Source organism: Strigops habroptila, chromosome 10 (assembly GCF_004027225.2).
Source record: "Strigops habroptila isolate Jane chromosome 10, bStrHab1.2.pri, whole genome shotgun sequence".
Classification (NCBI taxonomy): Eukaryota; Metazoa; Chordata; class Aves; order Psittaciformes; family Psittacidae; genus Strigops; species Strigops habroptila.
In genome coordinates, this window is record NC_046359.1 from 22,597,312 (window position 1) to 22,669,400 (window position 72,089).

The 72,089-nt window shown below is 39.5% G+C and overlaps 1 protein-coding gene across 1 annotated transcript; it reads right to left on the reverse strand.

The window, feature by feature from the left end:
* Positions 1–2,705: 2,705 nt before the first annotated feature.
* RMDN2 (regulator of microtubule dynamics 2) lies at positions 2,706–50,843 on the reverse strand. The gene is made up of 11 exons (XM_030500117.1): positions 50,749–50,843; positions 49,743–50,209; positions 42,994–43,186; positions 41,967–42,069; positions 39,835–39,895; positions 26,345–26,420; positions 24,581–24,658; positions 15,743–15,841; positions 13,974–14,027; positions 13,802–13,883; positions 2,706–3,417 (listed from the first exon to the last, which is right to left on the reverse strand). The coding sequence occupies exons 2-10, from the start codon at positions 50,195–50,197 to the stop codon at positions 13,836–13,838; spliced, it is 1,167 nt and encodes a 388-aa protein (XP_030355977.1). The 5' UTR covers positions 50,198–50,209; positions 50,749–50,843; the 3' UTR covers positions 2,706–3,417; positions 13,802–13,835.
* Positions 50,844–72,089: the final 21,246 nt, after the last annotated feature.

The following is a 72,089-nucleotide window of genomic DNA, read 5'->3' on the forward strand; positions in this document are numbered from 1 at the left end:
GTTTCTTACCTGTGTGAAGAATGTTTCTACAAACTATGAAAGACAATTTAGAATTAGTAATTAAAACCAGCCTTTTCTCTCCCAGATGCTACTTTGTGATTCTACACGTAACTAATAATGAGCAAAAATTTAAACACAAGAATGGACTTAATTCAGAAGGCTGAAAAGAAAAATAATTTTATTTATAAAAATAGAAATTTACTTTAAAAATTTAAACATGTGGATTAAAACCACAAGTGTGATAAATAAATAGTTGAGGCCAGTATGATGCCTATCTTTAAAGTCAAGTCTTGAAACATGCTGATAGATGTTTCACAGTACAAATTCCTTAGGTAGTCTGGACCCAAATGCAGAGCCGGTGCGTGCAGACACAATCCCACTGACTGCAGAAACTCAGCAGGAGTGCTCGTGGCTCGTAGGGGGCTGGAGCTGTGCGCTCCCCAGGGACAGAAGGCCAGGGGGGATCTTAAGAAGTCATCTAGTCCAACCTCTGCCAGAGGATGAACTGTGCCTTAAACACTGCCAATGTTTAAAGTTGTCTTTGTTTAAAAATCTGTGTAAATGATTTTATAATGTTCTCAGGAAATGTAGTGCAGGGCCTTGCAAAGTTACCATCAGGATTATTTCTCCAAATGCCTAATCTAAAGGTAGGCAATTACTTCTTGTCCTATGAACAGGGGATTTTAGGAACAAGGTTTCAGTTCTGTACTTCTTACTGTCTTCTCTGCAACAGTTTTTTACAAATGTGAATATTCCTTTAGTCGTTGCTCCTGCAGACTAAACAAACCAAATTCTTCCAATTTTACATACAAAATGATATTGTCTAGCACTCTCATCTTTCTTGTCTCCCTCCACTGGACTCTTTCCAATTAGCCCCCAAGCTCCTTGAAGTGCAGTGCCTGAAACTGGATACAGTATTCTAGCTCCGATCTCATTAGGCATAATTAGAGTAAAAGATTATTTCGTGTGAATTTAATGGGGAATTCTTATTTATTTACTTTAGTATGAAATTTGCTTTTTCACAAAAACATTACATTATTGACCCACAATTAGCTTGCCACTCACTGGAATCTGCACATCCTTTTCCACAGAATAACCACAACTAGCCAGGTTTCTTCCATCCTTTACCTGTTACTTAGTTCAGTTCAATACTTTCTATTTGCCCTTAATGAAGCAAATCTTACTTGTTATCTAATTTCAACAATTAATTTAAATAACTTCTTGTTCTACTCTGTTCCTCTGATGCAATTTTAGCCTTTATTGGCAATATATGCTTGTAAGTGAAATATCTATTGCAGAATCCAATCTATTTATAAAGTATATTGATTAGCATAAAATTGATCTAAGTAAAGGCGTCATTACATTGGTGACAGTGAATTGCTAACAACAACCCTAAGTACAAATCACTCTTGTAGATCCATATAAACTATGTTTCCTGCATTGGCAATGAAAATGTCACAAGCAGTCTTTACCAAAAACCCCTTACCAAAATCAAGATGTGTCACCGCTGCAGCTTCTCTGTTCACAAGTCAATTATTCTGCCACAGAGGAATTATTTGATAGGATTTATCTCATATGGTATTTTCCCTTTTCTCTGAAATGCTGTATATATTAAAAAAAAAAAAAAAAAAAAAAAAAAGGAGCACTCTGGAATTGAAAAATAGGTATAGGAACTATTTTCTCTCAGAATTAATATTAAAAATGACTACAATGCATATTTCAGCTTGTGAAGATCTTCAGGATAATGAAAACCACGAAGATAACAGTGAGAATTCAGAACTAGTTCTGAACTTTCAGATTTTGTTCAGAGATATCTGAAAGTAATGCTTGCATGTCTGAAAACTATTTTTAAAGGATATGTTTGAATGAAATGGACAGCCCTAGTTTATGAAATCTCTGTATTTTATGAGGAATCATGGAGTCAGGCTAAATTCAAACGTTACTCTATATATTTGTCTTCTTCCAGTCTACTGTATCTATTGCCTTCTGTTGTTAATAGTTAAAAATCACTCTTATGAGATGCTTCAGTCATAGGTATACATACTCTTTCACATCAACCCAATTTTTAGATCTTTATTGAGGTGACTGTAGTTCCTACTTGCTAATTTCACCGTTCCACATCTGTCCAAAATTAAAGCCCCAATTGCTAGTTCAATATATTGGTGCCATATGAGTCCTCCTTGTCTTAGCCATAAAGTGGTCTATGTTACCTTACACATCAAATAGGTCACAGCAATGTGCAGCTGTCCTTATCCAATTGTATTTCCTTTAACAGAAACGCTTAGTTCTTCCAGATACACTCCCTGCATCGAGATTAAGATCCTGAAGTAAAAGCCTTTATTCTTTATTTAGTAAAGGCCTTTACTCTTCTACAGAGTTCGGTGAATTCTGTGTCAGTCTGTTGGTGAATGACATTAGTTCTCTATCTGTTAGATTTTATTGAAAACACTGCTGTCCTACATGCTCCGATGGAAGTAGTAAGTCTTCGATTAGTCTATTTTTATGTACAGGTTAAGGTATATATATGTAGGATATAAAAGGTGAGTGATGGTCACACGGTCAACTAGATTCTCCAGAGACACACTGATGCCACCATGCTAGCCAACTGTTCAAAGAGAAAAAGCCAGGATTCACAAACTTGATGGAGGTCCTATAACGAATCCATTAAACACCACAGCTATAACAGATTAATCTAAAACACTTCATTTCAATTGGTCTGATTTTTAATATTGTACTTGATGTTACAAATAAAATATAACTCCAATATTAAATTTATAAAGTTTTCACATTTCCATGTAAAACCAACACTAGGTTTAAAGTAAAAAGAGCTCTGTGGAGGCAACAGCTTTATCTTTAACTTCAACAAGATTCTAATTTCATAATAGTAGAGAAAAATGTGTAAACATAGGCATTTGTGATTTTCTTCTGTACACATCTATGTAAATTAGTTGATACAAATATAATTTACTATAGAAACATTTGTTTGTTTTTGCTACAGACAGTTCTATGCTGGCATCACATACTAGTCAATTAATCTTCCAAAGAGTGAGATCTATGCATTTTGCTTTCTAACCCCCAGTATGTCCATTGCCAGCAGCGGACTTCATGTTCAGAGAATCAGACTCACAGTGTCAGCAATCTAAAATTAAACTTCAGTATGAGATTATAAATAATAAAAAATGAATCCATCATTTTCATATCATAATCACCACATGCTTAAATGCCATGATCCAAGCCAACCAAAATCAATGACAGTTTTCCCATTCACTTAGCTGGAATTCACCCGCAGTTCCCAGTCACTGTAGATTCTCATTTTAGTTTTGCAATTTTATCACAGCATGAAGAGTTAAAAAGTGTGTAGTGTCACAGCTTCAATGTGAGAAGTAAAGCCTCTAAGTCTTTCTGGGCCTCTTTATCCTGAAAGAAACAGACAATCATGCATGAACTTAGATAGGATAAATCCCTTCATTTGTATAATATGCACCTACCCACATTTCTTTACTAACAACAGACGTAACACACAACTGCAACTGCCACGGAATGTAAAGACTGCATAGTAAGTTATTTTATAAGTGAATGCAAAAATAAAGTTTGAAGTGAAAACAAGAGCCAGATGGCAGCCCTCCCTTTACAGCTCTGTTAAAGCACTTACAATGTTAGCCACAAATAGCCTTCTCAGCAGACCAGCAAGCCTTTTAGCTTAGACCGTAACTTTTACTGGTGTACTTTGCAGGAAGTACTGCCTTGCCTTACACTTTACACAATCTTGCAACCCGACTGAGTGCAGCTTTACTAAAGATATTTCTGTGATGTTTGCTAATCATTTATTATGAAATTGACAAGAAAACATTGGGAAATGTAATTAATAACATCAGTTAGCTCGTGGTTTTGGTGCATACAGCCATACCTACCTGTAATGACCAGCATGGATTGACTACACCTTCAGTATCCTCCATACTGGTGTTGGTAGGCTCTGCCTATGCTACTGAGCTCATAGCAGAGTGGAGCCAGTGGGCGAGCATGAGGCAAGTAATCTGCTGTGCTCAGAGCCAACACTACATTATACCTCCTAGGACAGAAGGGAAAGGCTCCTTTTAGGTTGATGCTAAAGTGCACAAGTTTGCGCAGGGCTTTCTGTAAACCAAACCCAGCTCACAGACTCTTAGTCACAGGTAACCAGTGACATATGTTTTAGCTATTCCATGTATAATCCGTTCGAAAAGGGGAACATGCATATGAACGTGTAACCACAGTACAAAACCACCATATTTCTACTAATTTTTTAAATGCCTTCTGGATATAATACTCTTGCTTTACTTGCCACTGCAAAACTTCTATTTGCAAAATGCACCTTGGTTAAAACCACATTTCTAAAAAGTCAGTAGCTCATACCTGCAGGCTGGTAAGGGTCCCAAGACCCAGTACATGCACCCAAGTGTACTTAGCAGTGCAAGTGAAAAGCACTTGCATGTCACAAATTTTGTGCAAGTATTTCTAATGACAGAGACCAGTATTTCTTTCCCAGATAACACCACAGGCAATTCTGAAAGAAAATACTGTAGACAGACAGTGAAGTAATCACTGAATTTCAGGATCACTTCGTCATCCAATCAACCAAAGAGCTGGAACAAGATACAGGACATTTAAAAACACATTTTACGGGTGAAGAAATTCCTGCTTCTCTTTATTTTGGTTAGTTGTCTATAATGTCATGGAGGAATAGAGAAGAATATTGAGATGATAGAAACCATATGCCAGACATGTCAAACTACATTATATTATTGGTCTGGATTAAGGCATTAATACATTAGCTGGACACTTCTCTTGGAGTTGCTGCTTTACTCCCACTGGCAACAACAGGCTAAACTATCTGCCTAATCATTTATCAGAGGCCTTAAAAGGCATACACTGCAAAGCCAGTAAGCTCTTGCCAAAATACTCTAACAGAAGGAAATGTCACACTGAATTCGGCACCCCTTAAGCTCCACATCACCACAAGCTGCCTCGAGCACCAGCTCGTGGCTTTCAACAAAAATTGGAAAACTCAAAATTTGTATCAATATGGTGACTAATTCAGGGAAAATACATTCTCTTCCGTACTGACTGTGGTCAACTTGTGAAAATGATTCTAACTCCATTAAGCTAACCAGTAAAAAGCTATTGTCCCTTGCTATTAAGAAAATACACTGAAACAAGGTTTCAGTGCATCTGATCCTACTCTACACACTTCTAAGCCAAAAATGATAAAGATGCAGATTTTCTCATATCTCAGTGGTGTTCAGCACTTCATGGGTTGATGAGATTCTTTACACACTTTGCAGGATACAGCATTTAAAAAATATATCTCCAAACAATTTTGTATAGTTGTCTCTCTCCTTAGAAGCAAAGGATTATATTGGGCAATGAGCTCTAATGAGCTGCAAAGGTCCCAAAAATATTGGGCAATCTTCCCTGAATCTTCCACCGGGCTTAGGAGAAAGAACAAAACAAACCTATGATTGTTCTAAGATCTAGTTGGAGAAGAAACTGCAAACGTACAAAGCGTCCTACCTCTGGACGCCAGAGTTGCTAGTTCTGAACAAGACTATATCAGTATAAGCAAGAAGAATTATTGCTGCAAACTACTTAACAGACTGCGTTAATTGAGCCAGCAGCTTCCAGTCAATAAGAAGTCAGATGATAAAAGCATTGGAAAAAAAAAATAATAAAATCAGTAATGGCATTAAAACCAAAACTGAGAATGGTCAGTGAACTATCATGTCACCTTTGGATAGAGTCCTTCCAGACCAAGAGGTGTGTCATGCTAAAAGGAGAGAGAAGCCACAACTCTGTTCAGTGTACCAGTCTCCAGTTTTAAGAATGAAAACATTAATGCCCAAAGTTTGACTGTTACTGGGAAGACGAAGCCATGAATCCTGTGTTTGGCCAGCTCTCTTCCTCACTGATTTCTGGACCTGTGGTTTTCTGCGGGCGGGTTCTGTTTGTGGGGTTTTTTTTTGGTTTTTTTAGTTGTGGTTTTTTTAAGATGGGCAGGCTTTGATCTCCCTTTAGAGCACAGCAGAGAGAGGAAGAGGTTGAAGTCGCAGGAGGAATGCAATACATTTGAGTCAGACCCATTTGTTCACCCTGAGGCTTAGCACAGCACTGACTGAATACGCAGTCATTTTCCGAACTTGATTTTCTACTGTCAAGGCTTACATTTATTAAACACTTCTCATATCGTTTTCAGAGTTGAATAGGAGTTCAAAATATCTGCAAACTGCTACAGAAAAGGTATTCAAATTACAGGGTCAGTGAGTATATTTTCCCCTCTTCCTATTTAGTTGCTTTTCTTTCATGTTTCATCATCCACAGGGAATATGCACAGGAAAAAAAGATCTGGGAGTCCAGGGACTGAGCAAGGGAAGAGAGGGAGTTGAGAACAAGAGCAAGACAGAAGAGAGAGCTGGTGGGAAACAGGGAATGTTGGCTTAACTGGAGGTATTCCACATTTTGACAGTTAATTTCTGCTGAAAAATTTACTGATGAATATATACACAGACATACACATATAAATGTGCATGTAAAAATTAAATGGCAATTAAAGCAGAGACAGAAAGATAATTATTTTACCTTCCATCTCTGCTAATTATTTCCTTATGTGCTAAACACACTCAACCCAGGCCCTGCACATATGTGCACTCGTTGACAAAGTCCCAACTGTCAACACAGAATGATACACCCCCATGACCACAACCAAAATGGTTACACTGGCCAACTAAAACATAATCGTGTGCAACCACTGCCAAATCCCAAGCTGACATGCATCCCGTAGGGCTTCACTGAAGTCAGCGGGGCTGCATGGCGTGTTAAATGAGCTGGTCTGCCAGGGTTGTCCAAGCTGTACTCTGACATGCAATAACAGCAACGAGGTGCTGAGAGCCACTCCTGCTTTCGGGTACAGCTGTATGATTCTGTTGCAGCTCCAGGAGAAATCCTGGACTGTAAGAGAAAAGACTCCCAAACACGCACAATGACCGTTAATTAAAGAGTAATAGGTCTTGTGGACAATTTAAATCATATAAAGTTATACACTCTCCCTTCTCAGCTTCATGACAGACTCTCACAGATGGTGTGACTGCAGTAGGCATTAATTTGCATACAATTGCAGAATACTATTTTTCCCCTTAGGTAGTTCAATAAACCAATGCAATCACCCACTTGCAACCTTCTCTATGACTGCTGTATGTCACAAGTTAGGGCATTTCATGGTCTTTCATATTTTTAGTATCTTCCTCTGAGGATGAACTGTGACTTCCCAAAGCTTTCAGGATCAAGGCAAGCACAGCTTTAAAATGCGTAGCTGACAGCAGTTCCACATTTTCTGATTAACCTTCAAGTAGAGGGAAAAACACCATTTTGCACCAGAAGACTGTGAATAAAGTTTGAGGATTGTTGAAAAATTACAGAATGACAGAATTTAACTTAGAATAATTGTCATGTAAAATTTTTATCCACCTAGTTCTTTTCTAACTTAAAAGACTAAGTTTCATGTTTAATCTGGTTTCCTTTTCCTATTGTACACAATGTGGAGTTTTTGGTGTTCAAGACATTTCCCTCTTTCTCTCCAGCTGCGACCCCACCATGCTGGGACCTACAGCACTTTCTGTGCAGTCATCACTGAAACAGCTTGAACACGATCAGCCCAGTTACAGCCCCTTCAGAAAGATGCCTGTTGAGGCTTTCCTTCACCCTGTATATTGACTCTGAGACAACATATTTCAAACTCCTGGAAATTCCTCTGGCCACTCTACAAAAATACGAAACCAATTCTGAACCTCCTCATCCTGCAAAGCACCCCCACCCCTGTGAATACTTTTCCCACCCTGCCCCTGCACGCCAGCAGAGGAGATACACCCCATGCTTTGAGGAATTGCCTGTTGATCAGTCTTGTACTAAGAAATATGCTAAAACTATGTTACCTTTGATAGGATGTTGAAATGAGTACTTTGTGATACTAGTGAATTAAATCATAAATATAATAAACTCAGTATTTATCAAGATAGACTTTATCCTTATCTATGAAATTATTACACTACAAAAAAAAAAAAAAAAAACCCCATCACTTTTTGGAATTGTTTTTGGAGGGGGAGAAAGAATAAGCAGACAATGCAAACAAACCTTTTGGGAAGAACTTCAAAAACATCCAGACAGCAAATCAGTCTGATCACCAAGAGAAAAATAGACTGTATTCTCTGAAGTGCAAAATAATGTAAAATACAGGAGGTCTCAAATTCTTTTAGCAGCTCTTTTATAAATGTCTTATTTCTATCAGCATTTTAAAGTTTGAAATCTGATCTCTTTATAATAAGTTTTTAAAAGACCCATTGCCTGAGCTTGAAGCACACAGATTCAGTGTAAACAGAATCACTGACTAAGGAATAGTTTTTAAAAATATATTCAACAGATACTTTCATTTTAAGTTGGTGGTATCTATTAGGAAATTCTTGTTCAACTCCACAAACATTACTAGCAGGAAAACAATAGCCTGGAAGTAAAAATGAACACAAATCTGAATACTTCATTATTTTGCAATTGAAGCACCACCGACTTTTCCTTAGCATTTGGAGAACAAATGTGCATGAAATCTAAAGGAGCGAATACCCTCTGAAAACAAGGGCATTTTGTAGTGAGCTGATGATACTGAGAAAAGAATATGTTTCATGTGATGAGAAAACAAAACCATTTTTATGAGGTTACCTCAAATTATTCACATAGTTTCAGTGGGTAGTTTTTTCACAAACAAGTCATAATTTGTACCCTTCACTTTAAAAGCAAAAGTACATTAAATTTTTCTCCTTCAAATCTTACTTAGAAGGACAGATTACCACAGCAGTTTCAAATGAGAGCTGTTGGAAATACCACAGCAAGATCTGCTACATACAACTTATCTATGGAGGCTGGAGCAGGGATTTCTTGAAAAATCTGCTGTGGAAAATTCCAGGTATACGAATGGTCTGTTGTAATAAGAACAACCGATGGGTGTTGAAGTTTATACTCTGCCTTCTCTTCCATCCCTCTGTATCTCCCACTCATTTCCTTACGGACAATATTAGAAATGGAAATTAATGACTGAGGAGATCAATTGTGGTGATGTAAAAAAAGAAAAGTAAGAAAATCTTACAGGCATGATTTCTCCTCAGCAGCTGTGGTGTTGTATAAACATTCAGCCATTGTTTCTGCCCATTATTACATTTACCTCCTCCTCCATGTGGGCTTTCCTAGAGTTTCAAATGTCACTGAGGCCAAAGGCAGAGTATTCCACAAGTCTGTGCTCCCTGTCATTCTATCACCTGTAAGAAGTGAATGCCATAATGGTCAACTTCTGTAATATCTAAATCTCTCTCACTCGTTAATTTCAACTCCGAATTGCCTTAATTTGTAATTGCAGGGAAGGAGGGACTGGTTTTGAATTTTTTTTATTTTTTTTTTAACACCAATAGTTTTGTAAAATACATACTCAGCTCCAAGGAAATTTTTTTTGGTATTTTAAGTCAGACTTTCAGCAGCTCTCAGTGCAAAGAGATTTGCTTTGCATTCTTCCTGCGTTGCTGTCTTTGCCTCTTCCAAGACTACATTTTTTGTAATATAACTGCTGCTTTTTAGATTTATTTTCAAAAAATGTCATAGAGACCAGAACTTTGACATTTTCATCACTTTCTCTGTTAGGCTGGTAAACCCCTTTATGGTGAGCTTACTGGTCCTACAAGCACAGAGTTCACTCCCACACCGATACTCATCTCTGGATGAGCAAATACAAAACAATTTCTTTGCTATTATATTTATAACCCTACATTCAGATTTTCATTTTCTACAAGTTCCAGCCTTGAAAATACCCAGCAATCTATGTTATAAAAAATAAATTAGTGTCTTATTGCCCTTTCATGCAAAGCTCTATGTGTTCAATCAAGTACACCCCCCGCCCCCCATTTTGTCTTTCTATATGCGAGACAAATGTTCATGTTTTCAAATGTTAAAAAGTCATTTTTTTCCATCTCAGTAGTCTGCCACATCTGGTTTCGACAGCTCTTCATGCAGTCACACTCAGCAAGGCTTTGAGCGCACTACAAAGTAATGAGTCTCAGTAAGGGTAATGCAACATCTACTAGATAAACAGAGCAGCTGTTAGGCACTTTACAATAGCTCACAGCAGCCCTGAACATTGGGATCTCTTTTACTGAAGGGGTGAATGTTTCCCAGGACCCTGAGGTTATCCACCTGGACAGCAACCAGAGAAAAGCAGGATAACTTAATGTCCTGTGCACCTCCAACAGTGAAGTACCACTCCACAGTATGACAGTATTTATGGCCAAGGAAAGACCGTATAATTCATTGGAGGTTTTTGTTTAGAGAGGATAAAGAGTATATTGTACTGCAACATTAGTTAAAAACAAAAAATGCAGATATTGATTAGTTAAAAATGTGCCAAAGTATTTTTTAAACCTTGCATTAGGACTTAGAGGAGTTGTTCAATAAGAACTTGTCTCTTATGATTTCTTTGGTATCTTTTTTCAGGTTCATAATAGGGTTGAAATTGGCCATCTGACTTTTTTTTCCTCTTTAACAAGAATTACCTCTGTTTGGAAGTCCCTCCACCCCTTGAATTAAAAACATACTCTCTAAGTGGTAGAACAGATGCACAGAAGGGATATTGGACGCAATACAACATTCAAGACAAAAATCATATCACTTAACTTGAAATGTTACATGAAATGAATCCTAGACAAAGTGTCAAAGAAGTGCCCTGAGTTAGACCAGCTGAGAATTTGAACCGAGGTTTAAAATGAGCTATGGGCTATTTTACTGATGCTGAGCACCCCTGGTTCCCACTGAAGTCACTGGAAACTGTGGAAGCTCAGAAGCAATAAAAAGTAAACCATTGTCTACTATTATTTTTCATACTTATACTGTGGGATGATTTGTATCATGAAATACTATACATTTCCTCAACGTGGCACCTTTCCAGCAACTTTGTCTCTCAGTCTGCTCCTGATTTTATGCCTTTATACATATATATGTTTCTCAGTAGAAGCCAACATTTAAAAACAATAAAGGAATTCCCCTACCTGAAGAAAGATAGAAAACTCACACGAGAAACTGTGATTACACTTGGGAATAATGGTTTTTGCATGACTGTGACAATACACCATGGTGCTGACAGCCTTGAGATGGTGTGCTGTGGCAAACAAAGAAATCCTCAGAATGCTGCTGACCTGTGTTTTCTTTTTCAGACCATCTTTTACAGGGCTGTAATCAATTCAGGCACTTTATCAGCATCTGTTTGTTACTATCTCCCCAACGTATCTTTAGTGTTATTACAGTCTCTTCCTTCCCTTAAACTAACTGAACTGTTATTCCTACATACAGTTCAAGCCCTAAACAACTTCAGTTCCAATGTCTTTCTCCCCCAAATCAGTAACAGTCTTTCTCTAATACAATAACCAAAACAACACGTAATATTCTAATTCAGATGGGACTTGAGGTAACAGTTATATCAGCAGAGTTTGTATTCCAGATCTCCATTTTATCGCAATTCCTTCCCACGTGCACTTGGTTTTACCTTGTGCTGACTGCTTTTTTTTGTTTAACTGAATTACACACTATTGCCCTGGACTTCTTTTTCTTTCTTTTCCCCTACCCTTAACTCAAAACACATCACAAGTAAACAAAACAAAGCAGACGAATCTATGATATTTGTAGAATTAGCCAAAACAGAAGAGGGCAACTCATTTGCCCTCTTCAAGTGGACAAAAGATTTTTGGGGCCTATTTGGCACTCTTCTGTCCACAAACTAGTATCATTCTTACTCTCATCGTCACCCTGCTTGCCAGAATGCGTACACCCTCCCTTCAGATTGCTCCCAAATTCCTGTTCTCACCTCAGGGTCCTCCCTCCTTCTCAGGCCTGATGGTACTTCAGGAATGTGATTCCTTTTACCAGGGACTAAGCCCTTCCAGGTGGTCTAGGACACACTGAACTCCAGCTCATGTTTAGACTGATAACACTGGAATTTAGGGGCAGGATTCACTTCTCATTAGCGGCACAGTCTAGGAGCCAGGTGTCTCAGGTAGACATCTTAACACCTATCTTTGCACGTAATCTCTCTCTGCCATCAGGGGACAGAGGGAGGCAGGATGGGGCACCTGGACCCATCTCTCTCTCTCCACCGACTACAGGGGGAGCCTCTGCAACTACCTTCGGTCACCAAAATTTTGTCCAGCTACTGTTAGCAAAGATGAATCCAAATCTATGCTATGATTACACTTTTTCAAGGAATCTCCATGAATATGTGGAATGACTTGCAGTTTACTAAACACAGGCAGAAGTTTCTGTGATACATGTTTGTTTGCAATTTCATCAGATAGCTGAAGAGGTCATTGCAAGATTACCAGGCCTGCAGTAAGCTGAATACAGGGAAAAAACAAAAAATTCACCAGCACAGTCAGTTGCAGACACATACAAAACAGGCTGAGCACAGGCAATTTCAGTTGTATGCTCCTTCCCTTACCACCATTGGTTCTACCTTTTATGCAAAGATGTAGGTACTAAATGTAAGGATAACTTATAGCCGTCTTTCCTATGTTCTGCAATAGGCAAGCTGAAGGTACATTTCCAACAGTAAGTAAAGAATAAATTAGAGTTAAGAGATTACTTATATCTGTATCAATACATATTCAAAGAAACACTGAACTTAAGCAATGATTATTTAATTTATGATTGGTACATACTATAACTTGGGCCAAAAATAAAGGCCCACCCAGGAGCAGCTGGCTGGTGAGGCATGCAGTGGTCTTTCTTCCCAGCACGAACACTTGACATAAACGTGTTAGTGCTCCACACACAGCATTTATTGTCAATCAAGTTACAGAGTTATTTAATGGTCTTTTCCCTTAACTTCAAAGAATTAAATTGGATAAGGCCAATTCGTCTCTGGAATCACCTTTCACTCTCCCTACCACATCTGCTGTGCTCAAAGGGGGTCCCTTAGGCTGACAAAGCTGAGGTTTGAACTTGTCATGCTCTAGGATGGTAAGACATTTCCAGTCATAGGTCAGTAATTATAGAACTTGCTTCTACATGAGATCAGAGTGAACCTTCTTGCCATGACTTGGTTTATATTTGAGAAATTAAATCACTTAAAATTTCTCAAATATCTGCAGAAATTTTGCGTCCACATACTAAAAATACTCTAAAGGGCCTAAAAAGGAATCTAATAATCTCTTAGAATAAACTATGTTCCAGCAAATGTAACTGGAAGAACTGTGCCTCCTTAGCTGCACTGTGGTTGAAGACAAAGGCAATCTTAACTACCTCATCTACCTCTGCTGCAGCTAACACACTGCCCTGGAGGCCTTGACAAGAATCACAAACCAGAGGCTTTCAGGAGCAGAGACAGAGACTGTGGGACAAAATCTGGAATGCTTTCAACTGAGAAAAAGTAGGTCTGGGGCAAAATTTCAGTACAGCTAAAGTGACACGCTCAACTGCTTATGCTTAAGATAGTCTAATGAAATGGGTTGAATTACAAACAGTGCAATTCAGCTTCTGACACAGACAAGTCCCTGACAGTTCCCAAACATATTTTTTTTTAAAGCTGTTGATGCAGACAACTGTAAATGAGCCAACATAGAGTGGAGGAAGAAGGAAGGTTCTGTGTTTAGAAGAAAAATTGAAATGTTATGTTGTTACTGACAGTGCAATAATGGGCGCCAAAGACAAGACAGCGGTCACAAGAGAACAAGTTATCACTCTCAGTACTCACCTCATTAGTAACTGAAAGAATCGACAGTGCAGAATCACAGTACTTCAGTGCATTGTTTTTTCTGGCCAAGATCTTTATAGCACTGAGAAAAAAAAAAACATTTTGGTTCCAATCAGACCACTGTAAGAATACCAGGGCCTACAAATCATCGTTTTTAAAAGAACTTGGTTACCTTTGCCAAATACACATAATTGTATTTTGAATATCCTGGATGCATTTCTTCTGCCTAAATAATAAAAAACAGGAAAGAAAATAGACATAAAACTTGTGTGATGAGATTTCTGTGGTCTGCATACCACAAACATCAGACTGAATCATCCCTACTGTGTGCACCACTGTTTAGCACTTAAAAAAACCCCAAAACCTCAAGAAAACAAGAAAACCCAAAACTCAAATCCTAAACTAGGCACATGAGGTGCTGATATTGCACACAAAAATCTTCTGTAGTCCCCTCCCTAAGTGTTTTGTAAAGATACCGGATCATTCTATAGAATATCTATTGGATTAACTCACACAGTGGGTTGTAAGACACTGCTCTCTCTAGATTATTAATATTTATTTCCTCATATAAATATAGCAATCAACTATAGAAATAAACAAGCAACCAACCATTCATGCTTTGTGTAAAGGGTTATGAACTGTATTCATCAACTTTATAATTATTTTTCTTTCACAGACCCACATCTTCTAGCTCTAGGTTCACCTTTCTTTTCACATTACCATCTTCTGAAAAGTTCAGGTTGTTAAAAAACTTCAAGATTGTCTTCCTTTTAAAACACATCAAGGATGTAGAAGTTTGAACGATGAGAACCTTAATAATTATCTACTAACCAAGAAGCAGCTTTAATCAACAAACAGCTTTTGAGAGAGGAAAAATTATATCAGTGAAACTTAGAGTAGCTGTAATCCTTGGACCAAAGCAATGCTGCTTTCACCACAACTGTGTATTATCAAACAATTGAAAAAGAAACCCAAACAGTTGTCTTTTAGACATGAATTTATTTTTTGTTGCAGAAGAGGACTTAAAACCACAGTTATTCTGCAGGCCACCACAAAATGCCCTTAAGCTAAAGTGAACATTTCCAGTTATTTCTACCACCTCTGGAGTTTGACCTTAGAGATAAGAATCTGGGAAGATGGTAACATATTGTGTTGTCAAAAATTCAGGAGATCATTCCATCTTTAAATAGACTGAAAACACAGAAAATAAGCACTTTTGATATTGAGGAAAGTATGCTTGTCCAATTCCTTTGAGAAACTGTCTGAAAGCATTTGCAATGATGGAAGTTTATGCTTTGAATTCAGTCAAGTGAAAAACTTGTATTTTTCAGCTCCAGATTTAGAAATTATTCATAAAAAAGACACTGAAAGACAGATTTATTTTATTCATGTGGTGTTTTCTCGTAACTGTGCATTGAAGTAGAATGGCCAGGAACATGGACCTATATGACAAGAGTTTTCTACTTTGCTATAAAGGTAATTTCACCTCCCCAAATAAGAAAGGCTTCTACTAAAATCAATGGAAAGAGCTTCAGATCAGATCAGAAAAAGAGGAGTGTCACAATGTCAATGTTTTCCTTGCGTATGTTAACCCTCTTACAGAAATGGGCAAATCATTGGTTATTGCTATGGTTAATTCGTTTCAACAGCATATATAACTCAGCTACATTCTTCTCACATTAAATCCAATAAATATTGATCATGGTAAGTCATTGAAGAATTCCTTAAAACTAAAGAAAGAGAAGAAAGGTGCTAGCCACTCATCTGCAAACTAATTTTAAAATAGAAAAGAAAAAAATATTTTAGTAGAGAGCTCTGTGGTATTTAGGAGAGCCCAGGTTTATAACTACTGAACATAATCTGTTGAGCAGACATCTTGACAACAGCCACATGTAGCAGCTGGTAAACAGTCACATAGGAAAACCCTTGGCTAGGACTTACCTTAAGGAAATTCTGCAATGCTTCTTCTACTGTTGAAGTTGGTGGAGTCCCAAAAAGAGCAGCAGCTACTTTCCTTTCAATCCAAGACAACTGAGCTACCTATAATAATATATATATATTTATATTCTTTTGATATACATATATCTCAAAAGTCTTTAGGTTTGCTTCTCAGTTTTGGAATTAATACTGTCCTGTGCCACTGTACTACTTATACAACCTATTTTGCAAAAGAACCTGTAAAGGAATGTTTTATACTGGCCATTTGCCAAAGCACAGTCTTTTAGATTTTTCGATTCTGTTAACAGGAAAATGTACATATTAAGAAATACCTGACAAAACACCAGCATCATTACTATGAGATTATTCCCAATGTATAAAGCTTAAAGTACGGTTTTAGGTTTCATAAGGCCTTGCAGTATTTTAAACCTAAGACCAGAAACAGTGCTTTAAACCTGCTAGGTTTTCATGAGACATTCAGTTTAGCACCATAGTCCATGTACTTGACTACTTTTCAACATTACGAAATGCTATTGCTACAGTCAAAATGTAATGCTTTTGGCGCTTGTTAAAACAAGTTCATTTATTACACAGAAGCTAGTGACAACCACTGTTAAAGAAACAGCTTCACATTTTCCTCTTCAAATCTGACAAATAACACTTGCCAAAGACCTCATTTCATGGGCTGCTATAACAGGAGTTCAGGGAACTGTGATATTGCCACACAATGTATGTGACTTCTTCCCTTACATGTACTGACAACTAACAGAAACTGCTCTGGTTACTGCCATAAGGAATTTGGCTCCCTCACCAAACCTGGTGAAACACACCTCACATCTCTAATGAAGGATGGAAATGCTAGGAAATACAGTATGAGACTGGAGCCTGTTTAAATGCAGAAGTGAAGCCACGCTGCTTCGGATACTTTTACTACATCTGTAAAGAAAAGTCCGGACTTTATTCCTTCACATCAGTATTTGAACCACCAGCACTGATGGCTCCTGTCACAGAGTACAGCTGGAGTTTAAAAATGAGAAAAACAAGGTTCTGTAGCATTTCTGGCCTGATCTATGCAGAGGCAACTCAGAGAAGGGATACACAGGCAAAGAACGAGAGCCTCTCATCAGAGAGCTGGAGGTGAAATATGAGTCACAGAAACAGCTCTTTTTCAGAGGAAACTGCAATTCAAATAACAGTTGAGCCTTGAACTCAAATCTGTCCTACTGCTGTAAAAATTAAAGTGGTTTTGGATAGCTTTAGTTTATTCCTGCCTCATTCCCTGGCTTCCCAATCTTGTCAGGGCTGTTGCTGCTCCTCCTGCCTTCTCCAGCTAAATGCAGCAATCCAGTAGATGTCAGTTAATTATGGTAAAATACAAGAATCCATCCACACATAACTACCCACGGCTATCCACCAGAATGCTTTTCCTTTAAAGAGGCATCAAGCTCTGTGTATTTCTTGTTGCAAACTGCCCCGAAAATACCACTGCGATGAGTACAAATACACGCCAGCATGCAACAGGAAAATGCATAGGACTGTTTTTCCATCTGGCCCAAATGTCTCTAGCTACATAAGACAAACACCACTTGGAGACACAAGGGATCCTGGTCAAGTCTTGCTGGTTGTTCAGCAGGGTCCAACACCTTATTTGTTAATTGTCAAGTAAGTCTTTCCCACAAAACTACTAAAAATTATATGCCAGAGAGAAACAGTATTAAGGAAGCTTGCTTTAATTCTCTCTCACATATCCCACTTTGAATTCTCTTTTAAGGGAATAAAGTGTGGTTTACAAATGCTCTCCAACAATCCCACAGCTCTTATCCATTGAAGCAACAAGATGTTTCCCCTCTCTGCACTGCGGTGCTTTCATACTGTGTTAAAAACTGCAGCATAGAACGCTGCCTAGGAAGCATGCTGGTTAAAACTTCAAATTGTAGGTATGTATATAATCCCCTCAAGCACTTCATTTCCCTAGCTGTTCTATAGCTTCTGAGGCATATTCCACAAGAAATATTAAAAGAATTTTTGCAAAAGTATTGTTTTCTTCATGCCAATCTACTGCTGCAGGATTCTTTTGGAAGATGAAGGGGATTTCTACATTTCTAAGTCCATCACATCAAGATAGAGGCAGTTTACAGATGACGGAAGAGAGAGGAAAAAACAAAGGGAACGTATATGCGCATACACTGCTCAGATACAATTACCACACATGTGTCTGCTGTTATGCAATAGTGAGGAAACAAAATTGCAGTTTTTCCATGTGGAATTACAATTACCTATTGAAAACACAAGTTCTTCCTGGCAGTTGTTTTCTTTTCTTACAAGATTTAATCAGAACTGATTTACTGAGGTTTTAGTCATTATTTTGTCTGGCTTGGGTGCTGCTTTGCACTATTCAAACTTTTAAAAGCCCAAACATATACGCACTTGCCCATCTTTATATTACAAATCCCACCAACCTAAAACAATGTTTAAAAGTGAAATGCATCTATGCACAATAGTGAGTTTTCTGTAATGTGCACTGGCTATAGCATTATACTTTGTGACTATTACACAGATAGTCCGAGAGTTTCCAAATGTTTTCAGCAGTCAGCCTTATATGCCACTGGCTTAATGAATTTATTGCAGCTAACTCTAGCCATCCATAAATGAAGTGCCTCCCTTATGTGAGTTCTCCAGGTTCCTTGCATGGTCAATACAATGAAAGGCATTTCCATTAATTAGGCAATCTCTCTTCACCTACATTAGTCTGGGATTAACACTCGTCTCTTTCTCTTTTTTCTTCCCTTCAGCTACAAAAAGGAGCATAGACAATTATACCTTGTGGATGGCTAAAGACAGATGAGGTGAATCCCGTCACAACAGCTGAATCACACCCCACCTGAGTCAGTCTGCGCCCTCCTATGACTGAGGTGGGACAAATGGAAAAGATCTGTTTTATGCAAGACACAAAATTGTGTCCTGGAGCAACAATGATGTACAGGAAATTACACCCTTTGCCTAAACACACACAAGCACAGTCTGTAATTTGTAATAGCTTTATTAAGAGTATCTTACGCCACATTCAGGGAAATGGAAACATCATTCCTATTATACCAACTAACTCTATTAAGCATTCTCTGTGTGGAAGCAAGCACAGGCAACAGAAACCTTGGTCTAACATGCTCCAGTGTAGTGCAAATTTGACTTCTACAGTCAAGGTTATTCCAAATAGTGCAAAGCATACAAAATCAAGAACCAGGAGACTGTAACTCTCATCAGCTTCAGTGGAACCATGATTTCACTTAATGCAAGTTCCAAGAATGGTATAGGACAGCAGAAAATAATAAGAAAGGCAGCTTCTCCAGCAAGTAATAGCTACAACAACAACAAATTTAAAGAATGAAGATTGTCCTTGCCCTACAGATGATTTCCAAACCTAAAGTGAGTCTTGGTTTTTTAGGTCCCCCAAGTCCTGACGTCAGTCCCCCCAGCAGCTGGAAAATTCACAAAAGCGCTGCAAGGAACATTGTGTTTCCACAGAATATCAGGTTTTAATTTATTGGGTCACACAAGGAACATTGCTCCCCAGCTGCCATGAGGAGAGCTGGTCCCACTCTCTCAAGAGCGAAAAACAATGGCGTGAGGGACCTTCAGCCACGTCCTGAACTTCCCCAGGGCTAGAGGGGAGGGGATGACCATGACAGCCCGTCCTCTGCCAAGGAGAGGAGGCCACTTTTCAGTATCCCAAAGCTAACAGAGATGCTTGTCTCAAAGTTTCTTGTATACATCTGTCAAATAGCAAGCTCTCATCCATTTATTCTACTCAAATCTCTACTAGTACCAAAGATGGAAGAAAGCCACCCACACAGTTAACCTGCAGCTGACTGTAAAGTTTGTACCCAGCACACTCCTATCAGGCCTTTTGTTCCTCTGAAGACCAATACAGAAAATACTGTTCTCTCCTAAGTACCGGGAAAAGGGATTTCCTAACGTCCCTTTCACTTCCTTAGCCTAGGATCAGCAAAAATCACATATGAACCAAAATGCTGGTTGGAGTTTGGTTTTTTGTTTCTGTCTTCTCATCTTTTGATGAGATGCAAACCCTGTTTGCAAGCTCATTGACAGCTCTTTTAAAATTCTAGGATATCGGTACCATGGAAACTAACCCACTTGGATTGAAAATTCAGCCAGGACTTACAGCTCTAAAGGATTTCCTCCTCCAATGTTTCCTTGCTAACAGCTCACTGAAGACAGATCACACAGTTGTCTTTCATAAAGGAAAATCATCCCATTGATCCAGCTTCAATAAAATATTAATGGCATCTACTTCAATATCCCCAGAGAGTTTCTTTTTCATTACAATATATTAATGTAAAATTATATTAAATAATTATGCAATGTTTTGACTTCTGGAAGAGATTAAGTAACTGGACAGCAGTTTTCAAACACTGGCTTCCAACACAAATATTCTCTTTCTTGCCAGCTGAGGAACCAGGACAATCTGCACAGGCATCTAGGCATTTATACAACTTGAATTCCCTGGTCTTTTCACTTTCCAGTAAGAGGAGCAGACATAGAGCACACAGACATAGGAACCGAGTCAATTTGTTCCCTGATGTACAGATACTGGATACACCAGTGATGCATCCAACACATGGCATGTAACCATCAAAAAGAAAATCCCAAGAAATCTAATTTTTCACTTCCCACTAGTCTTTACCAGTGGCTCTGATCCAGTTTCAGAAGTACACGCTAACTGTTCTGTGCCAGTCCTGTAACGGCAAGTAGCCATAAATCTTAACTAGATACATCCTCCATTTTAAAAGCTATTCTAAACATTAAGACACTAAAAAACCCCACAAACACACAATTATAAAGGATTATTAGATAATTGCACTCAAAACTCTAAGGAAAGGAAACTAATTCCTGTAGACCATGCACCACAGATAATTCACTTTCAATAAATATTTCTTGCTGCTCTGAGAGCAAAGTAGTTTTTACTTTCCCTTAACAAAGCTGAAACAGGAAAGGCTCTAAACACTGTACTTATTTTAAATCATTTGAACCAACCTAAGCATATATTTAAACTATTATGCCTTCCCTAAAAGATATGCAATTAACAAAGCCTGGTTTTGTCACAGAAGGCCAAGCAAAGTTTCTTCCACTACCAAAGACATTTTAAATTAAAATTATTTTGCTGCAGTTGCTTTTCTTTGGAATAGTAACATTTCTTTTACGTACTAAACACTGGTTTACTTTGCTTACTAGATATTTTAAACTATCTTCATTGCATTTATATGGTAATCTTCTTTTCCTAAAATTCTCACTAAAGCTACCCTGGAAAAAATCACCAGTGAGTAGAAGTTCATATCAGCTCTGGAAAAAAGGAACATTAAAACAACACTTCCTAGAGTTATCCGTTACTAGTGGTGTTCAGTTATGTTTGCTCAATGCAGAAATAAAACAGGTTTTTTTTCTCCCTTGTCACCTTTGCAAAACAAACCAAAAAACAAGGAGCTGTATGTGGCTCCTTGTACACATAGCAAGTCTCACAGGCAAAATTGTGCCCATTGTGACCTCTATGAATTGATTAGTGAAAATCTTGCCTACCTGATTGTAATTCCAGAAGCACTTTTGTAACAAAGCTGAGATGATACACACATCAGAACAGAATCTTCCTCTTTTGTATATCTCCTGGCTTTATAATGGTAAGAGGAATAAGAAACAGCAAAAATTGTTTTTTGGACAAGGTGACACACAATTCTGGCTGTGCATTAGAGACAAAGCCCACTAATGCAAGGTAGTGAAAATGCAGCTCCTCCTTCCTGCTGGAAGGTGCTAGGACACTTGGCATCAGCTTCAGATCTGGCCCAGCGAGAATAATTGCTGAGAAAGAAACTTGGCATTGCCATACCATTGCTCTTTGCAAAGGACTGCGTTACACTGAGGAAGGTGAGAAATGGCAGTCAGAGCCAAATTCTGGCAAAACTCCACAAATCAAATAGTTTTTACTAGTACAGCACACAGTGTCTGGATATAGGTTTCAGCTTTCAATAAATCTTCTCCATTTGTCCCCACCATACTTTTAACTTTTAACCTAAAAGTCTGTTCAACTGATTGTCATTTGTGAAAATGAACTGGAACCTTGAGTTACAACACTTGAAGCATCCCCTTTTACAGTCTTTTATGCTATACCTATTTTTTTTCTTTCAGTTTGTGAGCCCGAAAAACAGCGCTAGAAGGTAGTAATAAGATCCCTCAACATTAAATAGGGAATGAATGGGAAATACCTGACTCTATTAGGAAGACTTAAGTACATCAGGTTTCCCCAAGGTGTTATCAAAGCCTATAAAATATCAAACACTAGTTATCTCTTTTAACTAAGCTGCTTCAGTAAAAGAGTACGTGACTAAAATTAAACAGTAACACCCCCGGAAGCAACACTTATGAAAGAACAAATATTGTGGCCAAACCTAACTTGATCCCAAAGTCAGCTAGACTAAGTGTAAAAACTAACCTTCTTTCCTCAGTCATCCCTTTTTCTTCTGTAATTTCCTCACATTGGACAACACAGCCTTCCCAGCCTCAACCGCAGCCAGACTAAACAGAAAAGCTATCTATGGCTTTAATGCTCAGGGTCTAAGAGGAGCATCATCACTCCATCTACAGGTACCAGTACAGAGAAGGAGTGATAAATGAAGTTTTCAAGCACCCTATCATAATCCCATATAATGTATTTGGAACTAATGCCACAGACAATAGTCTACTTTTGCGATAGTTACCACAGCATGAAACACCACAGTCTACAGAACAGGACCAAGAATTTGAGACATCTCCCACAAATTCCTACAACTACCTATATCACATGCACAGCCAAAACCTGTGTTAGAGGATCAGCACAGAAACTTACTCATGTGGTCTGCTAAAACTAATGAGGATATGATTCTGTGATGACCAGCTTCACCAGGCTAGGATTAAGATCTAGCTTCCACAGTAGAGCGTCAAAACTCCTGCTACTGAAAGTGTGCAAAACAAAGTAAGTTTTTAAGAGCTGACAGCCACAGAAGTTAAAAAAAAATGTTATTCAGTCCTACATTTGCATTTATTTGTACTATGAAAACCTGTTTTAAGTGTTTCAAGTTACATTTTGTCATGGCAGTCATAGAAGGCAAGAATTAAAAAAAAAAAAAAAGAAAATCAGAAATCAATCCTTAAGTATTTCAGTGGCTACATCTGGTTAGGTAGATTGTTTCACTTAATAAAATGCAGGTCAGGTCATACCCTAAAGCAAATGCTATCTATGGCTTTAATGCTCAGTAAGGAAGCCCTGCACAGACATTACAAGTATGGAACATGAGTTTGTAATGATAGAGTGCAACAAACTACATGCATTACTCACTCAGGAAGTGGCGATTGTCACTGAAATGAAACACAAGTTAAAAACCAGTGCAACTAGAACAAAGCGAGGTAAACTGAGACTGTATGTTAAGTTTCCAAAAGTTATAGCTCAAGTGAGAAATAAGCCACGAAAAACATCTGGGAGTATTTGATGTACATGGAAGCTGCATTCAGCTGTTGACATAACATGGTATAAAATTGATTAAGGAATCACTAGTTAGAGAGATGCTCTTCAGAGGCACAGTAAGCATATTATAGGACAATCTTCAGCAACTCACTTTTGCATAGCTAATGCTGATATTCAAGAATACAGTGCGATGAAAAGCAAAATTAAAAGCTTTTTGAAAAAGTTGGTGTCATTCCTTATTCAAATCAACTGAGAAAAAATGTAGTTGTTGAAATTTCTTTTGGAAGTTAAACATATGATCTGAAAAAACTGCTGAAAGATTACTTCACATGAAGTCTTGTTGCAGATAAAGACGATGCCTGCAATGTATCACAGCAACTCCTTTCCAGTTTGCAGGCACTTTGTAGTGACTGGCATTGAAAGCAGCTATAGGAAAAAGGCAGGGCCGAAATTCACTGCACATTAGCAGTTATTACTCAGAGAAACCTCCCAGTGATCTTTTACAGCATAGGCTATGCAAGAACATTTTCTTTTGATGAAAGATTCCTCACAGCACTAAAGATGGACCAATAAGGACAGGCACCTGAGCCATCAAAGATGTGAGCTTCAGAATAATCCAACTTGTATTACAAGCACCGTTTCTCTAAAAATAATAATAAAATCAGTCCACAGCTAGATTTGTAAACCAATTGAGTTTTTCATATATAAGCACTTACCACTATGTCATTACCACAATTTTTAAAAGCACCTGTTGTGTCAGCATAGTAAAAATTGTATCTCCTGCAAAACATTTGGATGAATTGGAGATTTTTATGCTTGCATCTTTGTTGTGACATTCTCCTGGAATCTACCAAGCCAGTATAGTAGCCTTGCTGCCACAGACATAATCCCATGGCATGTAAATGCCTTTAACTTCAGTTATGGATGGGGAATAGTTACTAAAAGGCTATGTTACCAGAAAGTTTGAGGAAGAACAAAGAACTGAAATGAAGAAGTCACCCCTCCTCCCTTCCAAATATCAATTTCTTTTCATTCATACATTCAGATAAGAATTGAACACAACAATGAGGGACACACAGAAAAAACAGGGTCTAAGAGGAGCATCATCACAGCTTACTTAAGCACAGCACAGCTTACTTAATGTAAGGAATGGTCAGCAGTTAACATCAGACATGTGGAAGTTAATTCAGGAAATGTAAATGTACTGTTTCATTTAGCTCAAAATATCTACTTCAATAAATACCTATATTGTCTTAAGTCCCACTATTTCATTTCAAACGCATCATCACTTTTCAGTATACTCAATTCATATGTTAGACAAAAAACCAACTTACTGAATAGCACCATCTTCCATTTAGGTAATATAACAAGGGATCTTGAGGCTTAAGTTCAATTGCTTTGTCTAGGTGCTCCTATTAGAAAGAAAATCAGTGTCACTTTCGATGTTTGTTTGACAAGTGTGTTTACATTCTAGGAAGTTTGCTGCAAATCATAAATTGAGAAATTCTCTTCTGCTGCAATTCTTTTCTAACAATGGAAAAACATTTCAGCTGGCAAACCCTTTCCTCGTGGAGGGAAACCGCAAACAACATTATTTAGCACCTTTGCACACAATGCAAGAAGGCATGCTGTATTTAAAACATGACTACACAGCTCTAAAGGCCAATGAAAGAACTCAAGGACTTTCGTCTTAAAAAGGCAACAACTTCAATTAAATTCACTTTATTTGCAGTTAGTATTAGGAAACTGTCACACACCAAATCAGTGAGAAAGCAACCACTCTCTTTGACAGATCTTGATGCCAGCACCCTGAAGCACAGTCTTTTCCACCTTGGAATGTGACTGTCCCAGTGAAATGGTACATGACATAGAAAATTGTTACTATAATGTGAAATTCAGAAATAAAATGGTTCTGTGTATAGTGAAATCATAATACATAGAAAGTATCTAATGACGTGCTTCTTCCAAAACCGTTTTCATTACATGTCATGAGTATCTTCCTTTCTCTAATTTACTAAAGAAAGCTCTTATTGCTTGACCTGAGTTTGAAGAAAAAAGAAATACATTATTTCACCCCTAACTACCATTTGCCGCTCAAAATAAATTTCACTTCTAAGGTTTCAATCCTCCCCCTCCCCCCCGATATCTCTGTTTTTCTAATTAAGGCAGTTACTAAAATATCTGAGTAATACAGATCTAAGAGCTTACTGTTTTATCATTTTGTCCACAAAATATTCAGATAGGAGCTATGTTTTCATGCTATTATTTCCTCAACATTTCCAAATGATTCACATAGATTTCAGTAATTACTTGTGAAGAGGAAAACCTCCCTGAAAAGGCTCCTGCTAACACCGCAGGCTGTTTTAAAATTCCTTCCTTAAACAACTGCAGCACTTGTGTTATTTGTCATTTTCCCTTCGTTGTTCCCAGCTTGTCCCAGTACTCAGGGCTTAACTCTCTTGGCACAGCTCATGTATAATTAATGCTCTCTTGTAGGAAAGCTCCATGACATTCCAAGCCCTGACATGGACATGATGTGATAGGGACACATCCCTGGCATTCCCTGGGAAGTGGAACACATCTGCTGCCTTTCACTGACACCCAGAAATGGGGGGTGCTGGCTGGGAGGGCAAGGGATGGAAAGCGCCTAAGAAATGCCGAGGACAAGGAGTGCGGGGAGTAGCACATGTAACACAAACCGCTAACTCTAAAAACCACAATTACCTTCGAAAAGATGGTGTTAAAACAAATATTACTTCTGAAGGGTAGCATGAAGGTTGATTGCAGAACTGTGTTAGCTCATCACTTAATATTCCATGGTTCTATTTTCTAATCAGAATTGTTACTCCCTTTTCCTCCCCCCTTTTGACTACAAAATAAAACAAAAACCTTAATGCTGCTCCCAGAATCCTACCTGAATTCTTATATTTTGTAGGCATATATTTGCATACATAAAGATATCTTTTTCATTTTAACCTTGACACCCAAATAGATCTGTGAGGATGAATTACTGTGTTGGAAAAATCTGTCTTTGACTATATAAGGAAATAATTTAAAGGAATAGCTTAAAAAAACCACAAAACCCTACAAAAACATACCTTAAAGAGATAACCATTCCTGATTTTGTTTTGTACACTTTCAAACTGAGACATATAGCCACACATAATTGCAAACCTGAGAGGGGAAAAGAAAAACACACACACATCCTTTTCATGATTTAAATAAAGCTTTAAATCAAATTACAAAATATTTCAATACCTAATTCACAGATTAACAACTTTCTTTCATCTTGATGGCTGGACAGAAGTTTGGCATGAGTGGTACATATTCAGGAGCAGACAAAAAACAAAACAGAAAACAGTACAGTAATGGAAACGAGAAGAAATTTAAATGATACTATTTGGGCTGTCAGTGAAACGATAAAACAGGGATTTCTCCTCCAAAATTTCCACCATTTAGTTCAGAGCGCGACACTTGCAGCTTGGTTCTGCACTGACAGCAGTTTAACTGGACAGGCTGTGCTCTGCAGTGCTAGGCACTAGGAACGTGAACAGCATCACTGTGGTACCTCACCCAGGAAGGCAAATCCTTGGGGCACGCTCAGCAGGAAGCTGTGCAGACCTCAAAACATTCACAGTCATCTTCTACCCTTCTCAAGCATCTTGGTGCATTCCTGCACCTTTAGCATTCTTTTAATACCCTCAAAATTATTTAAAAACATACACACACATTCTGCTCTAACAGGATTGCTACTGCTATTACTAGCTGCCTACTGCTAAGATTATTAACATGATTACTATTGTTATTATAAATTTGGGACGCTGACAGTGATAAAAGAAATGAGATCATTTCTATTAAAAATTTGTATTGTTAAGCAGGTATAATTGAAAATACTTTCAGAGCTGCCTACCTATAAAGATTCAGATTTTCCAAGCAACAGAATTGTCTTACTGACAATCTACCTAATTTTTTTCCTTAGCTTTTTCCTAATTACTTTAACCACTATAGTACCTACCATGTATAAGGAATCTCCTGCAGACATCAGTTGTACTTTCCTTTGACCTATTTTCATTGGTATTAAGACAACTTTGCATTTCTGTATAAAACTAACAGAACCACCAAAGATATATTTAAGCATCATAAATTAATACAGGTTATTTCTCTAAATTTTTCAGAATTTTGCTTTTGTATTTAAAATTTTACAACGCAGTATCAAGTGAAAACAAAAATTAAACCTTGAAGAGGGAAAACAAGTTGAAGTCCAGAGGAAAACATGAGTTGTACAAGAAACTTATCGAGATAATGATGGTAACAGAACCTCAATCTGTATAGCACACATGGTTTTAAAGCATTACTAACCTCATTTTTCTTGAATTTCTTTATGTAATGTAATTATTCAGGCTCCAGCGAATCCTCATTAAAATGTCACTGCTAATAGAACTAAAGAAACCATTTTACTGCTTACAGTTATAGCTAATGATTTTAAGTTAGAAATACTCGTCCTACAGGTTGTTGTGTTTTTATTCAGTAAGTGTTCCCAGGTAATGCATGCACGTCAGCAGAACAACAGCAGTTGAATCTGTAAAAGCTCCAGACAGATTGTCAAACACTGTAGAGCAGGATGCATGTTGTGACCAATGTGCACTGAACAAAATCTGGCTAATGGCACCACTACTTCTGACAGTTAAAGCTGCGGGGGGAGCGCCTTTCTTGTGGGAACGAGCTGCAGCTGAGGGGAAAAGCAAGGGGTGGGGGTCAGGAAAGTTCAGGTATTTAGAAAGAGGGGGAAGGTACTGAAAACTTTATTAGGCTTAAGTAACTCATGCAACATTTCCCCTATTCCCTTCACTCATTAAGCGCTAATCAGATAAACTCAGCATACCATAGCTAAACGGATTGCTGCTACAAAAGAAAACAATGAAAAGCGAACAAGCTAATCCAGCATCTTGCAGTATTTCCCTGTCTGTGCGTGACAAGAAAGAAGGCCTTAATTTAAACTAGTTCAAAGAAAAACTTCTACTTACAGCTAAAATCTCTGGGGAGGGAAATCCCAATAAAACTTCCAACAAATGAAAATAAGCTAACCTACCAATTTTAATTTTTTTTTTTCCCAAGGAAAAAGTAAGAATGTCTTTCATGTATTAGCATTTTTTTTTGTTGTTGTTGTTTTTGGGGGGGTTGTTGGGGTTTTTTTATTTCATACTTTTGAACTGGGCTAGGCAGGCAATTAGCATAAATCAACTATTTAATTTTCGGAGTTCTATGGCATTTCAGATATTCATTTCATTTTTTTTAAAGAAGGGGGATTTGGCTTGATTTTTTTTGTTTGGTTGGTTGTTTTTTTTGGGGGGGATGTCTGGTTTTTTTGTGGGGTTTTTTTTGGTTGGTTTTCTTCTTGTTGTTGTGATTTTTTGTTTTTGTTTTTTCCCCCAGAAAAGACTTCTTAGGCATTTTAAATAATTTTCAAAGAGCTTAAAAACAAAGCAAACTTTATTTTCACTGATGCAGAGGGTAACATTAGTCTTAGAATGGTATGCATTGGAAGGGACCTTAAAGCTCAGCCAGTTCCAACCTCTCCGCCACGGGCAGGGCCACCTTCCACTAGACCAGGCTGCTCCAAGCCCCGTCCAACCCGGCCTTGAACACTGCCAGGGATGGGGCAGCCACCGCTTCTCTGGGCAACCTGTGCCAGCGCCTCAGCACCCTCACAGGGAAGCAAACGTTCAGAGAAAACGAGGAAGGCACTAGCTGGAAACACCAGTTGTTGTCTGATTCAACCCCGACCACCGTTCGGAGGCCCAGGGCCCGGCGAGCGCCGCCGCTGTGCCGTGCCGGGCACCCTCATGCTCCCCGCTCCGTTGTCACCTGCCCCACCTCGCGGTGACACAGGGGCACGGCAGGCAGCCACAGCACAGGGGCCTCTCGCAGCTCGGCCACATCCTCACCTTGCGCCCCACCGTAAAAATTGGGGGGGGGTGTAAATTAAAAAATAATGACACAATGTGCAAATACCCTTCTTTTGTTAGAGCAATGGATTCTGGTTTTCCTCACGACCACTGCTTGCCTTACGCCCCTTGAACAGCAAGATTAAAATACCACTTACAGTACCTTCACAGAGAAAAATAAAGAGGAAATTGTGCCACCTAGGTGCTGCAAAGAAGTGGCCTCGCTGCTGAGCTAGTGCTACTCGGTAATGTGAAAAACCAGCCACAGACATGTTCATCTAAATAAACATAACGCTCATAACCTCATTAGACAGGCACAGTACTTCCATTAACATTAAAAAAGGTATTTCCAGGTGTAAGAAAAGTTACTGAAAACGGTGTAGAAGCATACAGATTAATCATCCACAATTAATACTCCTTTCCTAAGCACAAACACAACCAAACTCTCTAATAAGTCAGCACCATATCCCTTTGCTGCAAACAATGTCACTGAAACTCAGACTTGCAAGAAACTGTAGTTGACAGAAATGGATGCAGAGTACCTATGTACCCCTCATGTAGAGGGGTCCAGATCAAGATGAATTAACGTTTTCCCTTCTGGTGTTCTAGAATTGCTGCGCATATTCAGAGAAGGTAAAACTGCAAGGGGCATACCTTGCCTGCTGCAAAGGAAGAACAGCAGGTTGATCCAGTGAATTTTATTGACCATGTTTGCAAGCAACCTGAATTTTAGTACCAAAAATGCAGAGATGCTACCAGCACTTAGAGCCTGGCAACCACAGCTTATCCCATATGAGATGGTTTTAGAAGAAAGATTTAAAGTCTCAAATCAAGATTAAGCCACATTAGGACACTCAAATACAACAAGTTTTACCTTTTCCCTAATAAATTTCACAGGCCCAAAATCAGAAATAACATGCATCATCCCAGGCTTGTTCCTCCCTCTTCTACATCCCCTTCCATGTATCCCAACTCCAGAAACCCCTCTTATTTCATGTAGACTTTAGAAATGTGTAGGTGCAGAGCTTACACTTGGAAGTCTAGGTCTCTCTCTTTTAGCAGCCTAGTATAGACATGGAAGTTTTTCTTAATTGCAATTGCTACAACTTTGTGAATGGGAAGAGAGTTTGTCTTATTTACTAATACAAAATATTTAATTCATATATTTCGTACCTCTTTCATTCCCTCCTCTTCACCCAAGGCACATCTGACATATAAGGTGGTCTGAGTAAAGGCTAATGTGTGGGTAACACAAGCGGTCCAATGAAAAGAAGTTCATTCCCATTCCAGTTCTAAAAGTGTTCCTGCGGCTTCCCATTTCTGCACAGCTCAGAGTCCTGTGCATCTCACCTTATTTCTTAGCCAACAACTCCCTCCCTCACCAGTTTCACACACTTACAAATTCTGACAGTCTGCAAGGGAGCCAGACCCTCGGGCTTTCTTTTTAACCTGCCTTCAGTGTGATATCAACTCCCACAGAGGGAGATTTTGCAACTTCTATTACAGTTTATAATCCCTGTTGCATTACCCTTCGAGAGATCAGTTTTCAAATTGTATCATTTTTCTACCACAGCCTTTAATCTATAAAAATGCATCTGATACTAAATTTCCATGGAAAAGTAAGGCATCAGTTTGATATCACCTTCCTCATGGTGGTGAGGGTATGGAAGCAGTCGCTAAGAATGTGAAAGATCGCCAATCTACAAAGTAAAATGCGCCAAGGTGCAAAGTGAAGTGTTTAGGCAGGGTTTTGTTCATGGTTTTTGGATATATTTTGTTTGGATTTTTTTTTTTTTCCTTTCCTTTTTCTTCTTCTTGGACTATAACTGAGTCTACTTTGTAGAAATTGGCAGAAATATAGTTTTTATACTAAAAATTCACCAGAGCACTGAAGCTGAGCTCCAGGGAAACATCAGATGTAGCACACACTTGCGTAGGTGATGCTTGCAAAAATACGGAAACAATTCCATGTATCAGTTTAAAAAAAGACATTTAAGAATTCTGTCTTAATAATTTATTGCAACATATACAATATACCAAACCAAGGAAAAATGCTGCTGTTCATGCATATCCACAGAAGTTCACCAGTAGAACATGTGGATGCCACGTTCTGCATTTCTGTGGAACCCGCAACTGTGTTAAATTTCTGAGTTCCAGAAATTTAACTTTTATTTTATAACAGACATCTTTAGTGCAAATACAATCCTGAAGAAATTAGCTAGACATAGTCTTCACAAACATGGAAACAGAGTGAAATAACAGCTTTCAAGGACAGTGACACAATAGTTGTCCTTGACAGAAACGTAATAGGGGTCCTAAGTTGTCAGCATTATTTCCTCTGTGACGATTCTGGCAAAAAGCTTGCAGCAAATAGATCTTTTCACATTTCCAACTTACCTCCTTTTCACTTGCATGAGGATGCTGCAGCGTTTCACCAATGTACTGCTATTTCAAGAACCTTTTCCCAGAGGATGCATCATATTCTTCCTCACAGGCTGGACTACAGACCTGAGCTCAGTCCCTGGTGAAGGGCTACTACCATGCAAGTGCCAGCATCTGCTACCTCTCTTCAGCAGGGAGGGAGACACACACCAAGAAGAAAGATCAGCAGATGGAGAACTTGGAGAAGGGACTGCAAGTACCCCGAAGCATTGCAACAACATTTCTGAACTGAAATACTCCACTGACCTGCTCTATGGAAAACAAAACAAAACAATCCAAACCCCTACTAGACTGTGATTTCTTTTTTTCTTTTGGGTTGGGGTTTTTGGGGGTTTTTGGGTTTGGGGTTTTTTTGGGTTTTTTGTTTGGTTGGTTTTTTGGGGTTGGTTTTGTTTGTTGGTTTTTTTTCCCCCCACAGAAAGTGACTTTTACCAGATATAATCACTAACCCCAGCAACTGCACAGGCCTAATGCATGCCCTTCCACCATTCTGTCATTTAAATACACAGAAGCTATGCAACCCTCTGATCCACTCACTAGAGAACTAGTTACCGCTTTTCAGAAACGGCTTCTGAATTTGCCCTTCTGTATTTGAAATTTTAAATTATTCTTGTAAGTAATTTAAAGCTTACTAAGATGAAGCATAATTAACAACAAATTGCTGTAAACTTTTCTGGTCTTCCCATGAACCAAATACAGGGCAAATAACTACTACCCTGAAACTTTGTTATACCAAGTTTTAATTGAAACAATTTCTGCACAAGGTATCAACTCCTGAAAAATAAGACTGTGTGATAGAAACCGATGCTTGTGGCTTGTAAATTGTCTGCGTCTTCCAAGTCTAAACAAGGGATAATAAGGGCAGAAGGTTACAAGCATTTAGTTAAGAAAACTTAATTTAAAAGTTGTTAGTAATATGATAATATCCTTCAACATAATCTACAATTTTAAAGTGTTTTGTTTCACTAGAGACTTGCTCTTATGCCACTGCACCCTACAAATCGGACAAATTATCTGTTCTAATTCTGTTACTGAGATTACAAGTGAAAAAAGTTCAATTTTTTGTGAGAAGTTTGTAAAATCCCTTTGCATGTACATGCCTCCCAATACAAAAGTTCTTCTTCCATAAGAACTATATTTTTTCTGCTTCTGCAAAATAACCAAGTTATATGGATTTAAGAATTTGACTTTATCATGCAGGGTAGTAATCTCTTAAAGTTAATTCATTGATTGAATTCTAGGAGAAACTTAATCCCAGTTGGGCCAATACAGTAGTAGACTTTCTTAGGAACCATCTTCTGAGCAATTCTTTATCCTATTATGAGTGAGTTTACAACCTTTTGTTCACAAGACACATGATTTAAAAGTTTCTACATTTCTGAATACTTTCTTTGTGTAGAAACACAATTTCTACACTTCTGAACACTCTGTATCTCTCAAGTAATACAAAACACCTTCTGGCTAGATACTCCCCTGTTACAGACAAGCCTCTCAGTATCTTTGCAAGCTCTAGACTTCCTCACTGAAATATATTCTACCTGGGATTATCACTTCTTTCATCTCTTTGTATACCAAATAGAGCATAAGTCAAAGTATAAGTCACACTAACAAAAGTCATACTAGCAAATCAAAGATTCCCTAAGAATCAGTTCTAGCCCAGGCACAAGCTCAGCTCAGAATTATATGTGAATACAAGGGTCAACATTTTGAATCAGTCCTGGAACTGAATAACAAATCACTACAACAGTAGCTAATATGATTTCTATAATTATATCCTTCTCCATTTTTTGGCTTTCTAATACAGATCAGCCAAAACACCCAGGTAAGTGGTAATTATTCAATGAAGCCATTCCATTCTCTTCCAAAATGTTCCCTCAGTGAAACTTGTCAGCTCTGTAACCCACTTCCATGGACAACCCTCAGCTTGTGAAACTTGTTTCTGCACTTCTGTGTAATCCACATACACACAATAGAGAAGAGTCTTGGGGCAGCTGTGGTTCAGGGTGGGTGTTCACTTAAAATCAGTAGGTTTTCACTTGATAACTTTACTCCAATCTAAATAAGACATGTGCTGTTGTTGTTCAAGGCGAGGTTGGATGGGGCTTTGAGCAACCTAGTCTACTGGAAGGTGTCCCTGCCTGTGACAGAGGGGCTGGAACTGGATGATCTTTAAGGTCCCTTCCAACCCAAACCATTCTACGATTCTATACGAATCCTATCAGCGGGTAAATTCTATACAGTAACCCAAACTTAATGGCAGCACTAAATTTGCTTTTGGCAAACAAACTAAAGCTCAGTGCAAAGAATGATCTTTCTAAGTAAACGTCACGAACACTGGCCACATCTAGTAACCTTTCTTTTCTTTGCAAATCTGTAAAAATATTTCAAATATGATTGTTTACTTTTAAATAAAAGCACTATGAACATGCCTCTACATTTTGTGTTTTCTCTAATTGTAAAGTAGTGCCATCCAAAGCAACTATAGCGCTGAATTCTTCGCATAGCTCTTCCAATTAAAATCGGGATGATAAAGATGCTCCATGGTCCAAGATGAGCTGTGAGGATTCACAGCTATCATTTGGGAATCACTGACCCACAGAAAGATTTTGTTTGAAGTTTGGGAAAAACCAGATGACTTGCAACTGGCTGGCGCTAACTTTTGCATGCGAGTTCCTTCACAACTTGAATAATTGACACCAGCTGAACAAAGGAACAAGTCACTAAGAATATTTATTCTGCCTCTCTTTTGAGTGGTCATAGAACTAAAAGGTTACAGCTATGTTTCTCCTTTCTAGTGTTTCCATTTTCTTCAGTTTTTGAGGTCACCATTCAAAAAAGCTGAAGGTTTTTTGATCTCATTGGCAAGTACAATATTAAGTATGATTGCATCTTCAAAAATCTGGATTCAGATATGAAAATTATTCACAGCTGCACAAGTTCATTACCAAAACAGGCTGAATACTTCAAGACATTTTGCTCTGTTCTTTCTGCATATACTTTAACAAATTTAATTTGAGGATGAATATTGGTTACTTGTGAGTATTCAGATTACTAAGTTGGCCAGCTTTATTGTTCATATATTTTATAATACAGTTTTACAAAAAAAATATAGGTGATCTACTAAGATATATGGCAGGTTTTTTGTTCTTCACAATTTTACAAAGTAAATATGAAAAGTAAGGTGAGAGAGTTGAATGCAACTACATTAGCAACAGTTTGCTCATGAGACCATTCCATGAAATTCTCCTGATGGAAACAAAAAAGACATCCTATTTCCCAGACAGCTTACAGCAATTTCCTAAAAAAAGGAAGAACGCTGCTCTGGAAAAGGGATGTTTTTGCCAGTATAACTCATCCACACTAAGGCTTTACTGGAACAGTTATGTCAGTCAGGGTGTGTGGTAAACAGAACTTTCAAGCAGCAGGGATAAGCTTTCAGAAGAAACTTTCAAAGAGGTCTATAGCCTTAAATCCTCGCTTGACAGGCATGGCGTGCATTTATAACGAAGAAAACAAAACCATTAAAAAGGACCATGTTCTAAAATGTATTCTAGAAGAATAATTAAGAGACAATATTCAAAAGCATAGCAACAAATGACCCTTTTTGACGCAGAGGAAAGGCAGGAAAATAGTTCTAAAGACTAATTCAGCTCCAGTGAGGTGTTCTCTATTGACATAAAAATTTAAAAGTAATTGACCCTAAAAGTGAAAATAAGAGCACATGGCTAAGCTGAGGATATTGGATGGGTGTTACAGATATATCTATCTCTCTATATATCTATATATAGATATTTATCTATCTCAGAACTGGATGGCATATTTAAAGGTATATATATATCAAAAATGATAAATACAAATTAAATCGCAACTTACAAGAGACATATGAAGTAGGCTGCATAGAGACATAAGAAGAGACATAAGAAGAGGCTGTATAAATAAAGCAAAATGAAAAGAAACATAAATGAAAGTACAGAGCAATTAGCAATGAGGAAATCATGACAGAAGCTGAAACCAACAAGGCTGAATTCAATTTCTTCTTTGTTTATATTGCTCCTACCCCCCCAAGGGTTAACTGCAAGTAGAGAGCAAGGAACAGGACCAGTAAAAAAATAGGCCTATCATTTAATCCTCACTCATTCAGCAAGCTATAATATATTTAACAGCTTAAGAGAACATAAGAAATAATGTATTAGTGGACAATATAGATAACAGCTATACCAAACATGAGTTAAAACCTCAGTTGTGCTGATGGGAAATATCAAAACCGCTCAGAAATAAGAAAGTGCAAATTAGAAAGAAATCAATCAAAGTCTTCCTTAGTCAAGGTCAGAAAGCCAGCTTCCTCACCAGTAACTGATAGACAAGGAGATAACCTTACATGAAAAATGAGAAAACTGTCTAACAAACAGATGGGCTTATCTTAGGCTAAGATTATTTACCTTATACAGCTTAAGAAAATGTTACATTAGCAGTGAGATGAAAAGGAAGGATGTTGGTCTGAGACAGCACTGCCTTCACACTGAGCTTGCATTCATGCTGAGCTGCTCATCTGTGTATCTGATCTCCTATTACAGTCAATGGAGACCTTGTTCAACTCACAGGATCCCTGCCTGCACACTGGTGCCTACTGCCACTGAAGATGCCCTAGGGCTTTCCACCACTTCCAGCTGCTGGCCTGGAAGGGTAAAAACCCCCAAAGGTCCTCTGTGATATTTGCCATGCCACGCAAATATCCTGGCACTTCAAATGGCACATGTTGCCTACCAACTCTCCATTCCCTTAAACTGAAGGATAAGTCCCTCGCTCACACGCAGACACATATAACGGAAACACTACATTTAGGCATCATTCTGGAACTGGGTACTGCCCTTCCTCTCTGACCTTAGGTAAAACTGGTATGCCATTCTTCTTTAAGTGACCGCCTGCTCATGATCCTAGTATTTTTGTATAAATATTTGATATGTTTTTAAGTTTTTTCTCTCTTATTATCCTTTTAAACTATGGATTTCATATTACTTTCACATATTATTGCTTCATGCCTTAATTGTATTGCATTGTTTTCTGTTCACAAACAGAAATTTTGTGCAGTATCTATTTACGAGGTTTGGCAAAATTCTGTTTGTACACAACTTAGCACAGGTTCTACAGGGAAGAGTCCCTGAAATCTTATTTCCAGTTCATAGGGATTAACATCTAAAATAACATTCAGGAGAAAAAAAAAAAAAAAGGATAAATTTGCATTAGCCAGACTCAAACAATCCAGATCTGACATATAGATAACTATCAAAATGCAGAAAATGGGTAATGCAGAAAGTTCCAGAAGAAAGAAAAGGGCAAACATGATTGCTATCTACAAAAAAAGAAAAGGAAAGGACAGGGGTTACAGATAAACCAGCCTAACCATTCTGGGGTAAATTATTCTGTTAAGTGCAGAAGCATACAAAAGAATTAACCTAAGTTTGTAGTGAACAAACTGTATCAAACAAAAATATTTTTCTTCTCTGACAAGACGAACAAGCCTGGAATATTAGAGGAATTCAACGAATGGGGTATAGCTTGACCTTTATGTGGCCTCTATCTTTGTCCTCTCCGATGTTCTTCAAAATCTAACCATGGAAATATTTAGATTAAATCACCTGTAGAGATGGTTGCAGAACCAGGTTCCTGTGAACCTGAGCATCATTATAGGTGTTCCACAAAGTTTTGTGCTGGGTCCATTATCTTCCAGTAATTTCATTAATGAAGTCAATTATTTCAAAATCCCACCAAACAACTAAACACTTTTAAAATAAAATTGTCATCTGGGAGGGGATGCAAGCATTTACAAACCCTAGATGATCTCAATAAATGTTAGAAACAGTCTGCAATCAACATCAAACCAATGAAATGTGTGTAAAGTACTCTACCAAGAAAGAAAAAAGAAATGTACAGTTACAAAGCGAGTCCACCTGCTTAAGCAGCAGCACAGCAGAAAGGGATCTACTGAGACCACTGAGACCACTGTAGAGACTGAACATCAGTTGGTGGGCTAGACAAAAACATATAAATATCTGGATCATGGAAGTTCATTTTACCCAGTATTCACAGCCTCAGAGCAGCATAAATAGTATGGGGCAACACACTTGAAAAATTATGCACCAAGTAAGAAAGACTTCAGAAAAGACAGACAAGCAGATACAATATTTAGAAAAAAGTATTATACCAAACTATTCAAATCTGTGGAGTCCATCTACAGTTAGAAAGCCACCAGCTAGTAGTGATAAAACCCTCTCATTCACTTGCAACCCAGATACAAAAAGGATGAAAACTGTAAACCACACAGAAATCCATTGCCTGTTATAAAAAGCAGTAGCTTACAAAACATAAGATTTTCCTCTTTAACCTCGCAAACAGGCTTTCTGAGCTAACCTCTGGAACAGATCTCCTTACACTCACAATTCTTCCCTTGCTAGATGTGCCTGCCAGTACAGGATCTTACATCTGAAGTCCAGCAGACCACCTACATCTCCCTGAACAACATGTAATGTTTTATCACTGTAGTTTCTGCCAGTGAAGTATTTATGCCAGGAGATTTTTTGTCAGTCTCATGGGCTGGGGAAGAAAGGAGGGACAGGACTTGTGCTTGCATAAGCTTTTGTGATTGTTCATACACATAGCTCTAGCTGAGAGGGGTACACCAGCATTACTCTGAAGAAGTGACCTTGGCTGTGGCCAGGCAAACGGCAGAAATGGCTGTAAACTGCTTTCAGTAGGTGTCCAAGCTATGGGGTTCAAATTACCTTACACTCAGCAGTGATGCTCAGATGATCCTCTTCTGTTGGTTTTGCTGCCACAGGGCAACCTCCAGCAGACAGGAATTAACAAACAGCTGGGGAAGGCCAAAACCAAATTCTCCTATCTTAAACTGCCACATTAGAGCCACATGGGGCCTAGGCTACACCTCCAGGCAGGCATCATCATTACTTCCAAGACATGAGAAAGAGCAAATGCAAATCTGTCTGTGGCAGTGAAGCTTAGCCAAGATTCCCACAGCACTCCATTTCTATCATGTCACTGTTACAAAGCAGGTGTTTGGCTCACTAGTTGTTATAAACAGAAGGATAAAAAAGAATCAGAAATAAGGCAATGCTCACAGGAACACAGTGCGGAACAATAACATAGCCATTCTTGAAGTTTAGGAAAGAGAGACCAAGTCAGAGAGTCACCTAATGAAATGAAAATATCTATCTGTGTCTAATCAACTATCTAAATCTGAGATAGCTGACATGTGCTCCCTTTATTGGCAATGGAGATGTCAACAGAACCTCAGCAGACATTCATCTCACCCTAATGCAGATGGACAAAATGGACTCAGGTGAACTGCACTCCAGAAGAGGTTACTTCTTTTTAGATTGTGAAGCAAGCTTGAGATAAAAGGATTTGGCTTAGATATGTAAAAGTTAAGTGAAATCCTACCCTACATGTGTAATGACAAAATTAATGAAGGACATAGAAATCAAAATGGAAAAACTAGCAATATTAGAAATCAGGAGCTCAATAAAATTAATAAAGTAAAATAGAGGAACTACCTGCTAGAATTCAGCACAATTATCTTTTACCTGATAATGTTGATTTGATAAAAAAATATTTACATTTGCAAAGAGTTCGTTGGTCCTGGCAAGGTCTACAAAATTAATCCAACTGCCAAACTTGAAGAAAAATGATAAGGTAAAACAAAAAATGAGAAGTTAATTCAAACTTCCATAGCCCTCTCATTGCTTATTTTTAATCTAAAATCTAAATTAGAATTTAGATTATCATAAAGAAAAGACAAAATATGAGGTCAAATGACATTACTTTGTAAAGTGTTGAAAGAGAAGGTAAATGAAAAACTATGGCTTCTCTGAGCAATAATATATTGGTTTAAGCAAATACTCACTTCTGCTTTTCATGGTACATACTGAAGTATGGTGATTGAGTTTTCACATGCCATAGTAAATGCTTCACAAAATACATCAATGTAATTTTTAGCTGCAACTGATAATTGAGTTCTATAAAACTATGACAACTATTAGTGAATCATTTATGAAATTTATGTCAAACTGCAGTATGATAAATGTAATTTGCTGTGGGCACTGTTTAGAGCCAAAGACAGCTGGGTTTTTTTGTTGGATCTGATATACACACACAAGTTGGAAAAATGCACACTTTCTCAAACTTACCACTGGTGACTCTCAGCACTCCTGTCATCCAGCTGAACAGCCTTTTCAGCTTTAATCTTTCCTGGAAATGGAATACAGTATATTGAAGGATTTATTGCACTCTTCTGTGGTTTAGGCAACTCCCAATAATGAAGCAACCTCATATGCTCTAGCTGCAAAGAAGAAATCGCTTCCCATTCTTGTAAACATGTAGCTGGACAATGTAACATACTGGCTTTACATCATTTACATACCCGTATGTAAATAGGTGTGCATATATATGTATATATATGGGTGCAATTTTAGTATTTCCTCTTAAAATCCAATTTAGATGCAGGTAAATCAGGAAAGATTGAACTAGACTGCCAAAGGAGGCCGTGCTGTGTTGTAAGACTGAAGACCCCTTACAAGCAGGTTAAAGAAGCACCTGGCAGAAAAATAAGCAAAGCTGTTTCCTGCCTTGGGTACAGGAATGAACTAGTTGTAGTTCCTTTCCAGCACAAAGGCTTCCATTTAGCTCCACTTTTAACTGAATAAAAATGACAGTTGGTGATTTGATCAAACCCACGCTCCCAGTAGGAAGTTCAGATGAGATGCTTTGCTGTTTGCAAAGTCTCAGCTGCAACCAATTACGCCACCCTGACATTTCTGTATTGCAAGTTAACTTCACCAAAACAAAGAACAGCATACACAGTCCCCCAGCTCCCTGGAATGTAAAAACCCACAAAACTACCGCCAGCTCCCCCGCAGTCTCAATCCCTCTGCACCATTTCCAAAAGCTGAGATGAAAAAGGCTGCTGCCACCCACTACTTCATGAGAATGAGCCAAACTAAGCTGATTACTCAATACCTAAGACCCAATTTCATTCCGTCATTCTTTATCTCTCCCTGTCTTTTGCCATGCCATTATCTTTCATCAGCTGAGGCTACAGGTAGTCACTGGTAAAAGCGAAGGATAAAGCAACAGAGCTTACTGTTGTAATTTAGTCCCTGTCATAATCCCCACTGCGCTGCATGATTTCCATACAAAGAAGCCAAACTGCTATTAAAGCAAAGCTAGTATCAATTAAATAGCTAAGACAGTGCAAGTCTTCATGAGTATTCAGATGACAGAATGATAGAGACAAGCACCTTGGACAAGCTGAGGTTGGCTATGGAATACGTAATCACAGCACAAAGGCATGACACTGCCTTTGAGGTTAACAAAGGGCAGCCAAAAGTGCTTTGTCAGTGATGTTGTCACTGCTAATAGAACAAAAAGTAGAAAACAGGAAAAGAGTCACAAAATAAGAAATAAAACTTGGAAAACCTGAATTTGGTGCAACAAAAAAAAGGAGAGGCAATGGAGAAACAAAGGGGAGAGAAAAGTATTCCCAGATACAGGCAAAAGGGATTATTTTAAGAACAGTGTTTTAACTGGAGGAAAGTGACACATGTAGAAAAGATGTAGGTTTTATTGTAACAAAGAGAAGGCCCAAAACAAAAAGGGAAATGCAAACTATTCCTCTAGCTAATATGCATCCAGATAGTGAAAGAAAGAGCAATGCTTTTAGAAGCAACAAAGCGCTGCAAAGAAGAAAACAGGACCTTGTTGAGGTTAAGCTGTCAAGCAGGACACATGGGGAGAGATGCCCAGAAGCAACATCAACTGTCACACAACTTCTGTTTCTGGTCGATGGTTTTTCCAGATTCACAAAGTATTATCACCACCATTACCACAAGAAAAGGCTGCTGATATGCAGGAGTGCTCCTTTGCCACAGGAAAGCAGGAAAAAACCCCTGACTTTGCCTTGGAATTTATTTATTCCTCTTCCTCTCCCAAAGATGTAATTAAGAAATTATGCTGACAGCATCTTTTTTTCACATTCTGTATCTATCTGGTTCTCAACACAATATAGGATTTTAAGGCACTATCCAGAGTCAACAGCATGTGATTATGACCCACAATACTTCTCCTTCACTGATTTTGGATCTCTCCAATGGACTGAAGTTGTATACTGTGGCAGTTGATTACCCAAAACATCATTATCATGGTACAAATGCTCCCATTTATTAGACTGGAAATGCCTTGGATTGGAAAACTTCACTGAAGCTCAAAGCATCTTTCACTAAATTCAGATGGCATTCTAGATACACATTTTTCCTCTGCTTACCATCAGCAACATATTTCCTCTTCTCATTAGCATCAGTAGTCATCTCAAACAGATCTCCATAAGCACGTGCGAGTCTCCAAAGAAAGTCCACACAGTTTTCATACTGAAAGTAGAGGACAGCTGGGTAATTAAATTGATCAGAATTTAAAGTTTCCTTTCATAATGCTTAAAGCAGGTTATCAGAACATGGCATAAGTTATTTTGCATCCTTCTATACTACTTTTAATTTATGCAAGAACCATTTGACTGATTTTTCACAACCAAAACACAGCTTTTGGAAATACCTTGGGCTGTCTAAAGAGGTTTTACTTCACAAATCAATTTTAAAGTTCTTTTAATATAAAAAATAAAAAGGTAATCCAGTAAAGCACAACAGATCCCTGAACGATGTGATATGCATTTTCTTTAGGGGTGCCATAAGCACCACACTCACTCATAATTAGTATTTCATCTACCTTCCTGGGTATTTCAACATGTAAATGAAAATATAATCAGAACTAATGTTTGCCAAATCAGAAGAAACTGATACACTGAATTAAGCACTGAGTATTAAACCACTTTGAATTTTTATCTGGAGTTACGTATGAGCACAGTAAAGTCAAAGGAAAAATTCACATGAAGTAAATTTTAAGGTATAAGCAGACTAAAGGCTCGTAGTCCAATTTCTTGAGAACACTAGGTCAGGTTAGTACTTAATTCCACAGGACTTTCTCACACAGACCATTTTAAAACCAGCTGAAGCAAATATCATTTCTCTGTCACATCCAAGAACACATACGTAAAAAAAAAAAAAAGCCTCAAAATTATTGAGCCTGGATGAGATATAAAACAATAAAACCTCTCTGCCTACCCAACATGAATACTTACACCACCTCGAAATATTTCTTTTTCATTGCATTTTAAAAACACTCATGAAATTTCATCTTCCATTCCCATCTGCATTTTAATGCTTGTATTAAGGAAGTTCTCAAAAGCAGTGCAAAGCATAAGTTAACAGCAATGTAATGTTAAGTTTACCCATTAATACCTTGTCACCTTTCTCAAGCAGCAGTCTGAAACTCTCCTTTTTGTCATCCTCTGAACCCTTGTGCAAATTGTCTACCCGCTGAAAAAAATTAAATAACTCTTTGTCCTCTGATTTCGCAATGGCATCGGGTGATTTCTTGTACCCCTTTTCTTCCTCAGAGTCTCCTTCGGAATCAGTATGAGCTGTAAGATAACTAAAATCACAGAAAATAATAACCACTTTTTCTAAAAATACCAGTAAAGCATTTTTCAATTCAAATACAAAAATTTCAGAGCACAATTTCTTCCAGTTGTCCAACCTTAAAGGTGTTTTTATTAATGGTATCAAGCTTATTAGTATTATTACAAAACCTTTATCTTCAAAGGGACAGCACAATCATATTCCAAACTTAAAGGCGAGTTATGTTTAACACTGTCCTGCTGCCTAATACTGAATTGAAAAAATGCAGATACATATTAGAAACACATGTATCCTTGTGTTTCAAATGCAGAACACTTTAAATCATTAATGTGTATTAAGACATGCTCTGTAATCCTGAATAGGCCTCTTGAACTCTTTACCTCAATTTCCCTATTTTTTGAAATAGGAATGAGCTTACTCCAACCAAACCATAGGTGCTATAAGAATCACTTATACAATGTTTTGTTACACACTCTTAAGATCTAAATTTAAGCAATAACATCACTGTTCTCACTTCCTTTACCTATTTCGTTTGAACATTCTGAAGGTCAGAATATCCGAAACTGGGAAAGAGCTTGTATTAATTCATTATGCTTAGCGCACAATTACTCAGCACAAGGCAGTCAAGGTCAAAGAAATATTTACAAAAGCCATAAATACCATGCAGAGATAAGGAGGTGGCCATTTGTCCAAAGTGCTGGGCACACATTAGGGTTCTCCAATTTCATACAGAAGCAGCTGGGTGGCATTATTTTTTAAAAGTAGCTTTTTCTTGTGTGCTAAAAATGGACAAAAAAGTCTAATCTTATCCATTTCCTCTTTTGAAAATACTGTTCTGATGAGAAATAATAATGTAAAAGTATTAGCTGCCAAGTTCAGAGATTTTTAAAATTACAGCCATGAGCAGAAAAAGCATAAAATGAACTATTCACATGAAGCAATTGAGTAATTGAAGTAGGCCATGACAGTCAAAATACATAAAATCTGTTTTTTTTTCCAGAAAAATAACCAGTTCAGAATGTTTGCAATATAAATGGAGGTTGATACTCATATGGCTTTTAAATACTCTGGTTTTAATACATTGCATTTGAAAGTGACCAGAACTAAAACACAAGCAGATACACTTACAGCCTGTAAATGAAGAGCTCATCAAAGCTACAGAAGTGCTAGAGGTGGCATGACAGATTCGCTGTAAAATTAACCCAGTAGTATGGGAAAGAGAAGTCAGAAATACATTTGGATAAAACAATACATATGTAAACCATGTGTATGTGTTCAAACTGAAAAACAACATGGAGCAGAGGAGACATGGGAAACTTCAGAGATTCCCACAGATTTTATATAATCTTGATGATGCTGAAATTGATAACACATCCTATCCTGCAGATTCCTTATTTGTAAGTCACCAAACACTTATTTTGGTTTTCTGAAGCATCTTTAAAAACACAGCATCTTGTTCTTTCATAGTTATTTTGAAGTGGGCGCAGAGCAACATCATAGATAGGTTGCATTTCTCAGAGCACTAACTTGACCAAAAGTGCAAGAGATTTGGTGGGAAGGGGGCAGTCTTTTAGCTCCAATACATAATCCTGTGATACAAAATATGTTTTGAAAGCACCTTTCCTCACATGGTTTGAATGCTCCACGCCCCAATCTGTGCAATTACTGACCTAAAATAAGGGCATTACATAATATAAAATAGCAATAACTAAGCAGCAAAGGCAATTTCAAATTCCCCACTGCAACCGTAACACTCCTTTACTTACAGAAATTTAGGCACTGCATCAACAAATGCTACCTACGCAGGTAGATATGAAAGTAAGGAATCAGTATTTGGAAGTCAATGTTGATGTTGCCATCTCTGCTGCATAATCATCTGCTAAAATTTCTATGATCGCTACTGTTCCAATGTTAGAAAGCAGACAAAAGTGGTTATTAGAAAATGGTACTCTCCTAGCAAAAATATAAAGGCGAAGGTTGGGCTGACAGCCACGTCCTGTCACTCCGAACAAGCCCAGAAGAGATTTTCGTCAGCAAACTGTCATGGCCAAACACTTCATTCATATGACATCACATAAATCATATGAGAATATTCACTGAGACACTCAAATGGAAAACGTATGAAGTAGGCCACTATCTAAGTGATGACAGAATTTAAGAGGAGCTAATGATAAGATACCATGGAAGAATAAGCTTTTAAGATCAGGTCTTACTGCATTAAGCCTTTCCTTATTACACCTTTCCTACAGAAACACCATCTCCAGGCCACGTCTGTGCTGAGAAACAGCAGAGAGGACAGGTCATTTCTTCCCCACTCCCTCTCACCTCCACCATCCTGGGAAATTCTGTCCTACCTCGTCTATTTATCTGCTTTACGAATCCTTGAAGTATTTCAACGTGGAGCACATCATTAAGCCTTGATGAGAACACCATAAATTTCAATTTACTTATTGATTGTGTGCTTTAAAGAAGGCAAAACAATACCTATAAAACAACCTGTGGGTAGTGAAAACCCAACAGTGAATAATTTTTTGCAGTTTAAGTCAATGCCAGTAATTTCTGGGGGCTCACACGAACCATACAACCCTTGTGCCTGCTGACACAGATGAGCTACACTAAGGGGCATTAGTTTCTACACGACCAACAAAGAATGCCATTCTCAAACAAAAGGAAGAAAATTATTAAAATCTTCTCCAAGTTTGGTTTGCAGTGAATATCCAGATACCAAAAGGTCCAAGGGAGTGTAAACAATTGCTAGTGGTCAAGATACAGTGGTCAAGATGCTAGTTACCCCTGGGATGCATCAGCATTCCTCTAGACTTTTCCTTTCTTTCCTCAGAAAAATAACTTTACAGTGCCTTCAGGGGGTCCTCTCTTCCCTGTCTCTTCTTCTTTGGCTCCAGAGCTGACATTGCTGCCTCCCAGCATTTCCCACAGGAAAAACACCAAGATGTCAGCCAAGGGCTTCAGGACTGACTTGTGATGAGTTCCTACCTCACTAGTCACGCACCACACACCCCAGGCAAACTCCTACATTGCTCAGGGGTCATGGGGGTAAAGTGACAGCAAGGTAATTTAATTAAGTATAAAACATTAAATATCACTTCAACCATTTTGGCAAATTAGGCATAAAGAATGTATTTCTGTTCTGTTTCTGATGACATTCGTTTTCTTACTAGCTCTCTAGTTCGATCCTTATTCTAGCTGAAACGTTTTAAGCATGAAAACAACATGTTAAGAATGCAATACAGACTTTTAAAAAATAAACAGCTAGGATTTATCCTAACAACTTGGGTAAGCTGTACTTCACCAATATGAACTGAAGCCAGTTTTATTAGAAGATAGGAAGTCCCTCCAGCTACTTAAGGAGAAAATAAGAGTGTAACATATTTTAATATAAAACGACAATAACAAGAGCTTGATAACTGGCTTCAAAACAGCTAGCAGGCTTATACTTCTACTTATTCTAGAAAAGCATGTTATGAAAAACAATTCTACATTAAAAAAAAAATCAGGACTTACACAAACAGATGTGGGGATTCTTTTTAATGAAGTTTAAAAACTCTAAGAGTCTAAGGGCTGATGACAGTAATCCAAAAGGCAAATTCACAGAAAACAGTCATTACAGTTTGGTTTACAAATACTTCATATAACAACACTGACATCTGCAATTTTCCCTGGTATTTTTCTGCAAGAGGTTTTATCAGATGATAAACAGAAAAATAAGTATTTGCATGTGATGAACACATTGACTGATACTTGAGAAAATGGAAGAACCTAAAAAATGTCTACAGTCAGTGTCAACTTGCCTTCATCTTTATTACCAGTAGATTTTATTTAAAAGAGAAAAACAGTGGGGAGAATGTGACCAACCATCAACACTCTGTTGGATCACAAAGGACTGGTCAAAGTTCAAAGAACAAATGGAAACTGTGCTAGAGACTCACCACACTGTGGTTAAGGGTTCAGTAAATCCAGGCACCTCATTCTTGATTAAAAAACCCCTAAGCTACATAGTATAAATTGCTCTGCTCGTTCAAAAATCGTGTTACGTTGCCTGTAAATTGACAGACACTGGATCTAGCCAGGTATCATCTGTTCACACCACTTCAGCTTTTACATAGATCAAATATCATCTGTTGTTTCCCTGACAACTTTACAAAAGTTTACACAATCACTGTCTCATCCACTCCTGCTAATTCAATAGAAAGGTGATTATACGTCACAGACTGATCTGCATCAAATTTGCACTGTACGACTCAGCAGAGTGTGTATCCATCAGCAATGATAAGTGGACTTCGAGGGAAAATTTGTCATTTTTTGGGGGGGAATAACAAAAGGCAGCATCAAAAGCTTTTCTGGAAGAACTTACAATTTCAAATCCAATGTAATCATGCAGTACAAGTCCATAAAACTCTAAAGATCACTTCATCTGCCAATTCTCAGCATCTACCCACTTGTCAGTTAAAACCAGAAGTGCTTAACACAAGCAAAAAACTATTTGTGTAGTGCACAAACAGGCAACTGAATGCATTATTGTGTGTGGAACTCACCACAGAACATTATAAAACAATGCACATGGCGTAATAACTACAACACATGAAGTGGTGATGCACGCTAACTGGAAAAAAGCATGTGTTATTATTGCCTCTCACAGCAAGCTCTCACAGAACTTGTACCACTGTCATTAAAGTTACAGAAGACCTCAGAAAAAGCTGTACATATTGCAACTGTACACACACTGGGATCAGCAACCTATTTCCATTTGCAAGGAAAAAAAAAAAACCAAAAACAACCCCCCCAAAAAAAACCTATCACAAAAAGAAAATTACTTAAATGAAATAAAATTATATTTAAAGAAGATATGCAAAACAAGCACATCAAGTACAAGGTGCTAGCAGGAAAAACACCTCTTTTGAAAAGGGATCAAAAAACAGCATTGGAAAAGCACATACTCAAATGACTAATACTATCTATAACCTTAAATTATCTTCCTTCCCTCTGACTGTACACAAACACTTGTCAGTGAAGGCCTTGCTTAAGGACACACTTGTACACTATAATCACTTGTATTGAATCATCTCATCAGCTTCTTCGTCGCACAGGAAAACCGGAACAGACAAGTTCCCTTGGCTCGTTCCGAAACAGCAACGCATCTCTCCTGACCAGAAAACAGGATCTTCTCACGTGCTAGGTGTGGGATAGACCCTATATTGACTAGGTGAGCCTGATTATTCATAAACTGGTCCTTACCTACATCCCCAAATCTCTTACATATAACCTAAAGGCCTCTGCAAACCAACCAATGGATAAAACAATCTGAGAAACTAATAGAACGGAAATGTTTCTATACCATATGAAGGAGGAATGTCTTTGAATTCTCCTGCCAATATTCTATACTTAAAATAAAGAACTAGTTCATAATAGAACTGACAGGTCTCAAAATATGGTATCAAAATAAAAGACTTGTGAAGCATGTGGGCTGGGATGTAACACAACAAGAAGTTCTGCCCACAGGAACTGAAAATAAATTTGAAGAAGCTCTTAAAGAATAAAATTCCATTAATGATTAGATGGAGCATGTTGCTAACTTCAGAATATTACAGTTAATTAATGTATCTTTAAAGCAAAAAGTGGCTTAAGATAAGCAATTTACAGACATAACGCTGCCTACACAGGCATGTTAATACACTGAGGAGATGGTTCAAAAAACCAAGCTGCTATAAACATACCCTTATTAAACTGCATGTAGGTATCTACTCTGATTATACCAAAACAAAGTTGCAATTACAGGAGAGTAATGTAATCACCATTTTTACATTACTACTGGTGGGTATATTAGGTAACAGATGAAAAGACAAAAATATAGTCCCCCTCCTGGACTCCAGGTACATCTGATCCTTCAGCGTGTTCCTCAACTCACATCAGGACACAAGACGTAACCAAAACTAGGAATTTTCCACCTTACTGAGTCAGTACCTTAAATACGTCATGAATTCTTCTTAAGCCACCAGAAAGTGTATTCAACAGCAAATACATAAACATTCTGCCCTTTATACACATGTTGCATTTGGATGGAGCTTTCACAGCATGTAATAATTTCAGGCAGAACACTGTCATGTCATCTGTAAGGCCCACAGAAAACAACTACTGCAAAAAGCGCAAGAGTGTTTGTGCAATGTGAACACACATCATCAGAGACAAAACTATTTTATTACTAGAATCACTTTTAAAATTACACCATTATTCTGCACTTTGCCTTCATTGCAGAGCTATGTAGCAATACTGCAATATTGCACCCTTAAAAGTCTGTATTAGGCCTGGCATTAAGCCAGCTTCAACCACAGTGCAGGTTCACAGGTGGCCACTCACAGTTTTTTCTGCTCTAAAAATTACTAATCTGAACTTCTGTGGGTTTTGGTTTTGGGTTTTTTCCCCTGAATAGTGAAACAGAAGATATATGTAAAACTTTAAAAGGGCTCCTATTTACCATACAAAGTTTCACTCAGGTAATAATGCAATTTACACTGCACGTGTACTGTAGTATGTACAAAATATTATTGACTCACCCTCCTTCACTTTCCGCCTCCTCAGAGCTGGTAGTTTCTGCTGCACCAGAAGCTGTCTCAGCTTTTCTCCTCTTCGTTGCTCTGTGTGATGGGCTAACCCTCTGAACATCTCCCTTCCCTTGAAGCTCCTTGCGAACAAGCTCTTCAAGCTTTGGAACAGCTTCTTTCAGAAATTTTACCTCTCTCTTCAGTTCGTCCACACTCACAAGCAAGTCATTCAATTTTTCCAGTATCTGCAGTTGCCTTCCATGTAAAACCATTACTGCTCCTTGCTCATTAGGAGCTTCATTTTGCAAGCCCACAGAATTAAGCCTGTTACTTGCATCTAGGAGCACAGGTATACGCACAGCTGCACCAGGTTTTCGGATCTTACGGTACCAAATCACCATCAGGCTTATTCCAGCAGTCCCTGCCATTATGCCCAGCATTAGCCCTTTATTTTCGAAGGCAGACATTTCTGCACTCTCCTAAAATTGTGAGACAACAACAACAATCGGAGTTGAAGATGTTTTTCCTAGTCTACCCATGCTTTTAAGTCACCAAAGTGTAAGGCTGGAGGAACCGGCGCGCACTGCAGACACAAAGTTACACTACAACTCCAGCAGATTCCGCAGTAAAAGGTTCAATGTGCTGTCACAGCAAACCCGGCTCGCCTACGGGTTTAGGGAGTTCGGGGGTGCGAGGGGCACACGCTCCTGTATCGGCACGTGCGCAGGACCGCAGCCTTCACTTTGAACCTTCCCCGCAACTCAGGTTTTGTCGTTTTAATGCCAGAAACTCTTACGACCGGATTTCCCGCTGCAGCACAGCGGCGGAAGCCCGGCTGCCAGGCCGTAGGGCTGCCACGACCCACACTGCCCACCCGAGGGGTGTCCCGCCGCCGCCCCGCCCCACCGCGCCGAAGGGTCACCTCCCCACGGGGACCACCCGCCCCGCAGCCCACCCCGGCGGGGGTCGCGGCCGGCGGCAGCGCCGGCTCCGGGCCCAGCGCCGCCCCGTTACGTACCGGCGGGCCGGTCCGGGAGCGCGAGCGAGTCCAGCCCAGGCTCGGCGCTGCGCGGCCCCGCACCTCTCCCGCCGCGGCGCAGGGGGTGGTGGCGGCGGCGGCGGCGGCGGCGGGACCGCCCCGAGGCGGTGATACCCGGATCGAGGGGGGCGGGCGGCGTCTGCAGCGGCCGGGCGAGTGGGCTGAGGAGTCGCTGGGCCGGGCGAGACCTGGTAGCCCCAGAGTGGGCGGATCTCCGGGCTGTAAGCCGGGGCGGGCTGCGGCTCTGGGAGTCCTGCCGGGCGGTGCTTCAAACGTAGCTCGGGCATGCTGCTCAGGTGCAAGTGTGCCTGTTCGTGTGTCTCTTCAGTCTGTCGGCTGCTTATTTCACTAATTTAAGCTTTGCTACTTCTAGGCTCTAGAGAAACAGTATTTCCACATTAGTGGAGACCTGAAGCTGCAAAATCATGGAAAACTTCTGCTCGTTGCCGGGAAGAGGAGCAGTCTTAGATCAAAAGGTTCATTGCAGCTTTAGCCATCCAAGGGCCCAAAACTGATTTCACTAAAGTGCATTATAGATTGTCCAAAGCCATGGAGGAACTTGGGTTAAACAGGGTGCAGGGAGGTATTGCTCCTTCATCTCATCTGAAACATCACTTGTATCGGTGATGCTCACAAGACCTTCTTTCTCCTTTAGGACAGTATTTCTCTCTGGATCTGCCTCTAGTGCTTCCTGTTTCTGGCCTTGAGTGGAAGAAGGATGATCATCTTCCTGAAGTCTTCTGGAGGGTACCAGGATGCACAACATCCTGCCAGAATTTAGAAGCATTAAAACTCATGTTATTCTGTGTGAGGGCTCAAACCATCGTGGAAACTGCTGTATCTGTGCAGTGAAAGAAACCACTCTTCAACAGTTAGAAATTTTCTCAGCCGTATCACTCAGAAACAAAGGAACACAAGGTAGTTCTTCAAAAAAAAAAACAAAACACCCAACTACTAATTACCTTTAAAAAGTGAACAAAGTGCTGTTAAAAAAAAAGGTACCTTAAACGGGTACCAAGAACTCAAGAATTTTCCGTCTTACTGCAAAGTAGCAAATATAAATCTTCAAACAAAGACCTAAAAGAACTACAGCTGCTAACTAATTCTCCATTAAGAACATAAGGATGAAACTAGCCTTACATGAGCCCAAACTACAACCTGAGAGAAAGGTAGAGATTTGTTAAGATGGAAAAATTAGTACTGTTTCAGTATCTTATGGTTTTCCTGTAATTGTTTTAAGTTACTTAATCCATTGATGGTTTAAAATGGAACAGGACTACATGAATCTCCATGCTGATGGTATTTCAGATGTTCAGGAATAGTAATAAAAATTTGTTACAGAACCTTTCTTTTTATTTTCTCTTTTCAATACCGTTTGCTAAAATCTTTCTATAAGCCAATTACAACAGGAAAGGATTTTGAAAAGAGAATTAATCAGAAGGCAGACATGGCACAAAGCTGAAACAAAAGATGATGGATGTAAAAACCTAAGTGAGTTTTTTCCAAGATATTCCAAAGTGGCTGTCTCAGGCTCCAGGCCTTAGACAAGTGGGCCTGTTCTCAAAAATAATGGCCCAGGAGAACTGTGTCACAGCTGCCTGGATGCATAGCAACTGTGAAAATCACGTCACCTGTCTGGCCCCAAACACCTTATTTGCTTTTCACCTGTGGCCATTTTACCCAGGCAGAGCAGTGCGGAAGCACAGAAGTTGTTACATGCATGTAGAAACTGGCTAGAACACAGCAGCTTTCCAAGCTGGGGAACTAAACATGAATTTACCTAGATTTGACACAATTAAGTTGGCCTAAATCTGACATATGTTCTAAAAAACTGTGAGGAACTGTTTATAGAAAAATGCAGTTTTTCTGCATGTGGATGTTTTCTTAGTTCGAAAGAGACTTTGTGTACCTGAAAGTCCTAAACACCACGCAAGTCCAGACTATCACCTGTTATAAAATGGTTAGCCCTGTGTATTTCTAGTATTCTTACTGCATTTTTAGCCTTACTTCCTAAGAAGACAAAGCTTACCTCCCCAGTTTGTCCATGTGCTGTACTGTCAGGCAATACCATGACTTTCTTCACCCAGTAGCTCTTGAACCTGCAGATTAATTTTGGCCAATTTTGACAGAAGAAAGATGTCAAGGTACCAAAGTTCTGACAAGTTTTGTGAAGGTCAGCAGCTCCATGGTGGTAAGACCCTGTGAACATCCTGCCTCCCTCCACCCCTGGCCCCAGGCAGATGTTCGGGGATGAGCTCAGCACAGCAGAGCTGCAACGCTGACACACCTGCATACGGCACCAGCCTTCTTACAACACTATTTGTGTGAAACCAGGCCATGTCGTTTAACTGGTCTTTTGGGAAATTTTGAACTTGGACAGTATTTTTGGGTCATATTAGAAAAGTTAGATTACTAACTAACAGTTAGTTAGTTGTTACTAACAACTAGTTAGTTAGTTGTGTTAACTAACTAACACAACTAATTACTGAGCAGTTGTGTTCAATGGATGAGAGAGAACCTTTACACTGTAAGTAACTGATGCATGCTCTTTCCAGCCAAGAAGTAGCTTAATTTTCTGGTGTTTTCATTTCTGTATGGAAGGCATTCTTATTTCACAATTGACACAAAATTATTTAGCTGTAAATATTTTTTTTCTAATATGCTGCTCTTTCTGAAATGCCCCCCCTCATCTCCACCCCTAGAGATTAATCTACTGCTTGGAATGAGTACAGAAACTTTTAATGTGTTAATAACACTTCATACTTATTAGTTCAGCAGTTGTGATGTAAAATCAAATCTTGTTAATAAATCACCAGATATTGTGAAAGCTTAAATACCTTTGACCAGACTTGTAATCGCCTGACAGAAAGCCTACTTTTTCTGTAAAGTTGTATTAATGATCCTAAATCATTTGCTATAAAATTAAACAAAATTATATCTTACCTGAAAGGGATGGGAAGCATTCACTGTCAGACTTATCAATATTCTCTGCTGCTCTTGCCCTGAACCATCGTCCAGTGCCCTTAATGAAAAAATAATAAATTGAAGTTAAAAGGAGATGGGTAATATCATACTGATCTTTTCCGTTTTCTTCTAATAAAGATATACTGCTTAGCATAGTTCCCAGAGGAGATGTTATTGGAATTGCCACTGTCTTTATGACTGTGTGTGCAAGTGTAACTGTACTTCTGCATTTTCTCCAGTATTTTTCAATCTTTGGCCAATTTCAGTCAAACTCAACAGAGAAACTAACTTCTGTCCAGTTTCTTTGAATTATTTGATCTTTTAAAGGAGGAAGCCCTGAATTAGTGCCCCTACTATGGGGAAGATTGCTCACCCCTTGTTGCACAGCTGAGAATCCACACAGGAGAAAAGCATTTTGCAAGGACAGGGAAAGCTAAAGAGAGCTTACTTTATATTAGATGTGAGGGAATTGAACTACAAGATATAAACTGATAGGAAACCTGGCTTCATTAGTTCAACTGCACACACAATCATCTGTTTATTTATTTATTGCATTGATAGGATCCAATGCTGCAATTTCAGCAAAGTACAAATGGTCACTGCTGACATGGCATTTAAAAATCAAAAATAAAAACCCATGTACGTGCTGTTCCTGCTTTGGGTTTGTCTTCATCTCACCAGGAAGCTCAAGGACATTATCAAAATATATTTATGCAAGGTATGGGTTTTTTTTTTAGGCCCCGGTGTATGAGTCAATTTCTTTGATGTAAGAGATGAGAGTTGGCAGCCCAAAAGAGTTTGCGTATGTTGTGTTGACAACTCAAGGCTACATTAGACGTAATCCCACAGCACTGTCTGATTCCTTCACAAAAAGAATTGGTCCTGGGAGTGCCTGGGAATACTCCAAATGGGAAAGAATATATTGATAGTCAGTAAAACCATAAGAGTGTGTTTATAAGTGTAGATATATATTTTACATACATATGCATACATTCCTTGGGAGTCTAAACTCAAAAAGAGTCAAACTCTTTATAAATGTATGTGTGTACGTATGCATTCCACATCACCCAATGTATTTTCTTTTATTTAACGAGAAGTATCTTTTTTTTCAGCTTCCCTATCAATATGCTATTTCAAAGCATATTAAAATATTTTAGAGAGTTTTACCATTTCCACCTGCAAATGGCAGAGTGCCCCTTTCTGAACTCCACAGGTTTGTCCCTCCAGTAAGTGTTGCCTAATACATGGCCCTAGGATGTCTGCAACTTCACATTAAAAAATACTTTTGTCTGGGTGACATGGTGTGTTATTCCGTCACTTCTGTCCCTGTTCTGTACTAGCACTCGTGAGCTTATAGAAACTTTCCCTTCTGATTTTAATTTTCCATCTAGACCACGAAGACTATGTGCACATTAGCAGGCAGTGGGGACCAAGAGGCAGGCATCTGTAGGCAAAACCACTGGTGCTGCAGCCATGACATCTATGCTGTGCCCCGAGTTAGCTTTGACTGATCGCAGGGCCTGTGTGACCATGTGTGGCTGCAGTGCCTTGAGTGTGCCTCTGCAATGGATCTTCCCAAAGTGCAACTCGTGTGCCTCAAGCCTGGCCCATGGGGTGAAGCAAAGCTTGCCACACTGGGACGATTGGGAGATTTGCCTCTGAAATGCACACCTAGTCCAACTCAGCCATTAGTATATACACACATTCACACTAGGAGGTTTTGATGGGGGTTACACAATTATTCAGGTAGGAGAGGGCAGGAGGTCACCTCCCCCTGGCAGTTACTGTGTGTTGGCAAAGGGGTTCCTCCTTCATTGTAGGATCAGTTTTGGACAATGACAATTGATAAATGCAGCAAAAAGCACAACGAAAGGTGGTGAAACCAAGAGAGTCAAGGGGAAGCAGAAAGAAACTCCTGATCAGTTACAGGATTTTTGCTGTATAAAATAAGCAGGATTTCTACTGTATTCAATGCACACACCCATATACACCCCCACAAATATATTTATATACACAGTATTTTAGTTTTGCAGATTGTTTCAAGTCCCCCGATGTGCTTTTTCAGTAGGAGTCAGGTCTGTTGAAGTAAAATGTAAATGTAGATGTTATTATTTTAATCGCTGTTTGTACCCAGTCCTGGTGTTTAAGAAGCTTTCCCTCCAATTCTGAGATGCAGATTCCTGAAGACTAAAAAGTAAATAAACCAGACAGCCTTTCTGAATTTTGGTGAGATGGGCTCACAAGCCTCTTGCTCATTCATAATTCTAATGCTGCTACCTTGTGGGAAAAGAAGGCTGCAGCAATTTCAACACATATTTAGCCCTCTTGTAAAAGAGGGTGTTAACATCAATTATCAAGAATGGTAATGATGGCCTTTTAAATGTTTGCATGGTTTTGTTGTGTTGATTTATAGGTTTTCTAATTTAGAAATATTTCACCCAGCCTGTGTTAGTGTGATTAAACCAGTAGGTTATATGGGGAATCATTAATCAGTGTGGTCCAGATTGAGATTTGGGCGCTTTGACTGCCTAGAGCTTTGTATTGTATTTTAGCAGAAGTAACAAAATCCCTCCCAGTACATTCTAGAGTATAAGCAGTACTGTTTGTGAAAGCAGTGAAAATGTTTCTTCTATTGCCACTTATTATTGACTCAATACATAGTTTCAAAAATCCAAATCTGATAAACAGCTAGAAAAGCAGCTCAGGCAACATTACAGTGTTCTCTTAAACAGATTTTTGGCCAAAGTAGTTGTTTTAGACGCATTTTCATTGGCGTGTGTTTTATATTCAGACTGAAATATCAGTTGTTTCTGAGAACAACAGAGTAAGATTCTAGCCTTAAGAAGAAATTATACTAAGAATTGAAACATGTTTTTCTGTTTTCTTGTTTTGTTTTCCAGTTTTCAAATGCACATGCGAATACAGGTTTGTATGTCAACAGGCACATAAAGTACTATTGCACGTGGATATAATCCACTTTAGCTAGTTACTAAACAGTTTTTCAAGATCATCCATGTTCATAAAGGAGGTACTTTGTGTTTTACCCAATAGCGTTAGATTGGGAAAGCAGGACTTAAGCAAGTGAAGCACCTAGGAAAATCAGACAGAAATGAAAGAGCTTGCCCCAAAATGAAAGTAACATCAAAGCAATTTGATTAAGCTATTTTCATTTCAATTGGATTGTATCTGACACTTTTAAAATCGAACGGGGGTGTAAAGGTTGGTTTGGTCTTACATTTATTTCAAATGCAAGAAAACAATTTACAGAAGTATTATAATAGCAAAAAATGGTCTATCTTCCAGATGCAAACCAACATTTATTGACACTTCTACTAACAAAACAAAAAAACAAACAAACAAAAAAAATTAAAAAAAATAAAAAAAATTAAATTTAAAATGCTTTTAAAGGAGTCTGTAGATCTGCATTCCTTACACAATTGGAAATCAGACTGAAAAGTCTGAAGGAAGAATAAAATCTAGCACTACACTCTGAACAAGTCTGATACACATCAAGAGTTACTCTAAAGAACCAACAGTATGTGAAGCAGCAATGATTTCACTATTTTGCATCAGCTCCTGTCTCAAAAATGTAGAAATAATGCTAAAAAATGTGCTTATTTTTTAATTTACTGCAGTGTTCTCCCAAACGAGGGTGTGAATGCAATTTCTAAGTGTTCAAAAACCGTGTAGATGAGGCTGTTAGTGACATGGTTTAGTGGTGGACCTGTCAGTCTTGGGGTAACAGGTGGACTTGATGGTCTTAAGGGTCTTTTCCAACCTAGCTGATTCTATAATTGTGCCATACACACTGTACGTGCTCCAGCGCAGGAGGAGCACGGAGCCCTCCATCCTTCCCGAGATGTCCGAGTCTCTCCCCACACACCACAGGCTCTCGGAAACGCTCTGTGCCCGAGCAGACCGTCCTCACACTGACATGGCCGCCAGGCCGCCTGGAAGCGACACGGTTTATTGTCACCTGAGGTAAATCCCCGCCCGCCTCCCCTCGGGGGCCCTGAGGACGCGCCGCAACGGCCCCACTGGGTGGCGCGCGAGTGCCGCCGCGCAGAGGCGGTCGGGGCGGGAGCGGGCGCTGTCACTCAGGGAGGCCGGCGGGGCAGGAAGCGTCCCGCAGCACAGGGGCAGCTCCGCGGTCCGGGGGCTTTGCTGGAGGCTCCCCGCGGGGCCCGCTGAGAGCAGCCCCGCTGTGCGGCGCCGTCCTCGTAACTGCGGCGGTGCGCGGGTGTGCCCGTTCTGCTGAGGGCGAGGGGGGCCGGTGATGTCCCTGGAAAAGAGCCTGTTTATACCGAAGGAAAAGTCCACATGCACACACACACCCCCTCTCTGGTGTTCTTCACCTAGAGCTTTGCGGTGCATTTCTGGGGGGTAAACGGCAGTGGCAACGTGCCTGGAGCTCCTGCACCCGAAGGATGATCAGGAAGCCTCACGCCAGAGTCCCCTCGTGTGAGACCCCTGGTCACAACTGATGGGACTGGGCTGGGATACCCATCTATCCTGTCTTGTGTCCTGCTGCAGGTCTGGCTGTGAAGGGCAGGGAGGGCTGGGGTCAGTAGCCACTGATCACTGTTCACACACAAGGCAGCACCTTGGGTGAATCTAGGAGCCTGGCTTAAAAAAATTTGGCCTTAGGAGAATGAGATATGAACAGACATGTTAGTCTCTGGTTTTCACTAGTTTTGTCTAAGAAGAGGTAAGAGAAAGAAGGTAGATGGTCTGAAGTCTGGAAAGAAGGAAGTAATGAGGAAAGAGCATCACCAGGAAATGAAGCTGCTTGGACAACAGCTTGCTGCCATACAAAATGTGTGCTTTTACACCCTTCCCTGCACCAAATCCAGTGCTCACTAGGTCACTCGACTCTCTGACTTGGCTGAAAAACAATTTTTTGTTGAGTGAGTTTTCTGCCAGATCGGTGAGTTGAATCTGCTCAAGGCAAAGCCCAGTGTGAGAAAAAAAGGCAGGAGCACATGGCCAAGAGCTGAATTAAAAACGTGATGGATTTGACTCATCTCATGGAAGTGCACCTTGAGGGTGCACCTCTAGCTGGGACTGTTGTAGTAGAAAGGGTACAAGATACAAATGAAGAAAGGAAAGACATGTAAACTGCTTACATCCTGTACCTGTATCTGAGGGAGAATAACAGATCTCTCAGGACTAGTTAAGAGAGTAGCAGAGATCTTTGTGGTGTTCATTCTTGTTTCTAGATTAGATCAGAATGAAAGTAATTCTCCTGGTGTGGCTCCATGTAAGCTGACCCTTATGAGAAAGATTCAGCTCACTGTATTGTGTCCTTTGAATCTTAGGGGGGAAAAAAATATCAAAGAGAAATGGAAGCAGTAGAACCAATGCTCACAAGAAAGGTGGAATAAGAAGAAGTAAAAACTGGAGGTAAAAGCAAAGCAGTAAGAAATACAGGAAGATGGAGAAAGGCTGTAAAATTTTAAATGCCAAGAGAGCTTGTTTCTGCCACAAAGGTGACCATGGTCTGGATTCCTTCCTCCTGAATTTAAGCGTGCAAGCAGGGTACATAGGTGTAGGCTTCCTGTAACTTCTGTGGACAGAAAGGCTCCTGCAAAGGGGAGCAGATCTTCAAGTTGGATAACAGTCGTTGTCCGTCTGCTGCAGGCGGTAGGCTGCTAAGCCTTGCTTTTATGTGCATATGTCAGTATACCGACCTTTGCCTGTTGCAAGACACGCTTGACATGGAAATTATGGGAGACAGATATTGGATTGTATTATATGGGAGGCCAGCCCATGTGACCATCATTATCTCTTTGGTCTTAAGAAGGGTGACTTTAGTTTTGGCCTTTGGCAAGATGTCCTGCAATCTATTTTGAACTGAAACTGGAGGATGAGCAGAAAATCACGAAGCTGTAAGAGCTTCCCTGCTTATCTTGGCTGCCTTCTCCTGAAAAGTTGCACTGAACAGCAGCCCCTGGTGCAGCAGAGAAGCTTGATCAGTATTTCTAAACAAACAGGGGCTTCTCAGTGCATTTTTTCTTATCTGTACCTTCTTTTTTTTTTTATGCTTTATCCCTTTGAGGCAATGGCAGCCTTTATTTATGCTGGCTCTAAGACCATAATCAGTGTTTCACAGTAAAGCATAATAAAAATTATCTCAAACAGTAAAACATAATAAAAATTATCTCAAACAGCATCACTATAGGCACTTCAGTTTAAAAAGTCAAGTTACTGCTTAGATTCTAGTCCATTTTCATTGTTATATCAACTTCTAAATACCATGAGAAGGTGAAAAACATGCACTAAGCACAAGCTTCATATTTTCATCATGCTTCACTTTCTTATATGGAAAAGAGCAGTATATGGAGAGTTGCAATGTAAAGAAATAATATGATTATTGATTTGTTGCTTAAGCTGAGCCAGCAAAGTCACAGTAACACTTCAACAATATTACTCATCAGGAGCAATGTCCCGATTCATTTGAAGAACCCAGCTTCAGTGGTAGTAGTTTTGGACCCAGTAATTTTGGTTGTTCTGCATACTTCATATAGATGCCATTGTTCAGCTTGGCTATTAAATGCATTTCAGTCAGCTGAGGTGACACATGCATGTTATTAAACAGCTGGGTGTTTAATAAAAAAAGCATATATTTCTTTGTGGGGAAAAAAAAATTTTTCAGGAGAAATCACTTTCCCTTTTCTTAAATTCAAAGAATATTGACCAGGACTAGGACTCTAATAAGAAGCAGAACTTTTTATCAGAGGACTACAATGTTACACAAAACCCTTTAAAATCCCTGGCAAGGCATGTGCGCTGTTTGGCGGTCAGATTAGAGTGAATATGCATACGTAATTCTGGAGGGAATATCTGACATTTCTGAAGTGTATTCATGGTTGGGTTGTGGCAGCCAGAACTGCAGACCTGCTGTAATGCCAGGTCTCCCAAGGCCCTGCATCTTCCCTGGGTAGTGTGAAGCTGCTTGGGCAATTTTTGGGTTTCTCATTTGGAGCAGCAGTAGCAACACAGAGCAGAGCTGGCTGGAAACTTCTGACAAAAAATTTCTCCATTGGGAAAATGTCCTGGGTTCAGCTATAGCAGTCATTTTTCTCCTGCTTAGTAGCTGGTGCAGTGCTGTGTTTTTTAACTTTCAGCCTGGGAACAATGCTGATAACACCGATGTTTTTAGTTGTTGCTAAGTAATGTTTATTCCAACCAAGGACTTTCTCAGTCTCATGCTTTGCCAGGGAGGAGGGGAAGCCGGGAGGAAGCAGAGACAGGACACCTGACCCAAACTAGCCAAAGGGGTATTCCATACCACAGCACGTCATGCCCAGTATATAAACCGGGGGGAGTCACCCGGAAGGCCCAGATCACTGCTCGGGTCGGGCTGGGTATCGGTCGGCGGGTGGTGAGCAATTGTATCCTCTCCCCTTGTTATTTCACTAACCGTTATTATCATTGGTGGTAGCAGTAGTGGTTTTGTGTTATACCTTAGCTGCGGGACTGCTCTTATCTCAACCCGTGGGAGTTACATTCTTCCCATTCTCCTCCCCATCCCTCCGGGAGCGGGGGGAGGAAGAGGGGGGGGGGGAGTGAGCGAGCGGCTGTGTGGTTCTGAGTTACCGGCTGGGCTCAAACCACGACAGAAAAAAAAAAACCCAAACCCAAACTGCAATTGACGGGTTGCTGAGCAGCACGTTGGCTGTGATAGAAGCCAGGCAGGACCCCAGGCTGCCTGCTTCCCCTGCAGGCTTACTTGGCTTTCTCTGTCAGCAGTTTGCATGCTTTCTGGGCTTCTTGACAGCTCAATAGGGAAGCTACAATGGGTCAGAGAGCCTGTGGACCTGAGAGGTGGAGCCGGGATCAAGCCCACATTTCCACTGTAATCTCACTTTGGATAGATAGTCTTTTCCAGAAGTGTGGTGGAGAAATTCTGGTTCTTCAGGGCTCCAGTGAAGGAAAGAGCAGTCGGTTTCCTATTCCAGAGCACCTCAGGCAATGCCAACAGCAGAAAGAGCATCCATCCTTCTCCAGCCCTGGAGCAGCAGCAGGGATAAGGTGCTCTAAGGAAAAAGAGGCATCCTATCTTCCCTTTTTGAGATGCAGCAGCAGAAAGGACCTATCAGCTTTTAATCGCTCCATCAGCTACATGGGACTGTTACTGCTTTTCCATTCCCAGCACTTAACATTTTCCATGAGGATACAGTTAATGGACATTTAACCTAGACCAGTGAGTGAGGGGAGGAAACACAGAAGGCCGTTCATAGTTCCCAATCACTGTTCTTAGGCTGAGAAAGACACTAGTGCACCCTGGTTGCTAGCTCAGCAATGATTAGGTCCTGTTTGAAACTCTCTCTTATAACTTCTAGGCATCTAGTTTTTAAGCAAGCAGCGAAATTGTCTGCAACCATTTGGCATGAATATTTTTAGGCTCTCTACCTGTTAGTAGCCGTTCTTTGGTATAGCTCTGTATATTTCATTTACAATAAATGCAACATTATAGATTAGCCAGAGAACACATGGTGATTCTGCTTCTCTTCAGTGTAGGTTAGAAATGGGTCTACAGCAAATTTAATTAAAGATCAGAATGCCCTGTGCCATGTAGACTTTGGAACAGCTCAAACCCTGAAGTCTTTATCCAGGCCCTGATTAAACAAACTGCACAAGCATAAATCTAACTAACATCATGGCTTGCCAAATTTAAGTCCCAAGTCTTGCTCAAGCAAATGATTCAGGGAAGTTAAAACTGGGCTGCAGATTTTAATCTGTTGTTTCAAGACAGAATCCTTACACCTGTGAATAAAGCCTATTATCACTTTCTCTTTTCATATCTTTTAGTTCTCTTCACTTTTTTATGATCATTTGTGATTTATTTTTCCAGTTAGAGGTATATCTAGAAGAAAATAGGGCAGGACAGCCTTGTAAGACATCTGGTCAAGAGGCAGAATTAAACTTGCCACAACTAGCTGATTTGCCATAAAATAATGAAAGACATTAACCTTTCACTGGTTCCATTTTAGGTTGTAGGAAGAGAGGGGAATTTTTTTTTTTAATCATTTTTTTCTTTAATGTGTCTTCTCTACACAATACCAGAAGGTTAAACATGTATTTGCTTCTTTGTAAGCAAGTGCAAGCTTCTGGCTACAGTCCAGCAGACGTTTTTCTTTGTCCATTAAGGCAATCTCCTACACAGTTTACCAGGGGAGGATGAAATTCCTCAAGCTGTTTTATAAACATTCATCACTGCAATCACGCTCCTAATAACAAGAACAGCAGACAAAATTTAAGACACTCTACGCTGGGTGTAGACAAACGCTATAGAATCAGGAGTGAACCAGGAAAACCAAAGACCAACTAAGCCACTGTGAAAAGCTTAAACAAGACAATTTTCCATCACTAAGAGTTTTGAGGCCCAGTGGAAGTAGGAAAAGCCTCATTCTGTCATTCCAAACATAAGACAAAGTAATACTTAGATATCAAAGGAAAGAGTCTGAGAAAGGATCTTTTTTGTGCTTTTGAAAGTCTTGGTTCTTCCCTGTAGCAGTACTTGACAGAGACAACCTGCAAGTACTTCAGAGCTGCACAGTCTGTATTTACTTCGCTGGACAACCTTTTTAACAGTTCTAAGGAATCTCCCTGTTTTTCCTCTGTTTTTCTCTTGCTCGAGTTCCTTCCTCTTGAATAAAGTCTCTAAAGGTGACAGCTGAAATCAAGTCCTGTCAAGACCATGGCAGTCAATGGGCAGCACAGATTTTAGCTCGGCCTTCAGTTCACCATGAGACTGAAAATGGGCAGTGCTGACAGCAGTGCCTCAGGCTTCTGGTCAGGGAGGCTCTCTTTATCGGCTCACCTTCCTGTCTTCCTTTTCTGCTGCAATTTACTCCCTTCTCTGCCAGTCTCCATAATTAGTGCAGAGGATTTGTTTGTGTATAGCCCTAATAAATTGTAATCACCTTAGATATAGCACTTCCCCAGGCTGTGACCTTTTGCTCTCCAGCCATGTCCTGTGCCAAGTAGTGGGTGGGAGAATTGGGCAAGGATTTCCTATGTACTGCCATCACCAGCAACAGGGAACTCAGACTTCCCTTCCTCATTTAGGCCTGTGCTAAGGGCTACAACCATTAATGAATTATTTCCTTTATGAAAGCATTTCACAAAATTCGACAGGAATAAATCCAGAAAGTGATCAAAAACCTAAACAAATTACTACAGAACTTCTAAAGCATTTTAAAGGAAAATTAAAACTTCCAAGGGTCTGTGTCTTTCTGTCAAAACCTATGCAACTCCGTGGAAAGCATATTTTTCTAGAAAAATAATAACTTATAGGAGACTCCAGAAAGGTTTCTTAAATTGCTGACAGCAAGAAGCTGATGGGGCGGGATTTCCTGGACACGCTGTGAGTGTATGAATACTAGCCTCTCTACCTAGATGCTGGCTGCATCTGGTTTTCAAAGAGTTACATTTTCTGCAGTGTTGCTGGCAGGTTTCTGGTGTGTGAATCTAGTGAACCTGGGAGCCCCATCGGGCTGTAACTTATGCAGAAGGCTGCACTGAGTCCTGGCAAGCCCAGGCTCTGGAGTTTAATGGTGCAATAGACGGAAACATGCCAAACCATCTACCTGAACTCCTATTCCTTCAACACATTCCTCTGTGGTGTTTCTTGGCTTGCTGCTTGATCCCTCAGCTCTAGAACTGAAAAAAAACCCCAAACCTGGTGCTTGAAGTTCCATTTCTCACAATCCTTTGTGTAATACATGTGGCAAAAATACCCCAGAATACTATAGCAAAGCAAAACCTGAGAAACAAAGAAACAATTTTTTTTTCCTATTTAATTAATACTCAAGATTCACAAATATGTGAAAATGAGAAGTGCATCTTTAGGCATTTAGGTTTTCAGCTTTTAAGTATTGCAAAATTAAGACTTTGAGCAGGTTGCCTTTTAAAGCAGTCTTAATTAGAAAAGGTTTTTTAGATTAATACTACAAATAAAAATCCCATCAACTGCAGCAGTTCCAAAAGAGAGACCTACTTCTTCTCCCCAGTGGTCTCCTTTTATGTGGCTATTTAAAGCAGATTACACACAACTAGTGTGAAATTGTGCTCCTATGAATCAGAGGAGCTTAGCAGATCCAACATACAACTAGTGAAATATTACGGACGTAATTTAATTTGTGTTATCATAGTTTACATATGTAGAAGATTACAATCTCTGCTACAGAAAGGGGAGAGTTTTCTCTGTTCGCCTGCTTGCTTTGACACAAGAAAACAGTCTGGGTTACTTGGACATGGAAGTCAGTCATGCCAGTCCATGGGAAAGTGCGGGGCAGATTTCCTGGAAACAATGGGACTAATATTTTTGTAAATTGTGGAGTATTTCAGATTCAAAGTGTACGGAATTACTGCGTATTTGTAATTCTTTTAGTGACTATCATAAATATCGAGGGTTGTTTCCAACAGAAATAATGTTCAGGGTGAATATTTCCTAGCTATATGCTAGCTATATATTGAGCAGCAAGTTTTAACAGGGTGGCAGTCACAGCACGGTGGTTCGTCTGCACAACGTGCTGCTGTCCCTACTGCACATTCTGTATAAACATGAGCTCAGCAAGGAAAGACAGGAATTTGGAAGTAATTTTGCCCTATATATTTGTAGGCTCTTTCCATTTGTCTTGACCAGACAAACCAAAGCAAGGATCTTGTCAATATTCAACTGATGATTGCCACTGCTAACTTCTACTATCCCACAGTTTTATAGCAAGATAGTTTTACATATATAAAATTCCAGCTCTCTGTTGTTCTTTGTCCATAAAGTTGATATTCCTTCCAAACATCCTGTGTCTAAATGACTGTAATATGTCATAAAATTTGAGTCACAATTCCCTACATTTCATGGTGCCATTTGGTGTAGCAGAGTCCTTAGACTCCTTAGACTTTGGAGCGAAAGGAGTCCTTTCACTGTGTTTAGCAAGCCTTGGATCAGACTCTGGCTTGCTCAGTGCACTATTATGGGAGGTCAGTGACCCTCCTAGACTTCACCCTTTCTTCCTTTTGGACAGCTAACTAATTTATAAGTCCTTAGAATTTCAACTATTGTCTTAGGAGAGATTTTGGGGATTTTTGTTTGTTTGTTTTAAATACTGGCATTGGAGTTTGGTTTGTTCATAGACTAAGAAGACCCTCATGTTTATAGGCCTCTTGAGAAGATGGAATAACAAGCCTTCAATAAAATCTAATCAGCATTTTAAATTACTCACAGATATAAGAGTTTAACTAAACACAGAAAATACCCTGGTGTTCCACCCCACAGGGTCTTATCACAGTCAACTTGGCTTCTATACTACAAAAACATCCTCAGCTCTTCAAATATGCCAATAAACTTCTCCTGAGAGGCAGGCTTCAGCAAATAAAGCCCTCCACTCATGCTACATCACCAGTGTTTGCTTGTTAGACTTTGGATGAAAGAGTCCAGATGAATGAAAATTTCTCCACTGAACCAACAAGCTGCTGGAGGAGCTTAAACTGCTCCTTAAAAGCATGGGAAAGTAGAGCAGTTGAAACCATAAAAATAGGATTTGGGACAAGGTGATGTCACAGCCTAGCATCCGGCATCTTTTAGTACGCAAACAGGAAAGCATTCAAACTTCAGAATGCTTCTAGCAGCCAGGCAGTTCTGCTGTAACATGGATGTCACTGGGGAGTTTTTAATAGACTTGCTATACTGAGACAACCTGAGGTCTTTAGAGAGTTACGGGAGAAGTGGAATATGCACATCTGGGAACTAAACCAAACCAATACTTTCATTGTACAAGGCTTTCACTTGCTATCACATATAAAGGAGGTTGTATATTGTTTTAATTCGTTTTAAAAGTTCACATAGATTCTCCAGACAATTGTATTATACCTGAAGATATACAGAATAAAAAGCTTCATTGATGGATATCAGATGATAGCATCAATAACCAGAATAAAAGAAATTGGCCCCTAAAGTAATATATTATTTTTCTTTGAATAAGAGTAAGCTAAAGAAAGAAGTATGTTACTAGCCCCTCCTTCTGAGATGATAAACAGGCAATTGAATACATCCACAGCGTAATGATGTTCAGATGGGATACTGGGAAACAGAACTGGCCAGGAATGAGCAATTAGTTCAAAGAAAGGAAACATAAAAATGAGGTTAGAAACACAGAGAACATTTTAAAGACTGTATTTGTTTTCTGTAAAAAAAATATACTAAGAAAAAAATAAGGACAACAGCTATTAAATTTCTAACAAAGATGTAATAGCAAATGCGTATCTGCTATAAGATGCTGAGAAAAAGCAATTTATGACAGTAGCAACAAGCTAATTAACATTTTTGGGGAAAGAGAGCTCTCAGGCTCTCCTGAGACTCAGAGAACTTCTGAGTAGAGATATGCAGTGCCCAGCATTCTCTCCTCTCAACTTGCACTCTATGCTGGCCATGACACAAGTGACATTCTGCCATTATTGCTTGTTTATAAATCATCAAAAAATTACTTGAAAATTACATCAATTTCACCTTTGGTTTAGAACAGCAGATATGTTTGCTACTTACTTCCAGAGAGGATGATTTGAGGCATAGTGAGCATATGGCTTATGGCGTTTGGCTTTCAAATGTGAATCCTTTTACATGTGGTCTTTGAAGCTCCCAACCAACCTATGTCTTCCATAACATCATAAAAATTTCTAATTATAAATAGAATTTGAGGTATGTCTGTACAACCTATCAACAGTGATTACATTTACAAAGCTGTTGAATTATGGAAGACCTCAGGATTTGTTCTGTTCGGTGTTCGTTAGTAGGCTTGTACCATGTGTCCCTGGACTTCCTAAATCTGTTTGTACCCAAAATGAAGCATTGCACCATTGTGACATCTCCTATCTACTTCTGCCTAAGACTGTCTTAGTACTCTGGAGTGGCACATGGCCCAGGCAGCCAGCACTCGTTTGGAAACCCGGGCTGTCTGGGTCAGTTCCAGCCACCCGGCAAACCTGGGCTCCTCATAGATCAGGAAAAAATGCTCAGTCAGCAGAATTCAGTGGTAACTTAGGTGGAAGCAGGTTTAGACAAGCATTTAACAAACTTGACACTCTGCGGGGGGGCTGCTGTTGGCAGAAGAAATCCAACAAATTCAGAACAAAAAGGCTAATGCGTGGTTTCTTCTGGTGCCAGCTGTTAAGAACCAGAACCAAATAGTCCTGCAGTAATGAGAAAACTGGATCAGGACACTACCCAACTCAGGATTTGGGTGTTCTGGGGGCTGGCTGAAGTCTGAATGTGCTCCACACTACCATATAAGCCCTCAGAGAGCTCATGCACACCCGGGTGCAGTGGCAGAACTGAATAAAGCTGCCTCTAAAGGTTGTGCTGGATACTGCTGCCTGGGCTTGTGACAATGCCAGCCTTGCAGAAACCACAAAGACTTGTAATGGGTTTTTTCCTACTAACAGCACATTTTCTTTATCACTCATGCAGAAAAATTTCAATTCCGTACTCCACATTTAGCAACCATGAGAGGATCAGTCCCAAAGGGGCTGAGGCCTCCACCTGCCACTTCAGCTACCTGAATTCAGCCACCTGAATCCAGCCCTTAAACCCCCAAGCAGCTTTTCCAGTGCACCTGCCTGGGGAGGCACCAGAGTTGTCTGCCTGCCTAAGTTACTGCCTCTCAGCGTGTCGTAACTACTGAGGTGTGGATATGTCCATGCCATTACATGCTTAAGCCCTTCTTAAACAAGGTATTAGCAGATCTACATAACCTGCAGGTCTGCTTCTCCAGGCATTTTCTGTTCCCGCTGTCACAGGGTCTGACACACAGTGTTTTAGGCAAAAGTGTTTCCTCCTGATTCACCTAACTAGTGCAACCTGTGGAAGAAAGGAGAGTCTGCCCCTAACACTCCCTCCCTCAAAAAAAAGGTACCTTCAGAATAACCAGCACTCTTCTCATGAAGGGAAAAAGAAAGACAGTACCCTGTTTTCATGAAAAGGAGCTGGCTTGCTTTTGGTACCTGTGCTGAGGAAAAGGCAGATGGTGATCAATATTGAGCCATAAATGCATCCAGCCAGCATGGAGTTAGGTTCCTACCTGCCCCAGAGCCTTGCCCTGCCCCTCAGCACCTTCCACTGGTTTCACAATCAGCATTTCAACTCCCAGGAGACTTCCAGGACTCCTTACACAGTGTCAGACAAGGTATCCATGTACCAGCTGGGAACAGTGGATCCACTCTGTGCTGTTAGCTGTTAGTACAGGACACGAGAGGAAATGTGGGCAGGGAGAGTTGGGTGAGCACAGAGAACCCCTCCCAGCCGAGAGTTAGAAATGTAAAATGCATGCTTTGCAAGAGAAAGTTTTCCTTCCTGCAATGTTGGAATAAAGACCTCCTTAGCAAAAGATTGCGTTTAGTGCAAGTCTGTTGTTAAGGCTGTGGTGCATACACCACACATGAGTAAATGCAGCCTCTTGTGTGTACAGGTGTGTGAGAGTTCTCTAAGTGCATAGTGGCCGAGCCTCAATAAAGGTCCATTGCAATTCCCTCAAACCAGGTGATGTTACAACAGCCAGTGTCAATAGAGAATTTCCTTACACTGGTTTTACCAGGCAGCAATAGACAGAGGTACCATATCACAACTCTTCTGTCATGAAAGAAAATACTCCTTTTTTTCAAGTCAAAATCAAGACTTTCTTTCCTTCTTCTTATGTTCTTTAGGAACAGGCTTATGCAAACAAGTTCTTGAGACATTTGGATCCTAGAGGCTGGTTCAGGCCTATTGTGGGACCTCCTGAGAGGAGTTTCTCTTCAGCTTCTCATAAAAATCTTGTCAAGCTGAGAGGTATGTGGGAGAGTTTCCTCAGCTGAATTCCCCTCTTTCCTTTTCTCCATTTTGGGGTTATGGCATATTTCCTAAAAAGATTCTGTTTGCTTTACTTTTTAAATGGTCTGCATCACATGTGACATGTGCACAGCGTTCAGGACTAACCTGCAAGTCCAGTGCCCTCAGGTATGTATTTGTGCAAATACCGATCCCATTCACACCTGGAGACTACTTTTCATGCTCAGGACAGACACATCCATGTTTCTGGAAAACCTAGCCTTTCATCTCTTCCGAAATGTTGATAATAAGCATCAAAAGATTTTAACCTACATTTACTGAGCCACTATCCCACAAATGGTTTGTAGGTCAGTTTATGTACTGTCCATACAGTCTTAGGGCTTTCTAGATGGAAGCAACCCTGGCCTTGCCAACGGGTTTTATATGACATGAGGGGTTTGTGATGTTGGGCTAACCTTCAAAGAAACTGGACTGAAATCATGTAACTATTTTCATTACAGCATCCACCTGGACTGACATCTCAGTCTCACACAATAAACAAGACCTGTGTCCACTAAAGCCTTCCAAGCTTTCTGTATTAATGAAGTTTTCAGCTTATGTACAGCTTTTGGTGAAAATCCACTTTGAAAAAAATTACACTGTGAGTGCCTTTATGTTTGTGGGTTTCCCCTTCCCTTGATCGTATTTTATTTTGTTCTGTTTTCTTTACTAATTTTGCCAAGACTAACTTATGCAGACTTTGGTTTGCTTTATTCCCAGGTTTCTACTTCTAACATTTGTTTTTTGAAGGTTTTAAAATTTGGACTCAAGAATACATATCTCAGGTTTTCAAAGCCAGAATAATTTACTTTAGGGAGCTGGTGTATTGCACCTGTATCAGCTTAGTGGCACAAAACTTCTTTAGGGAATTTTTCATTAGAGACGTCAGAATGACAGCCTAGCCAAGAACGGAAAAGACTGATTAAACTTTAAATAGTTTTACTAATAACACTGAGGGAAAATGGGCTGCATAAAGGATTTGCTTGCTGTGCACTTGGCCAGTGTGAATGCTTGACCATTATTACCAAAATTCTTCATACTTGTGTTCAGCACTTGGTGTCTGGAAAAAACTAAAGTATCCGAAGTTTTAGCAGATAAGGCATGGGTTCAAACTATCGCCTGAGGGAAAATGTGCCCCTTTATTAAAACTGTAGAACTGGCTCATATGTCTGAGAATCATAATTACCAGCATTTTAAACCACAGGCAGATTTGGCAATATGTGCTGATACCCTTATGTGCTATGATGATGGATCGTGTGCAGTATTTTGTGTGCCTGGAGACAGAGGTCAGTCCTGCTCACCACACTTTGCATTTCTGCTCACGACCTCAGCACGGTTTCATACAGGCAAAACTTGAGATTTGGCCTGTTGCTGCCATTTTAGCAGGGATGGGCCATTATACAATTATGGGTCCTTTCCTTTAAAACACAAATTAAGCTAAATCAGCTCAATTACATTGTATTTGCTCAGTCTGACTGGGCCCTTTGCCTGATGAGATGATCTGTCATGTAGGAAGGGCTGTCTGCTCTGAACCACTTATTTCTCCACACATGCTGCTCTTCCAACAGCTTTTATTTGTATTGGGAACACAAAACAGGATGGTGAACAGAGCACGCAGTGGTGAGAGAAACAACTTAAATGTGCTGAAGCTGGTCAACACCTGAAGTCAACTTCTAACACCACTTACAGGCATGTCTGTTGACTGAAGCTGGGGCATTTGCAAGGAAGATGCAGATCTAGAAAGTGTGCTCACAGCCCATCAGAGTTAGGCTCCTGCCAGAGCAGCAAAGCAGTTCCTCCATCCTGACCATGAGCAAAGCAAGCACACATGTGCCTCCCTGATGGAGGAATATAGATCTTAGCTACAGACAGTCCAATGCTAATTAGGCTGGAAACCACAGATACCCTGATCTCTGGTGGAGCAGTATCTCACTCCTTTCTTTAAGCTACCATGTGGGAAGGTCATGCAGGTGGTGTGTGTTAACCCTGTCTCTTTTCTCCAGACCTCTGCGGCACTATTTTCTGGCACAAAGACCCAAACAGACAACAGAGGTGGATTTGCTTCAGCCCATCCTTCTGCCATCCTTATGTTGAGTAGTACTTTCCAAAGCTATCCTTGCTGTACTGCTTGAGAAGTATCTAAGTCATTTTGTCATGGTTGGTAGGAATTGGATGATCAGCTAAAGCCAATTCAGCCAGAGCTGAATGAGAAAGCAGTCGTGCCAGACCCATGCCTGTTTTCAACCTGAAGCTGAGCATCCATCTGGGCTAGACACAACTGTGTACTCATTCAGGAGCACTAAGAGGACTGAGGCACACAGTGGGAGCCAGCCACATCCCTACCAGCCACTGTGCCAGCATGTAACCCCTCTCCAAACAGCCTGCTGAGACTCCACCTGCTCTTCTTTTCTCTGATTCCAGAACCCATGATTTTCCTCACCAACTTCCTCCTGGTTCAGCCATCTGTAGTGCCTGGTGGAGGAAACCTCTT

Excerpts from the sequence above, each read along its gene's own strand:
- RMDN2 (XM_030500117.1), bottom strand. The coding sequence starts at position 50,197 with ATGTCTGCCTTCGAAAATAAAGGGCTAATGCTGGGCATAATGGCAGGG. Across the intron at positions 39,896-41,966 it reads GAGGAAATATGTTGCTGATG|GAAAGATTAAAGCTGAAAAG; the intron begins GTAAGCAGAGGA and ends TTCCATTTCCAG. Across the intron at positions 13,884-13,973 it reads ATTATGTGTATTTGGCAAAG|TGCTATAAAGATCTTGGCCA; the intron begins GTAACCAAGTTC and ends TTTTTTTCTCAG.